Consider the following 65,983-nt stretch of genomic DNA (forward strand, 5'->3'; position numbering starts at 1 on the left):
GTGGACCTTTGACAAGCCGCCGGCTTCCTGTCCTCGTCGAGGTCACAAGTGTTAGTGGCCCTCAGGTAAATTCAGGTAAATACTAGTGTCTCATTTTGTCACTGCGTAAAAATGGTTTCTTGAACGGAACACTAATGGTGCAGTGATTTGCACCGATTCAAAAGCAGCACTGCAAAGCCTAAGTAAAAATCAGGCAGAAAATCTTGCAATAGTCGCTGAAATCAAGAGAGCTGTGAGAGTACTTACCAATCAGGGAAGAGTCATCAAGTTTCTGTGGATCCCCTCCCATGTTGGAATATGTGGGAATGAACGAGCAGATGTGCTGGCTGCTGAAGGCGCTGAAGGAGACCATATTGAATACTTCATACCCAAGACTCAACTACAAATTAGAGGTATTATCAGGCAACATCACCGTGACAAGGTAACTGAGGAAAGGAGGATAGAAGCACAAACCAGTGAATCTGTACGATGGTACAACATGGTTGCAGCTGGCAATCCCAATCAGTATGGCCGAAGAGGAGGACGACGAGAGGAGAGAATCTGTAATAGCGAGAATCCGTCTTGGATACAAATATCCATGGAGATTTGGAATGGAAACAACAGTTGATCAGCGAAGTTGCAGAATCTGTGGTGAGAGTGATGGACACCGCCTTGACCACTATCTACGTGAATGTGAACACCTGAGAGACATTAGGAATATGTGTAGAATAATAAACCCCACATTGTTTGAGTTAGGAAAACACTATTGTCAAATATTGATACTGTTCTTAAAAGATTTCCCCATTTTGCACCCGCAAGATAACGTAAGCTTTTAAGGGTTGATAAATGTTAATCTTCTTGTTTGAGGAGCTGTTCACTTGAGACAGTTAAGCAAGTCCCAGCTGTGTCTGGGTACAAGTGACAGGATGAACAACCCAGCGGGTTTTCTTCCTATTGGGGAGTGTTGTACATTCTGCTATGGCGGTATGTTCACTCACAAGATGAGTGGCGCTGCCCAATAAACTCGCCCCTCGGGGCAAAATTTAAAAAAATTTAAATGGTATCTGTTTAGAACTGTATGACACCAATCAGCCCACGAGGCCGATGCAAAGAAAACGTCAATATTACAGAGCTTTAATGTTTACTAATACGTCGCATTTTAACGGATGAGTTGATTCCGTTGCAAATGAGACGTATAAGGTGAGAGGACAGGTTGCAGCAGCCAGATATATCACTGTTCCCTTCACTGCCCTGTTGAAGCCCCTAGCCTGTGGCTAGGGGCTTCAACAGGGTTATAATTTATATTAACTAGCCTGTGGCTAGGGGCTAGGGGAAAACACAGGATCAACACATTTAAGGGTCCTGGTAGCTAAGTAGACAGCGCTCTGTACTCGTAATCCTAGGATCCGGGTTCGATCCCCGGTGATGGAAGAAACAAAATGGGTACAGTTTCTTTCAATAAATTTGGATCACAGGATCAATGTTAAATGAGCAAAGGGTCAACGTTAAGTCAACACAGGATCAAAATTAAATCAATATTGGATCGACATTAAATTAAAAAGGATCAATGTTAAATCAACAGGGGTCAACGTTAAGCCAATACAGGATCAAAATAAAGTCAACACAAGATCAACGTCAAGTGAACGTTGCTTCACTCAGGGAACACAAGGTAACGGAACCATAGCAAGACGTCAGCACGTTAAGGCGTAAATATAGTGTTGTGGTTAGGCTGTGATGAAAGGCCGTGTTATCTCAGAGGTTGGTATGTATCAGTGGGATATGTTATCAGTGGTAAGAGAGAGTGATACGAATGGGTTACCACTGCCTCAGTTGTCAATTTAATCAACTCTGTAATCCCTCATACGGAATAGGGTATCGTTGATGTGTACCTAAGTGTACACATCAACGTGGTGAAGTGATATTTTGTGACTAAAAGTGCTTTGCAGTCTTTAAATAAGCCATCACACTTAATGTCTGAAGTAGCTTGTAATATTTAATGGAATGTGATTTTGCCAATGACAAAAACGTTTGTATAAAATTTGTGTGGATTCCATCCCATGTTGGATTCTGAAAACATGACTTTATACATCGAATTTGAATTTAAATGAATTTGAAACATTTAATGTAGTTATTAAAAACATACAGATTAAAGAGATTACTTTAGATTTAGAAGAACTGAAAAAATGCCCAAAGACATAAAAGATACAGCATTAAAAGCTATGGCAACGTGTGTAATAATAGGTATTTGTATGGTAAGCAGAGTAATCGGACTAGATAATGTGATATCATTGCGCGAATTCTCCTTGTTAATTCGTTCTCTTCACCTTTTTCAAACATAAGTGTGGTAATGGGTTGTTGTCTAATCTGAGTCATACCGTTTTCTCTCCCTCTCGTTAGTAGAAGAAAACGGGTCTTTTATTAGCAGTCATGGGTTTCTTCTGTCTTCACTAACATATATATGTTAGTGAAGTATATTTGAACATGCCCGAAACGCTTTGCGTAATAGTGGCTTTAGGCATTGTATGTACTAGCTATACCTATAAGTTAAACAATCCTTGTAAATATTTATTGTATGTATGTACCTTACCTAAATAAAATTGTATTGTATTGTATTGTATATTTCAAGGAAGGTTCCAGGTACACCCTTGAAGGCTAGCGGACATCTGGACACTCTACTGCTCTGCCTGGAAATCGCCGGAATATGTGTTGCGATTTTACCATTTAGGTCTCGATATTGTCTTCAGGCATTCCTCTTCAACGGTCCGCATATACATGACGCCTGGCGCGTCAATCCTCTTCGTCTGGGGTCGAAGAAGTTGATATATTTTTCCGTTTTCGGTTCGTTAATCCGGCAGAAACAAAGTCCGACGCCGAGTTAGTGGGTCTTGGAAGATTCCTGTGGCTTCAGGTAGCCATGATGAAAGACAAGGCATATGAGAGGCTTTTTTCTTCACTGGTTGGATGGCAATACCTACCTGCCGAAGAGGTAAACGCCAAAACATTGTACTTCAGTTCAAAATCCAGTTGGAAAAAATTATCAGGAACAATGACGGGACCTTTGACAAACTGCCGGCTTCCTGTCTCCATCAAAGCCGTATAGATAGAAGCCTTCAGTTAACGGTAGGCATCTGGCTTTTGTTCTACAGGCCACAGGAATGCGTTATTACGTTATTTCCCAATTGGACGTGAGTTCCGAAGGGGTCATAATGGGTTTCTGCCGGTGCTCGCCTCACTGAGGGACTGCTAATTGTTCGCACCTGTTCACTCTGCAGTAATTTGGGTACCTGGAGGTTGTTAACCGACTGGTGCGTCGTGTTCCAGGCTTACCTTGAGTAAGCTATCAGCCTGCTAACAGAGGTCGGACGTCGTCTGTTTATAACGTAACGTAATCGCATTACCCACCAGTATGTACCAAAAAGGTAGACTGAACACTCGTCCTACCCTCTACCCACTGTCTCCTCGGGGCTGAAGGACGCCTCCAAGGTTTAGTTTAGTTCATTTATTATGCACCCCATACCCATCTTGTGGGCGGTAGTGGAAAGGGTTACAGAGGCTACATAATGGGCTCAGGGACTGAACCCCACAATTCATTTAGCTAAGCAAGTTACAGTCTTGATGAGCTAGTTACAAAATTCAGTATAAGTCGTCACATCATAAATGGGTTCGAGATCGACCACAAGTGCAGTTTCTAAATTAAGCAACTGACAATGTGGAGAGCTATACACTAGCTCTATGTGGAGAGCTAGTGTATAGCTCTCCACATAGAGCTAGTTGATATGTTTGCCCTGCACACGGCCCCCCATCCAGTGGACAGCGGTGGATAGGTTACAGTCACTCAGTTACTACCTACAGTTTGTAAACTGGGGATATTTGGCTAAAATATCTGGTAGCAGTTCATTTTGAATGAAATATTTATGCATTGCTAGAACATTGGTTATAGAATTGTCCTTGAATTCACGGATCTCTCCGTAATCTTACATTTGTCTTAAGATTGGATATAGAGGCGCCCATGATGTGCTCATAACACACGCTCAAACGAATCCAAAAACATATTAGATAAATTAGAATCATTCTAGAAAGATGAATAACAACTGAAAAAGAAGGCACATTAAAAAGAGCACTGCTTCATTCCAATTTAGGATGTGCTGATAGATACAACGATGGCCTTCGCTTCTTGTAGGGTCATTAGTTTGATTCCCGATGAACCATATGCAGTCCCCGTGGTGTAAGTGGTAAGCTTGACGTTTCGCGAGCCCTTTGGCCTGGGTTCGTATCCTGGCCGGGAGGATTTACTGGGTGCCAATCCTTAACTGTAGCTTCTGTTTACCCAACAGTGAAATGGGTACCTGGTTGTTAAACTATTCCCCGGGTCTTACGGGGAATATTAGAATTAAGGACCTACCCGAAACGCTATGTGTGCTAGTTACTGTTCAAGAATGTAAGAATTCTTGTACATATATAAACAAAAAACAATGAAAAGTAGTTGGGCACCGATCCTTCACAAAGCCCAGCTCCTATAGTCGTCATATCCCAGCTCTTATAGTTCTTTTTTTTTTCCTCATATCGTCCGAAGTTCGAAGATTAAGAGTTAAAAGAATCCAAGAGCCGCGATTCATCCCCCGCAAATACATCTATATGGTATAGGTGAAAATCTGGACCTGCCCAAGAATCTAACCAATGGGTCCAATGGGTTGTGAGTCTAATGCCATAGACTTGAGAGACTAATTAATGCAGAATGGTGAACGTCTGGTTCCACCACTCATAAGTCGCGTGGGATATGTCCCGCGGCCCGCCTATGTGATTTACCTGAATTTAGCTGAGGACCATTAATACTAGGGGTCTCGATGAGGACAGGATGCCGGCGGCTTGTCAAAGGTCCCCCCCAAGGACCCCCGCAAAGATTATATAGAGGAAGCCTCCCGCAAGCACAAGTAGGCGAGTATAAATAGGCGAGCGTATGGGAGAAAAACATGTATGTGGTAACCTCTCTGTCGATCGTGTAAGCGTTATCAAGCATATATAGAAATTATGAGAGTTTTTCCTCAATATTATTTTTTAATTTAAAAAAGTAAATAATGTTATTATAAATCATTTAATTATATTTTCATGGTAAAAATGTGTGAAAATATTGAATAAATAAAGTCTGACAACAACACATTCCGTAATTAATGCCACGTTATATGACTAAAAAAATAGGATTATACTGATAAAATATATTGTTTTATTGTAGAATGGTGAAGAACATATATGTATAAAAGCAATTTATATAGAGGAAGAAGTTTTATTATTATATTTAGTGTCATGTTTTGTTTCGATTTTGAATTTGGAAAATGCCTTGGCTGTTAGGGTGGGGGTAGAGGGGGGTGAAGGCGGGTATATAAGGCGGGGCGGCGCGCGCGGCGGTCCTTGATACCGTTCAGTCGTGCTGGAGAACACTACGCTGCTCGTCCCTCCTGCCACGCTCACCATGACGGCCAAGCCACCTTACAAAGTTGGTGGGTAACCTGCTGATGTGTCATGTGTTTAGTGTATGTGGCGAGAAAGCCGTGACCTACGGGGTGGTGTTTGTGCGTGTAGGCCACACTTGTGTTACCAGGATTGGCCTGGTAAAAATGAGGATTAAGGACCTGCCCGAACCGCTATGCGTGCTTGTGGCTTTACGAGAATGTAAAAAAAAAAAGTTGTATATATAAAAATTAACCTCGCTTTTGATGCGGGTTGTTTCATTAAGTTATTTGTGTGGTAAATGGCACCGTGTTTGTGTTTGGAAGTGAATGAGGAGGTTGTGTGTGAAGGTGGTAAACACATGAGCTGGTTATAGCATTGGTCTGGCTGACTGTGTAGTTTACCTGTGTGGCACGGTGTGGTGTGGCTCTGCCTGTGTTGCACGGCTCGGCTCAGCCTGCGTGGCACGGCTCGGCTCTGCCTGCGTGGCACGGCTCGGCTCTGCCTGCGTGGCACGGCTCGGCTCTGCCTGCGTGGCACGGCTCGGCTCTGCCTGCGTGGCACGGCTCGGCTCTGCCTGCGTGGCACGGCTCGGCTCTGCCTGCGTGGCACGGCTCGGCTCTGCCTGCGTGGCACGGCACGGCTCTGCCTGCGTGGCACGGCACGGCTCTGCCTGCGTGGCACGGCACGGCTCTGCCTGCGTGGCACGGCTCGGCTCTGCCTGCGTGGCACGGCTCGGCTCTGCCTGCGTGGCATGGCTCGGCTCTGCCTGCGTAGCACGGCTCGGCTCGGCTCTGCCTGCGTGGCACGGCTCGGCTCGGCTCTGCCTGCGTGGCACGGCACGGCTCTGCCTGCGTGGCACGGCTCGGCTCTGCCTGCGTGGCACGGCTCGGCTCTGCCTGCGTGGCACGGCTCGGCTCTGCCTGCGTGGCACAACTCGGCTCTGCCTGCGTGGCTCGGCTCTGCCTGCGTGGCACGGCTCGGCTCGGCTCAGCCTGCGTGGCACGGCTTGGCTCTGCCTGCATGGCACGGCTCGGCTCGGCTCTGCCTGCGTGGCACGGCTCGGCCCTGCCTGCGTGGCACGGCTCGGCCCTGCCTGCGTGGCACGGCTCGGCCCTGCCTGCGTGGCTCGGCTCGGCTCTGCCTGCGTGGCACGGCTCGGCTTGGCTCTGCCTGCGTGGCTCGGCTCGGCTCTGCCTGCGTGGCACGGCTCGGCTCGGCTCTGCCTGCGTGGCACGGCTCGGCTCTGCCTGCGTGGCACGGCACGGCTCGGCTCTGCCTGCGTGGCACGGCTCGGTTCAGCTCTGCCTGCGTGGCACGGCTCGGCTCGGCTTTAGCTGCGTGGCACGGCTCGGCTCGGCTCTGCCCCGCCTGTGGGGCTCGGCTCTGCCCCGCCTGCGTGGCACGGCTCGGCTCTGCCCCGCCTGCGTGGCTCGGCTCGGCCCCGCCTGCGTGGCTCGGCTCGGCCCCGCCTGCGTGGCACGGCTCGGCTCGGCTCGGCCTGGCAATAGCAATAAGAAAACTGCAAATATTTTCAATTAATTGCTCACTACTGCTTAACTAATGTTAAAACTGTAATTTCAGCTGACATCAACCTTGCCGATTTTGGTCGCAAGGAAATTGTTATGGCCGAGAAAGAGATGCCAGGGCTGATGAGTCTACGTAAGAAGTATGGGACCGAGAAGCCACTGAAGGGTGCACGAGTGGCTGGATGTCTACACATGACCATTCAGACTGCTGTTCTTATTGAGACACTTGTGAGTATTTTAGGTTTTGCTTCATATTGTAGGAACATTACTTTCTTTAAAATGCAGTAAGCTACATATTGTTCTCCAATTATTACTGTGATTTATACCAAAATATTTTTTGTTGCAAGTGTTTATGTACAAATTTTAAAGATTCTCTAGGAAAACTTGGATTTCTGCATAGTTTTTTTTTTTAGTATTGTTGATTTTAATTCAGTGAATAAGTGTCTTCCCCCCCCCCCCCACTGGACATTCATTTTTATTATTATTACAACAGATAATAGGTATAACAATGGATTACTTCTGTAGCCTCTTCCCACCTTCTGTTTGAGCAGAAGTCTGCTGTTTTGGCAATCCATTGAAGATTTTGCTTTGATCTTTGTATAGTACTTAAATACATGTTGCATTATGTTCCCGGAATAATTTTATGCACAAAGCTTATGTGAAAATCTGAAATTGTAAACTTGTTTTACCAGACTGAGCTTGGGGCAGAAGTACAGTGGTCATCATGCAATATCTTCAGCACCCAGGACCATGCTGCGGCAGCCATCGCCAAGTCTGGTGTACCAGTGTATGCATGGAAGGGAGAAACTGATGAAGAATACATCTGGTGTATAGAGCAAACACTCATCTTCCCAGATGGAAAAGTGAGCTTGTAAATGTTTCCCGAATCTTTTTATTATTGCATTTTAACATCCTAATTTTCTTCCATGAAGTTTGGGTTTTGCAAGGTATGGCTGACCTAACACTATTTGCTGAAGGTGGTTGGAGTTGCCCTCGTGGAAAAAGACAAAAATGAGGCAGCCTTGGTTGAAGTGCCTAGACGTTAACGTTTTTGTTTTTTACTGTTACACTCCAACCCTTCAAAATTGTCATCTTAAATTGTGGTACTAAAAACTGGTCGTCTCCTTCATAACCCTCTTAAACATACATCTTGGTTATTTCTGATGCAAATGACTCGCCTGTACTTCAACAGTAAATGTTTTGATGACTAACTTTATTTATTTATTTATTTATTTATTTATATACAAGAAGGTACATTGGGTTTGTGAGAATACATAGCATGGTATTTATGATCTTGTAAAGCCACTAGTATGCGCAGCGTTTCGGGCAGGTCCTTAATCTAACGAATAATTTTAAGTAGGTAAATTGCACATATGTCATCAGTCTTGAAATTCCCAAAATTCTCTTTTGGGGGAGGGGAGCTTAGTATAAGCATAGCTTCTCGGAGAGGGGGGGGGGCATTAAAGTAACGGGGCCATCCAGAGGTCATTGAGTTTTCAATGCCTTGTAAAGTACCTGCCGGACAAGCATGAAAAATATTTTCTTTTTACAGCGATTAGACACGTCTCCATATTTTGTTGAAAAATAAATTATGAAATGTTCATTAACATTTGTACATTCAGCAGTCATACATAATCTATTGTCAGAGCTCTTTTTGTTCTGCAAATGCTAAGCAGGGTCTTGAGGTGCCTGAATCGTTTAGTTGGGTATGGGCGAACAGTTCTGAATGTTGGTGTTAAAAGCTTGATTTTTTAATCTGCTCGCTAAATAGTCCTTTAATCTTCTATGATAAATATATACATACTCTATTAGAAATACAAAAAAATCCGATAGCACGTGTAGGGAGAAAACGTTGAATTTAGTACTTTGGGATTGGCGTACATAAATTTTTAGTATGGATTTTTGTTGAATTTTAAAATTTATGAATTGGTCTATGTATGGCCAGAGTAAAGTTCTTAAAAATATTTTTTTATAATCTAAATTTAATTTTTTTATAATTTTATGCATATTTGTGCAATAAATTACCTGATAATGTGTTAGGTATTATCTCAAGTTTATTGTTAAGCCTTGTCAAAGCATTTTACAAATGTTTAACTTTTCATATTTTTTTTAAATTCATAAACTGGAAAAGATGTTCTTAAATTGGTAGATGCCTATTTCTAATAAAATATGCAAAATAGGATTGAAATGTAGTAATGTCCTAACAATTTAACTAAAGTAAAACAAATTTATATTTTTAGACCTTTGGCAATAATTGAAATAAATACCAAATCTTGGTACAGTAATTAGTTTTATGGGCAGAATCTCGTAAATTTATATTGGGAACTTAACATAGCTGTTTACTTATCAGTTTAAGTGCACTGTTATCAGCAAGCCCATTTTCTGAACCATTGTAATGTTTCCATGCATATTCATGAATATCCTTATGATAAAATGTACTGGTTGTGGTAATACAGAACTTTAAATTGTAAAATCTTTTAATATTTTCTTTATTACTCATTCCTGGTACACCATACCTGCCCCCTTGTTATTCTTTGGCTCTATTCTCGCTTTACCTTTCAGATCACTCATTAGAATTATGATAAGCCTAGGTATCATACCAATCTCATTTAAAAACACACTCCCTCCCTGCAGAAAGTCATTGCATATTAATGGCTTTTGTAATATCCATTGTATAACTATGAATACACCAATGTATTGTCTAATGTATGTTTTATAAATGCATTAATGATTGCCACCTTAATCTTTCTAATTTTATTTGCACACATTGAACTGTAGTGAGACGTTATTAGTTGCTCCATGACTTTAATAGGTTTACTGCTTCCTTCTATCATATTTTAAGTCTGGGTGATCAGTTTCTAAGTCTTTTATTAACTTGGCAGCCTCTGAACATGATTCTTGATGATGGAGGTGACCTGACCAATCTTGTTCACGAGAAGTACCCCAATATGCTGGCTGACATTAAGGGCCTTTCAGAAGAGACTACTACAGGTGTACATAACTTGTTCAAAATGATGCGCGAGGGCAAGCTGAAGGTTCCAGCCTTCAATGTTAATGATTCAGTCACGAAGGTGAGAGAATGCATATTGTTTTTAACATTAGTTTTGGAAGCATGCAAACATTCTTCAGGCACACACTCCTCCAATATAGAGCTGGAGAAGGTTTTCATTGATTGTCATAGGTGTTTATTCTCTAAGCTGTAACAAAATACTTAATAATTAAATCAATGTATAAAATAACACGGTAGTAGAAAAAATACTAGTGTTCATGGGAAAATGTGCAAGATCTTCTGAATGTCTTTTTATTCTCTCAAATTTTTTCTTACAGAGCAAGTTTGACAACCTGTACGGATGCCGCGAGTCCTTAACCGATGGCATAAAGAGAGCAACTGATATCATGTTAGCTGGAAAAACTTGTGTTGTGGCTGGTTACGGTGATGTTGGTAAAGGTTCAGCGCAGTCTCTCCGTGCATTTGGTGCTAGAGTTCTAATCACAGAGATTGATCCCATCAATGCCTTGCAAGCTGCTTGTGAAGGTTACCAGGTAAGATTGTATAGTTATGAAGTAAGGATATAGTAATTACCATATTTTTGTCCATTAATAGTTTTAATTAATGGGAGCTTTAATGGTACTAGTCTCTTAACCCTTAAACTGCTCTGCATAAGGGGCCAGAAAGTGAAAATATTCAAATTGCTTAAAAATGTTAAACAAGTCTCCAATTTATTGGCTTCAGTGTCTAAAAACTTTCATAAACATGTTTTAAGACATTGATTTTAGACAAATTTTTTATAAAAGAATATCTTGTTGATAAGGAGAAACTGGAACTGATGGATAATGCAGTAATAGAGATGTGCAAGCCCCTGTCTGACACAAAGAATAGTAGTAGTGTCCACAAAGTGGATATGCACCTAGTGCCTTTATAACATTGCTGAGTAATACATAACACAAATAAGAATGAGTAAGTATGTTAGTTGTCATTTTTTTTTACTAAATTTGGTGCATATTTCAATTCCATATTGACTTTACTGTAAAAAAAAAAAAAAAATACATAAACTAAACTGAAAACCTATACTGAATTTATGCTACTCTGAGAACATAACACCACCAAATGAACAATTTAATTATATTTTTGAAGCTCGGTATTCAATTTTATAATTTATTTTCTTGTTTTTCAAGTTACGTTGTTGATCATTTAGACAAAGTTGGAGCATTTGCCTAGTAGATTATGCACAAAACATTTGGTAAAGTTTTGGTAAATTTTAAAGTGTGTTTTGGCCTGTCGCATATATATGTATGCTTTGTGCAGTTTAAGGGTAAACGGGTGTCTTGTGCACTTGTCTTTACAAAAAATCTCACTTAGATGCATTAAAGCATTTTCTGTAAGTGATGTATACAGCATGTACTGGGATGTGTATCTTGTACCTTTGGTATGTGTAGTTTGGTAGTCTGAAGCCAAATATGTTCTGCCACAAGTTACTCTTATATGCAAAGGTTCACCACGTGTTTACTGGCTGACTTGGTAACTGGTTTATTTCCAAAATGGTGAACATTTTGTCCATTGTTTTTGGTGCATTTATACCTGCCAGCCCTATTTAAAAGTACTTCATTGAGGTGCACATACCTAAAATAGTTAATGAGGGGGGGGGGGAAATTGCATGAAATTGGAGCACAAGAGGTAATTGCATAACAATTGGAGCCTTGTTCAGATTTTTATCCATTCCTTCCTCAATCTGTGACTTTGGCAGGGGTCATTGGTTTGGTGTTAGTTAACTGCACACTCTTAAAGGTAACCTATTTTCTTGGCTTTTCTTTTACCACCATACCTTACCTTGATGGGGTTCTGGGAGCAGTTCTACTCCCCGAGCTCGGCCTGGGGCCAAGGTTGACTTGCGATAACGTGGTCAACAGGCTGTTTGAAGTGGCATGCAGATCTACATATTTCCTACAACCCGGTTGATCTAGCATTTGCAAGCACTTATCTAAATGCTTTTTGAAGATGTCCACTTTTGTTCCAGCAAAATAATGACTGAAAACAGCTTGGGTTTGGTTATATATTGGCCATACACACTTAACTCGATGGACACTTAATGAAGTACTGCTCTGTTGTCTGAAATGTTCCTTTTGATCCTCAAACAAATGTTCCATTTTTAGAACTATTGTGTGTTCCTTCCATAATGTCCTTCAAGGTAATTTTAATTTATCCCTTGATAGAATCCTTGGTGAATTCAATACCTGTTCCTTTAATATTGCTGACCTTGTGTGCTTTTGATGTTGTATTGGCATCCTAAATAATATTTAGTGCCTTTTGTATATCCAGCAACTGATAGTTCTACATACATGGTCTTCCCAGCTTGGTACCTTCTTTTGATAATTACTTTATTTACCATTGGCTGAAGTGACGAGAGCTTCTGCCTGTTTTATACATAATTTATAACTCATTTTTGTCTCGATGGGTGGTGAAGAATGAAAAATATAGCATGTCAAATTGTTCATTCTCTTATTTAAGAGCTTGCACAGGTAATTCATGTAACTTATTTGTTGCCCACCTATTGGTTCTTTATCAATGCTGATTTTATCATTTTAACGATGCAGGTTACAACTATGGATGATGCTGTGAAGCAGGGAGCCTCCATCTTTGTGACAACCACAGGTTGCCGTGACATTATTGCTGCAGAGCACTTCATGGCAATGAAGGACGACTCTATAGTCTGTAACATTGGCCATTTCGATATTGAAATTGATGTAAAGTGGTTGGACGAGAATTGTGTAGAGAAGATAAACATCAAACCTCAGGTTGATCGTTACCTCCTGAAGTCTGGCAACCATGTGATTCTGCTTGCAGAGGGGCGCTTGGTGAATCTAGGCTGTGCCATGGGCCATCCATCTTTTGTGATGTCAAACTCATTTACTAACCAGGTCCTTGCACAAATTGAACTGTGGACCAAGCCTGGACAATATCCAATTGGTGTTCATTTCTTGCCCAAGAAGCTGGATGAAGAGGTCGCAAGACTTCACCTTGACCACTTAGGAGTAAAGTTAACAAAACTTAACGCAACTCAGTCCGAATATTTGGGACTTCCAGTTGAAGGACCGTTCAAGCCTGATCATTACAGATATTAAGAGTACAATAAACTAAGCATGGTCTCTTGCCCCTTTCAGTGAAATGTTTGTTCTCTTCTAGTCATTAATCACTTGATGCTGTCAGATTTTAAATTTTGAAAAGTATTTTATGCAGAATTCAATTCTGATAAGTGATAAATTAAAAGTTTAATATTTACTTGGGAAAATTGGAATAAATTATCCAGTAATTGTATATAAAGTGGTTATGCAGAGAGAACAGCATTGCATTGTTGCATATGAGTGATGAATGTATTAAGTGTGGGAATTTTCTACAAAATATATAATTTATATAATTATTTTTATCCTTTTTAAAACGTGCAGTTTGTCTAGATTCATAATGCATTTGTTTACTTAATTTTATAATAATTTAATTATAAAGTGCTATAATCAACTTATTCTTAAAAACAGTACAAACTATTTAAGTGCCAGCTGACAATTGTATTTGCATTAAGCATAACCTGCGTGTTTATTTAGTCTTTGTAATGTTCATAGTGCAGTGGTCTAACTAAATGCCCTGGTATCTAAACTTGTGTGTATCCTATTCCTTTGTGGGCCTTTATGGTACCTTTTCTATATGTACTTTTCTACTTAATCTTTTGAAAAGGCTGGTAACACTGAAATTCTAAACACCTATTTTGTGTGCATGATCATTCATATTCACTGACCCTCCCACATACGACTGAGCACCATATCTCTGCTAATGTCCTAGTCCATAATACAGGTATGAGTCAGTTCACCAAGTCCAGATTATTTTGAGAATGTATGTTTGTTTATACTGGTATGTACGATTCAATTTGCCAGTAATTTGAGGCGAAATACATCCACTGTGATGCTTCCTTATTTCTGGTTTCATGTTTATACCAGTCAAAAATATTTAAATTCACATCCCTACTATGTTGTTTCCTTGTCCATCATTAACATTCAAAATATTTAATACATTAAATAACAAATTGAGTTTGAAATGTATTTAGGAAACATTCAGTGGGACTGCAACAGTACAAATATTAAAGAGACTATTAATATTTAGAACATTTTGAACCTTGGTAATTGACCTATATATAGATATTGTGGGGCTAGCCTCTCCTAGTTTTCAAAGTAGGTAATTTTCAAAAAGCACCAAACCGGGAAGGCTATGTAGCACCAAATGTGCAGAATAATCAGAGGGCACTAAATATCACAAAGGATGCCAATACAAGAAGGAATGCTTAAGGCAAAAGATGTCAAAAGTATCTGATTTACCAAGAACTCTATCGAGGGACAATCGGAAAGCAAGCTTTGCCTCGTCCTGGAAATTTGAACATTCAACAAGAATGTTGAACCAGTTGCAACATGGTGTGGGAGGAGAACAGTGCCAACACTGGCATTTAAGTGTTTTTGGAGACCCGAACAGGGGGTCTCCCAAATGCAGGACAAAGCGGCTGAGTAGCTGCATCCTGAGAAGCAGCAGCGACGACATGCGTACTGTAACTGGTGGGGTTAAAAGTAAGAGGCATCTACCAAATCAACAAGGTGTTTATGGAGGAAGAAATCATCAGGAGTAGTAGAATCCAAATGGTGGAGATCAAAGTACTTAGCCCATGTAGCGGGACCAAACAAGGCGTTGTATTAGTATGGGAAGGGATCATGCGAGTGCGGCTGTGGCGGGGATGGTGTGGAGAACCCCCAGAGTGAGGGGGGGGGTTAAAAGGCACAGTAGTCACAATGAGACAGGTGTGCCAGGGGACGAGGTGGTCACTGGGGGGCTGTGAACTCGACCCTACCTCAGAGGAGGGAGGGGAGCTGAGGAGAGTAGCCAGGAGGGTCAAAGGAGGAGCAAGGTCGGGGGCTACAGAGCCTGGTCTTCCAACACAGTCCGATTCAGGGGCTTGGTCGCCCACCCCACGAGCCTGAGAAGGTACAAGAGGAACATTATCTGACATAAAAACTAGGAAAGACTCATTCACGAATGTGTCCCCACACCTACCATGGAGCCACAATTAGAGGCAGGACACCCAACAAGAGACATGTTGCCGATCTTGCCGGGGGCCCCCCAGAGGTGCATCGTGAGTATATGCCCCACAAATGCCACCTTAAGAACCGTCAATCCGTCGAGATCGGGTTCAGTGACTAAAGGAGGATTGACAATAAAAGGGTCCCCTCACTCGGGATGTTGGGTACTACAGTTCTTCGGGTGCAAGAATATTCCTCCCCAAACACCCAGACGTCAAAATAAAAGAAGAATCAAAGCGGGCAAAAGGTCGGCGGGGAATGACAATGAGAAAGGAGAAGAGGGGGTGGGGGGGGAGAAAAACGAAACGGAAGGAAAAGTCGTCCAGCACAATTAGAGACAGCAGCAGGAGCACAAGGCTACAAAAGTGAAGAGGACTGTCCCAAGAAGCATCACACTCCAGCAGCCGCCCACGAAGCCCCCTCACGGCAACGAGGAGCTGGACAGGGAGGACACTATAAAGATGCTGGCCCTCTGGTAAATTCAGATGAAAATACTTATTAGGCTAATAATGCAAAATAATCAGTCTTGAATCTATATTAAAATACAGCACAGTACTTTATAAATCACAGATTCTGAGTGCTATTCCAGGCGTGTTATATTTCAAGCATACACAACACTTACGAAAAATAAATAGTTTTCTGCTATTGTTTCAAACTGGAGGAAAAGCCTATAACGAAATTTAAATCTGAAAATTTAAAAAATTCTAACTTTACTCCAATAGCTATAAAGAGAATGGACACATGAAGCTGCAAAAATAACAGATTGGCATGTAAAACAAATAGAAAAGATCATTGACTACACCAGACTGGTGTTCAGTTACTCCTCTCAAACTTTAATATAGTGATTTAATATTTTTAAATAAATTTATTGCATAGTGGACACTCATCACATGCTAACCATTACATCCACACTTTTTATGCACTTTGCTCAATGTGAATTTCAGTTCAGAAATGCTATATTAAATGTAAACTGTTGGAATTGTATTTGTTGAGAATTTAATGTGATGTTTTGTGCCGACTTAGCACAGTTTAATTTAAAAATCAGTGAACTTTATATGATAGAAAATACAAATATTAGATACTTTACAATCATCAAACACACAAGTACAGTAGTGTGCACTCCGACACCATCATGCAAGTGAACATTTGATACACAGCCACTTATGATAAAGGCAAATATTGTTTATGCTATGATGCACCTGGCATCCCTAAAAGTCAGATTTTTTTTTATATACCTGGGAGTTAGGCAACTGTTGTGGGTTGCATCCTGAGGGAAGTCAGTAGTTGGCCTGTGGGCCTTGATAAGTAAGTACAGTGTACAGACTTCCTGCACCAGACTGGAAATTATTAATTATACAATACATATAACTAATTACAGTACTGTATTGTTTTTGTAGTCGAAATCTTTAGAAATTAATGTTCCAATTTGAAATATAAATTTTGCAACCAAAAATGAGATCTCTTATGACGATACCCAATCCAACCTGAAAAATGGACTGGTGACATTTCGGTCCATCCTGGACAATTATCCAGTCATGATGAGTTGCTAATGGTCCAGGATGGACTGAAACATTGTCGATGATTATCTGCATCACATTCTAATTTCACAATTTAGACATTCAAGAATTTTTGTTTTTCTAAAGTAGTATAAGTAAATAATTTAGGATATGCTACAGCACAGTGGTACAAGTCCTCGACTGACAATTGAAGTACTGTACCTGGTTTCACTCCCCAGGCAGGATATATTTCCCCCTTCACCTGATGCTTTTGTCCGCCTATATTAGTACCCAGGAGTTAGGCAACTGTTGCAACCTCAAAAAAGTCAGCAGTTGGCCTGGGTGCCCCTTGATAGGCCTAAGTAATTATCAAAAGAAAGCACCAAACTGGGAAGGCTATGTAGCACCATCAAATGCGCAAAATAATCAGAGGGCACTAAACATCACCAAGGATGCCAATACGAGAACAGAAACGCATAAGGCGAACGATATCAAAAGTATACGATTCACCAAGAATTCTATCGAGGGACAAGTGACCGCGAGGGACGGTCGGAAAGCAAGACACACGCTCATCCTGGAAGTCAGGATATGTACGACTGTAAGAGGGACAATGCAACTTGGACAATAAGGAGCAGGGCGGCGCTCCGTTAAGTCCTCGATAAGCCTAAAAACATGTATCCTGTCCTTGACGAGAATTATTATGACGAATTTGTCTCTGACAAATGCAAAATTTAATATGACCATAAACAGGTGGATGTGGATAAATACAGGCTAGGTACACCCCCAGGTAACAAAATAGACATGGGATGGCTGGGTTGCTTCAAGCATACCTTAGACATAAGTACTGTACATGAATGTGTGTGTGTTGGGTAGTTATAAATAGGAGCTGCCTCATGGGCCAAAAATCTTTCCAGTTTCCTTTATTCTTATGCCAAAGCATGTAAACTTGGTAGCATCTCGTTTACTCTATAATGGTTTTGCTTTGCCTCAAACATTTGAGGACAAGAAGTCCATTAGGCTCATCAAGGTCCCTCCTGGCCAACAAATGACCTTCCCCTGGATACAACCCACAACCTACTAAGTTGTATTTGGTAATGGATATATTAATAATAAGAGAAAGATACATTTACAAAATGATGCTACTTAAACTGTAAATAAGAAAAGTATTGAGAAAAGAAATGGGTTTAGTATTGGGAAATAATGGTAGTTCATAATAGAGCATACTATCATCTATACAAATACAGTACCCCTTAAGTATTATGAAAAAGAGAGTGCTAAGCCATGATGGCAATATATCACACATACCTTTAAATTCACAGACAAAAATGTGATTCACTAAATGGTACTATTATTTCTACACTTGCAGTGGCAGTTATTCTACCACTGCATAATGTTTGCCTCGATGCGTACGTCATCTCTGATTTACAAATGTGTACCAATTATGTTTGTAATATTATATGAACTAATAATAATATTGCAAACTAATACATTAATATATATTCTGATCATTAAAATTATAAATTGTTTAACATCTATAAATCACTTAAAATTTTGATCACAAAGAGTACCTACCTACCCGTGTTCACACACGAAAAGAAATGAGGGTCCATGACAGACAAATGCCACCCCTTATTTCTGCTCATACGTGAGGGTTGGGTTATTAGTTTCAATCTCGTTATTAAACTGACATGGCTTAACAAGGGTCCAGGATGGACCAAAATGTTGTCATTTATTTCTTCACAAATTTGGGGGTTGGATTGTTTTAGTCACATTATTGTAAGTCTTTCGCTGCTTTAAATTCATACCCTGTAAGGTGTAAGTGATGATTTACTATGAGTACAATAACTTTATTACTGTAATATTCATCTTATCCTTATGAAAGTTCTCTTTAACTACATAATAAAATTCAATTTGTATTGTTTAAATATATGAAGACTAGTAGTAACCAAGCCAAGAAAGCTACATGATAATGCCAAATGACAAAATCTGGGACGGTATTGGAGATACGTATTGGAAGAAGTTTGGGGATTTTTTTTTACTTTTTTTTTGGCTGAAATATTTACCTCAAACACACCCAATAACTAAATTACTTTCACACACACACACACCTTGTACCTTCCTCCCTTGGGTAAAAGTGACCATGTCTTTTTGGGAATAAAGTATGCAATGCGTTATAAGCTGGAAGAAAATAAGGAGGTTGAAGCAGTTGAAAAACCAGACTTCAGGAGAGGACATTATGGTGACCTTAGAAATTTTTTTAGTGAGTATAATTGGACAGACTTGATGCTAGGCAAGGAAGTGAATGAGATGTATGGCAAGTTTTGTGAAATATATGATAAAGGCACAAAAAAATTTATACCAAAACAGAGATGCAGAACTAGGAAACAGGATTGGTTCAATAGAAATTGCGAGAGGGCTAGAGACCGAAAGACACAAAAATGGAATCAATACAGGAAGAGGCCGAACCCCCAAACATACCAGCGATACAAAGATGCGAGAAACAACTACACGGCAGTGAGGAGAGAGGCAGAAAGAAATTTTGAAAAAGGGATTGCGGACAAATGTAAAACAGAACCAGGTCTATTCTATAAATTCATAAACAACAAATTGCAGGTAAAGGATAATATTCAGAGGTTGAAAATGGGAAATAGATTCACGGAAGATGAAAAGGAAATGTGTGAAACACTAAACGAAAAGTTCCAAAGTGTGTTTGTACAAAATGAAATCTTTAGGGAACCAGATACAATAAGAATTCCAGAGAACAACATAGAACACATAGAGGTGTCTAGAGACGAAGTGGAAAAAATGCTCAAGGAGCTCGGTAAGAACAAAGCAGCTGGCCCAGATGGCGTTTCACCATGGGTTCTGAGAGAATGTGCATCTGAGCTCAGCATTCCACTTCACCTGATCTTTCAGGCATCCCTGTGTACAGGAATCGTAGCAGACGGGTGGAAACAGGCTAACATAGTTCCAATCTACAAAAGTGGCAGCAGGGAAGACCCCCTCAATTATAGACCTGTATCATTAACAAGTGTAATAGTGAAAGTATTGGAAAAACTAATCAAAACTAAATGGGTAGAACACCTAGAGAGAAATGATATAATATCAGACAGACAGTATGGTTTTCGATCTGGAAGATCCTGTGTATCGAATTTACTCAGTTTCTATGATCGAGCCACAGAGATATTACAGGAAAGAGATGGTTGGGTTGACTGCATCTATCTGGACCTAAAAAAGGCTTTCGACAGAGTTCCACATAAGAGGTTGTTCTGGAAACTGGAAAATATTGGAGGGGTGACAGGTAAGCTTCTATCATGGATGAAAAATTTTCTGACTGATAGAAAAATGAGGGCAGTAATCAGAGGCAATGTATCAGAATGGAGAAATGTCACAAGTGGAGTACCACAGGGTTCAGTTCTTGCACCAGTGATGTTTATTGTGTACATAAATGATCTACCAGTTGGTATACAGAATTATATGAACATGTTTGCTGATGATGCTAAGATAATAGGAAGGATAAGAAATTTAGATGACTGTCATGCCCTTCAAAAAGACCTGGACAAAATAAGTATATGGAGCACCACTTGGCAAATGGAATTTAATGTTAATAAATGTCATGTTATGGAATGTGGAATAGGAGAACATAGACCCCACACAACCTATATATTATGTGAGAAATCTTTAAAGAATTCTGATAAAGAAAGAGATCTAGGAGTGGTTCTAGATAGAAAACTATCACCTGAGGACCACATAAAGAATATTGTGCAAGGAGCCTATGCTATGCTTTCTAACTTCAGAATTGCATTTAAATACATGGATGGCGATATACTAAAGAAATTGTTCATGACTTTTGTTAGGCCAAAGCTAGAATATGCAGCTGTTGTGTGGTGCCCATATCTTAAGAAGAACATCAACAAACTGGAAAAGGTGCAAAGACATGCTACTAAGTGGCTCCCAGAACTGAAGGGCAAGAGCTACGAGGAGAGGTTAGAAGCATTAAATATGCCAAAACTAGAAGACAGAAGAAAAAGAGGTGATATGATCACTACATACAAAATAGTAACAGGAATTGACAAAATCGACAGGGAAGACTTCCTGAGACCTGGAACTTCAAGAACAAGAGGTCATAGATTTAAACTAGCTAAACACAGATGCCGAAGAAATATAAGAAAATTCACCTTCGCAAATAGAGTGGTAGACGGTTGGAACAAGTTAAGTGAGAAGGTGGTGGAGGCCAAGACCGTCAGTAGTTTCAAAGCGTTATATGACAAAGAGTGCTGGGAAGACGGGACACCACGAGCGTAGCTCTCATCCTGTAACTACACTTAGGTAATTACACACACACACACACACACACACGTCACCCTTTTGTAAATTTGGGGAATAACTCATGCCAGAAATTGGTGATGATGATATGAAACACTACTGTCTATGTAGCAACATGTTGATGTGAATGATTGCCAGCTTATATACAATTAGTAAACAAACTTTATATAAAATTTGGTGAATGCAGCTCATTAACAAATAAATATCCCAATATTTATACATATTAATAAAATATACAATTAGACTGTGCATAACTATTTATCATATATTACAGTATATACATATCAACTCTCTTTCAATAGGCAGGCTATAGAAGAAAAACAGAATGAAGCCCTCGCCCTATAACGTCTATGGCACACCACTCCGTAGAAGTGTATTGTTACAACATTAGAAAGTGACAAGTTCCACCTGCATATTAGCAAATGCTACATGATGTCTGCAACGGAAAGTAAAATATTCACTGTTTTCTCTTCAGTTAATCTCACCATGTGATCTACTTGCAGGTACACAACCTAACAGGATATGTATACTGTATCACAAAAATATTTTGTGATAAATTAGAAAAGTACAAGAAACTAAATGTTTCACTTAAGTAGTTTTTATGTTTTTACATCTAATGTCTTGATGAATATTTAACATCATTTCTGTAGGAGCTGGTCAATCTGTAAATAAATAAGAAAGTATTAATAGTACATACTGTATATTTAATTTATTTTATTAAGTTATATACTTTTATAGTGAAAATAAAAACCAATAAAACTCCTCACGCTTACCACATCTATACCTTCATACTAGAGAAACATTTGTCTAACATCTCATGGATAAGCTGATTGAACTTTATGTTCATATGTAACCATTCAGGCAAATATAGACGTATAGCATTTCCTGATTTGGTATAAACTGAGAAAAAGAACAAAAATCCGATTGCAAAGCAAACGGTAACCAAATATATTTTGCTCACATGAGGGAGATAAGACCGGTGTCCCTAAGTCGGCATGGTATATTTCAGGATAAGAAAAGATGCTGTAACATATACAGTCATATACAGTAATAACATATACAGTAATTAGTGAATATGTTATTTAATTGTACATAGACCAAAACTGGACTGCATAATCTAAATTAAGTCTAATGAGCAAAACGAAGCTGGAGAGAACATTGTTTTAATTCTTACACTTTTAGAAATAAATTTAAATATACTTTTTGTTTTATTCCATACATTTAGGTATTTATTTTTTTACAGTAATTTAAGATCCCTACAAATCATGACCTACAAATACTTTGTTTTGCTTTCTAATTTTTCCCATTTCAACATTATTCAGCTGACATCTGATAACTTATTATTATGTATGGTCAAAACCTTACATTTTTAGTGTTAACCTGCCCTGTCAGTCTTTGATACATTTTAGAGCTTATCTAGAGCATCTCAGCAAAATTGTGTCTTCTGAATTTATTTCTGGCCCTATTTTTGTATCATCAGCAAATTTGCAAACATTGCTGTTCAATCCATTGTCTAAATTGTTCGTATACAGTATATGGTTACAAACAGAGGTCATATGACAGAGTCCTGGGTCACTCCACTTACAAAAGTCACCTACTCCGATTTGACTCCATTTATGCTAACATTCTGCTTTTTTTGAAATACTAAGCTCCAATCTAACTTGGGACCCTTTACGGGCTCACCATAGCCCGTGCTACATGGACATTTCGTTCTGAGTAGCTAAATCTAAAACAACAACAACAATTTAGGACCACCCTCAATACCATGGTCTCTCGTGAGGCACAGAATCAAAAACTTTGCTAAAGTTAAGATAGAGAATGTCATAAACCCTTCCACTATCACCCGTTTGAGATAATATGTACTGGAAAATATATTAGTCTTGTGATATTTCACAATCAAATTATATGACCAATCTTACTATCTTATAATCCTACTATATGATCCAATCTTTATGACAAAACCTCTACCCTCTTACACAGTCTTCAACATGTCCTATCACACTAATTTCAATTTCGTCACAGAGTTAGGCCAGAGATGGCTTGTGTGTTTCCTGTGATTATACAAGGAAAATATGCATCTATGTCTATTTTCCAGCAACACATCATGTGATGTAACATAAAACCTGAAAAATACCTCATTTATATACCTATACTCAGTACCAATACAGAAATATGAAATAATGTATCTCATAGTCAGCCATACAGGGAAATATTAAATAAGTACAGTTTATTAAATAAAGATAGCTATACAAGGGATTATTAAATAAACATTTAATAATTAACCATACAAGGAAATATTAAACAAGCATATTTAATATAGTTAGCCATACAGGGAAAATATTAGATAAACATTAAATGAGGTTAGCTACTCTGGGAAATATTGATATTTATAGGGGATATGAGGAAAATAACAATTTAAGTAATCAAGAATATATTAAACTCATTGCCAACCACAAACCTGAGCTTTGTACATTTCCTTTACGTCTACCAAATCCAGCCGCAGCTCCTCAACCTCCTCCACTTTCTCTCCATGCATCTGTCAAGATCACATATATAGTACATATAATCTAAATTAAAAATAAATAGAAATATATTTATACAGTTGTACCTTCGTTTACAAGCCTAATCCATTATCAGACACACGTCGCACACCAAAAATTTGTAAACTTAAAACTTATTTTCCCATAAGAAATAATGTAAATTGAATTAATCTGTTCATACCCCCCAAAAATATTAACTTAAAAATACATTTTATACCGAATACCACTCATTTTGTACTACAATACAGTACTGTATGTATATCTTACCTTTATTGAGGATTCTTGTTGGCGTATGGAAGATGGTGAGGGATGGGGGGGGGGGGGAGGAGGAGGAGAGGTGTTAGTGTTTGGAATGAGTCCCCTTCCATTATAACATCAGGCAGTGATGACTTTTCTGGGGTACTCTCTCTCTCCTACATTTTGCAGGCATACCACTAGGAACTGTTTGTGGCTCACTGCTTGTTTGTCACTAAAAACCTGTCCATTGACACTTGTTTTTCCCTTAAGTTTTAACACTTGTCAGTAGTGAGACATCACATTGTCATTAAAAAGGTTAATGCAACAGCCTGTTACAGCTTTATCTGGGTGACACTTTTCAGTAAAACTTTGCAGTTCTTCCCATCCTGCACACATTTTCTTAATTAACGAGGAAGGGACATCAGCAACCCGCATACCATTTTCATGTTTATGAATGATCTCTTGTTTTTCCTCTATTGTCATCCTCACAACCATTTTGTTAGGTTGAACTTTACTACTGACTTTCTTGGGATCCATGGCATAATATATAATAAGAACTTTTATGTTCAGAAACCAAAAAAGCACAAAACATTGAAAATCTTTACAAAGAATTGAAGCGTGGTCGTCACTGGGCGGGTAGGCGGGATACACTGGTAAACAATTGCCCCACCCTCCAATACCACGTGCTCGTTCCACCCAAACACGTATCAACAGATGTCATATTCCAAGGAAAACGTCGTACACCAATTCAATTTTTATGATGAATTTGATGTATACCAAAAAAATCGTACTCTAGGGCAGTCATTCACTAAGATACCACTGTACATATTTTTATTTTTTTGTCAATCACATTACCATGGATATAAGAGCTTGTGCATCCTAATTGTATCCAGGCTTTATGCTGAGGAATCATAAGGGGTCAATCCATAATTATAACAAATAAACAAGTCATTTTAATTTGGCGGAAACTTGCCAAGAATAACTAACATGTCTCTCCATTAATATAGAAATTGAACATAAAAATCTAGAAATACAAGGTTTAAGCTGTATACCCCTAACATAAGCCCCATTTCCATGACTAAATGCCTAGTTCTAAAGCAAAGCACCTAGGGACTGAAGGTGTAATGGGAACCTTAAAAGGAGGAATGCACTGTTGAAGCACACTGATCTGGGACTGCAAATGTTGTGGGAACCTTAAGGGGAGGAACTTCCCTTAAGGTTCCACTTCCCTTACTCCACTGTTGAAGTGTGCTCAACAGTGTGTGTTGAAGCACACACAGATTGGATACATACCAACCTATCCTTTCGCCTAAGTCCAACTACTTGGTTCAGTCAATACAGTGATGACCTCGCTTCATGCAAGTTGACATTCAATTCCCAACGATCAAAGTGGTTAGGTCCCATTCCTTCACATTGTCCTTGGGTCCCAGCTCCTGTCTTGCCCTCATAACCCTTCCATGTGCTATATAGCCAATTGACTTGGTGCTTTCTCCTCATAATTCTTCTTCTTCTTCTCACCCAATAATTGTACTTTTTGCATTCACTCTGAGCTGGAATGAGCCAGTACCTCCAGTACTTTCCTAGCACCAGTATGACCCAACTGGGATGTTTCAAAAGGATCTGTTATGGCAGAACAAATTGTCAGCCTGCCCAATGGGAATGGTAAGGACTGCATTAGGATCTAAAACTTGTACCAAGATTAACATTATGGCATCATAGTGATGTCACACACCACATGCAGGTTACCTTGCATTGGTTCCAAGAATCAACGTCCTTGCAGCTTGATCTCTGATCAGGCATCCATATATAAAACATATATAACACAATATTTTATCTCTTACTTTAATTGGGTTGGGTTGGGCTAGGTTTCTTTAAATAGTAGTGATGACATAGAGGAAGGTACATAGTTTTCTTAAGTTTTAGACCCCTCTCAACCATTATGCCTTAGGGAGCCTCCAAGTGGAATAGCTAAAATAATAATGTAGAATAGCTACAGTACCTTACCTTACCTTACCAGTAATAATAATAATAATAATATTTCAAGATCAAACTAAAATCTAGCAACCTGCATCATAACAAAAGTGATAAATTTATATACCTGGAGCAGAGCATTGTACTTTTGTTCCATATCTGCATACTGGTCTTGGAGTGTTTGATAACTCTCTAGCTGAACTTGAAAGGCTTCAATCTGATTGGTCACAGATACTAATTCCTGTGCCAACGTCTCTCTCTGGGCTTCATATCTTGTAACTTCACTTTGTAGATGATGAATCTCTCCTAATAAATTATGTATGTATATAATTTAGCAGTCCTGCAGTAACACAACAATAACCCAACCCACACGCATGAAAAGAAAGGAAAGTAACAATATTTCAGCACGTTTTGGACATCCAGGATGGGGTGAAAACTCACCATTTTTCTACTTTTCCTGTGTGTGGGCTGATTTCATTATTTTCACCCATGTTATTGTGACTTATTCTCAACAAAAAAATATTAATTTTAATATAAACAAAATCACCCATTCATATTTTTCAGTTAACAACACAATAATACATTTACTTGTAAGTACAGTACAATACAGTACTGTATAGTACACTATGATTTCAAGATTAATTCAAATCATATGATTATCATCTTCACCTACCTCAGGTAATCATCATTTATCTTTTAAAATTAAACAAATACATATAACTTCTTATGAGATGCATTTATTAGTATTGTCTGCCCTCATACTGCATTATGAAAATATCGGTTATTAATAGACCCTAAAGTTGATGACAATCAAAACCAAACTTCTCAGCAAACACAATGAGAAAATCCTTGGAGCAGGACAGCAGGATAACACCAGTGTTGAGAGTCACCCCAGATGTGCACCATAACCCATGGACCATGATATGGGTTAAGGAACATGTCTGGGGTGACCTAGGACATTGGTTCAATACTGCCATCCTGCTCAAAATATCATCAATATATGTCATCGTGATTTCATTGTGTTACACTTCACAGTATTACTTGGAATTCACTTTCTAAAATAACCCTTCTTCCAAAAATGATAGTACAGTACTTCAAAGAATTATTTGGTTAAAGAAATAGACTGTTGTACCAAAAAAAGTTTGCTTTATACTATTGGAATACTGTACTATAAATGTTATGACAAAATGTGAAACAGTAACTATACACCCTAACCTAACTAACCTAACCTGTCCTAGGGATCTAAATAAGCAATCCTAGCCCTAATATATGCACTTTTAGACCTCAATACATGTGTGTGTGCTAATACTAGGACTAGCAAAGTTTAGGTAGTAATGTCATCTTCTTCTTGTGCCCTCTACAAAATTAATAGCACAAAATGTGAACTTTTAGGGAGGCAACAATGCATTTTTGTACATTTAACCAATAGTTGCAATAAGTACTATCATTTTTGGATGACAGGTTGTTTTAAAAGAAGGATCATAGTTGTTTAATGATTCATATGCCATAGTGGTTTCAAGAATATCTTCCTTAGATATTTTATCCTGTTTCAGAGATATCTTCCTTAGATATTTTATCCTGTTTCAGAGATATCTTCCTTAGATATTTTATCCTGTTTCAGAGATATCTTCCTTAGATATTTTATCCTGTTTCAGAGATATCTTCCTTAGATATTTTATCCTGTTTCAGAGATATCTTCCTTAGATATTTTATCCTGTTTCAGAGGTATCTTCCTTAGATATTTTATCCTTAGATATCTTCCTGTTCACTGAATGTCGAGTAAGAAGCAGAATTATCTTCTCTGATGCAAGCAATTCCCCCTTACAATGGACTTTGAGTTTATAGTTCTTTGGGCTTACTTTGCTGCCATGTCTTTGGAAGAGTGTTGCACTCATGGCTTTTGGAGTTTTGTCCGGGTGCTTAGAGCCTGGTTTTTGAGTCTTCCCCCCTGGCACTGATTTCCTTTTGGGTTACTGGATAATCCTCACTTGGTGAGCCTTATTTTCTCTGTGCTCAGTGGTAAGACAGCTTAGGAACCCACCAAGGGAAGCCTTCAAGGAAGTCCAACATTGAATGTTATGAAGCATACCTGTCTGGTGTGTTTTCTCAGTGGCTCCCTATATCTGCCCTCCCTCCTTCCAGGATTTAGTGGATCATCTTTGGGCAGTGCATATCTGAGGTGGTCAGATGGCTGGAGCCCTGGTGGCTGGGGAGTATAACTAACCAGTGGTTGGGGCTGGCTGATGAGTGTGAACATAGTTTATCAGGGTTGCCAATGTTTCTCCATGCAGTTGATTGTTTTGGGACTACGTTTCCTATTGGTCTGGGTTGATTTATCCCCAGACTCTCCATGCCTCTACTGAGGGGGGGTCAGATACTGCTTCTGTTCTCCAATGGGAACTCATGACTCACAAGAGTCATGATGGGGTTGCATTAGAGTTGGAGCTAACCAGACAAATAGTTTGGGAAGTCACAGAAAGGAGAAAATTCCCAGAAAAAGTCCCAGAAAAAAAATTGTCTGCCTAGCTATACCCAATCCCTGGCTATTGAGCATTGAGCCAGATAAAAGAAGAACCATTGTATTTTATTTTCTTGTACTGGTTCCTTAATACAGTGTTTAAGAAAGCAGTCATTAACCAATTCCAACAATTCTCTTCCCTCATCATTCCATTTTTATTGTCCTGGTTTAATTTATTAAAATATAAGTCCCCTATAATGTAGACAATATTATACTCACATATCCTAGATATTAAGGCCAGATAAGCATTCTATTCTATTCTGTTGATATTTGATGGGATTTATATAACTCTCATTATGCTTTTCATTTAGTTCAACACACAATGTTTCTCTATGTGACTTTGCTCTTATTTTTTAACTGACATAACATTTTACATTTTCTCACATACTGTATATACATAAAATGCAAATTAATTATACATGCCTTCTCTCTGCCGAAGCTGGGATGTTAGAGCTTCTACAGTAGCTGTGGTGTTGCCACGCATGGAGTCGTACAGTGATGTTGCCCGGGTCCAGCCCGACTCAAACACTTCATCCTGTTATATGATTTGCAATGAAGGTGTGCTAAACATGAAATAATATATCAAGACATTATACACTAAAATATTTCTCAATTATTATTATATAATATTTCAATCCACTACACCATAATGAGTACATGTACAGCCGAGTCCCAGTTTCATGGAACTCGATACAAAGGAAAATATTAGATACATTACATAAATCTAGAGAAATGGCATTTGGAGTATCAAATGATGCAATACCAAATGAATAAAAATCACAGCACTGTGTAATGAATGGCTTCATTCTGGGGGATCAGCAGCTCCCAAGAGCTTGAGTATTGGAACCCCAAAGCTAAACATAACCTGCCAGGCACCTGCAACTATCTGTTCACCTAGCAGGAAATACTGTACGTCCCTGGGAGTTAAGCAACTGTTGGGGTCTATCTCCTGGGAAAGGATGCAGTTGTACTGGGGGGAATCTTACAGCTGATGCCTTTGTTCTCCTTTGTAGTAAATAGGTACCTAGGAGTTAGGCAACTGTTCTGAGCTGCATCCTGAGGAAGGTTAGTACTGTAGTTGATCTTGTAAGTGATACCTTTGTTTTCCTAGCAGGAAATAAGTACCTAGAAGTTAAGCATTTGTTGTGGGTTGCATCCTACCTGGCTTCCTGTCTCTGACAATGGAAAACCAAAGTAGTGCAAATACAGTTATAACAACACGTCTACCCACATATGAAATTGAGTTTTGACTTGATAAGTGTCAATTTCCATCTCCAGGAGAGATGGAAATTTCGTCACTTTTTGCTTCGTAAGTGTGGTTGGGTTATTTTTTCAGCCACAGTATTGTGGCACATTCTCTATGCAACAATACAAATTAATGTATACTGTTGCACTGGTCTGCGATTCATATTTAATTAGGTAGAAAAAATAATTCATGAAGTCTTGTGAAATCTCTCTCAATGAGCTGCATTTTCAACACTGAATACAGTAATTGAAATATAACTCTCATATTTAAACCAGAGGGAAATACAACTTACCCCCCATTGTGAACCAGTGAAGGATTCAGACAGTGACCCCGAAACCGACAATCTTGACAAAGATGGGGTGGGCGAGGATCGTGGAGTGCTGTTATGACTCTCCGGCCCATCGCTTGCTAGTTGCAAAAGTTTCCTCTCTCGATCTTTTAATTGATCTTGAAGAGCAAGCGTTTTCTTCTTCTCTGCAGCAACCGCAGTCTTCTCTATCTCCAACTGTTGCTCTAAACTATCCCGTTCTCTCTTGACTTCTGCAATCTCTTCGGCAAAGGATGCTTTCAGAGCTTCAATTTGTGTAGCTTCTCTAAAATTAAAATTAAATTTTGTTTATGATGAACTTCCATGTACACACTCTGGTTTTATATGACAATCATGTCAATAAATGCTCCTTATGAGTAATGTCATGTAATAAATTCAGAAGCCTCAAAATCACTTCGTGGTAATCTAGATAGGCTTTTAAAAAGGACTCAAGATTAGCAGATGCAGCTTAATGCTGAAAAAATGTAGTGATTCAAAGCTATGTACTGTAATAAGGATAGTTGCTAGATATCAACTGGGAAGTGCTAAAGTGGCAAAATCTAAATGCAAAAAAAATCTTAAAAGTCATGTTCAGTATGAATCTAAAGCTTAAAACTCAATGTATAAATGTTTAGAATAAGGCAAATAGGATTCTAAGATTTATTTCGAGAAGCATTAGCATTAGAATGAACTAATGTTATTTTTTAGATATATCTTGCTCTTGTTAGGCCCCATTTACATATGTACTCCAATTTTGGCAGTACTGTATACTATAGAATGGACATAATTCACTTGAATAAGTAAAGAGAAGGATAAAGTTAATCCTAGAAATTAGACCTAACATATAACAAAATAATTAGCGTAATTTACATTTCCTAGAAAGGCAAAGAGTAAGGGGTGACATGAATGAAGTATACAAATGTATGAGAGGGTATAATAAAGGAGATATTAATTAGCTGTTAAATATATCAACCCAATATAGAACACAAAATAGTTGATATAAATTGAATTCACTTAGATTCAGGAAAGAAATGGGTAAATACTAATTTACCCATTTCTATAAGGTGAATTAGCTATGGGGAAGCCACTGAGGCTGCAACCCCAGAAAATATATATTTGTGCAATTGAAGTTGAGTATAGGGTCAGTTAGGGAAGGAAAGTGGATTGTTCTTTGAAAGATTGGGTTAGACAAAATAGGATAGGAATAGATGATGGTGTAGCAGTGCTCATTCTAATAACTTCCACTGTTGGGGACATGAAACCTGTATTTAGGCTAATCCCACTCCTCCTAGAGCAAGAAGCTGACTTACCCCACAAAGGTCAGTTTATAGGTACCCTATAAACACAAGCAACCGTTACATAACAGTTGCTTTATGCTATGCACATTCCAAGAGTTAAAATGCAATTGTCATCGTGTATAGGATTCTACTACTCACTACACCTTCACCAACTAAAATATGGGTCACTGCTAGATGATCATCTTTAGTATGCTCAAGCAAGAGAATATTGTGAGGCAGTTCCTATTGACAGATGTGAGGCAGTTCCTATTGGCTCATGCAAGGCACTTTCTATTTATACCCACTTAAACACAAACGCTTACAACAATCCATTGAGCCCATGTCTATTAAGTTACCTGGTAATCTGTTCCTTAGATCAACCACCTTATTTCCAAACCCATATTTACCCAGGTCTTTCCTGAATCTAAACTTATCCAATTTATATCCAATATTATATAACTCGAAACAATGGATATAAATTGGATAACTATGAAAGGCTTCAGTAATTTCAAGATAAAAACAAGGGAGAAAAAACAAGTACTGTAATACCCATTAATTAACACCCATTAATAATACGCAGTTCCTTCACTAACAAAACTCACTTAGCACGAGAGGTTGACAATGATTCCAACTTTGCTGTTGTTATGTCAAGCTGGGATGACAACTTGCTGTTTACTGCTTGTAAGTTGGCCATCTGCAAGGGTTATTGTGTATGCATCAGTAAATGAATCACCCTACAATGACATTAAGTTAGCATGTACTGTAATTAATTTTCTGAGCCATGTTAACCCCTGTATATAGTATGTATTATAGTTTGAACTATGTTATTTTTGGCATAATATGTAGTGCACAACTATTCACATAGGAGTAATATGTAGTGCATAAGTATCCACATAGTAGAGAACAATAAAAATAATCAAAGTGCTTTCGTGAATTAATATTCACATCCATAAGGGCTTAGACACCTGACATTAAATAACTTTACCAATGACCAGGGGCCAGATTCACAAAGCAGTTACGCAAACACTTACGAACCTGTACATCTTTTCTCAATCTTTGGCAGCTTTGTTTACAATTATTAAACAGTTAATGAGCTCCAAAACACCAGGAGGCTGTTTATAACAATAACAAATGATTGGGAAGTTTTCATGCTTTAGCTGTTTGACTGTGTGTGTGTGTGTGATGTAACCCATGACTTGAATAGGATGAGCCAACAAAGATTTTGGAAGAGGTAGATACTCGTTCTGTTGCACCATATGATGCCATATATGCCAGCCCTCGTCAATAATATTTTTCCTTATTTCCAACCTGTTTATTGTTACAAATTCTTTACATAAAAGTACTGAAGTCTACATGACATCAAATAATTACCTGCGTCTGCAGCATCGATGTATTTGCCGCCAGTTCAGAATACTGCTCTCGTGCACTTCTCTCTTTTTCGCTGCTTGTTGCTACGGCTATTTGTGCATCATCTGCATAAAACAACACATTAGTGCATTAAAGATACAACTAGTCCACACACATACCCATCACTGGATGACCCATGAACCCATCCTCTCACCTAACATGTTGGATTTTTAGCAGAATTGACCAATCCATTAAAAGTGTGACATATTAGTAAAAATTGAAACACTGTAATATTAAAGTTTTCTGTGCACTGACCTTGATAGGTTAGTTAGGTTGTATGTTTTTGGTTAGACAAAACAATTTTTTACACAATGGCAAACTGAGAGAATGGACTGAACATATACTCCTCTATGGGTTTTCATTTTAGAGTCAGTGGCAGGTTAATGCATGAAGCTCATGCCCTGCAGCCAAGACAAATTTAGTCAAATTTTTTATTAGACTTAGGAACAGAACTATATAAAGGTATAAACATTGGTGGACAAAATGAAATTTAGTCATGCCTGCAAAAGTCTGATCTCCCAACAGACACCTGGATGAAGTGTCCGTGATAATAAGATAATATAATACAGTATATATGGTGCCTGCAAAAACTATGGGTATCATAAAGTAGGCAAAATGGTATGTAAAACAACTAGAATAATGACACTAAGTTGTAATGTGATTAATAACCTAACCCAGATATACAAAAATTTACCTAAAACTTCAATCATACAATACTGATTTAGGGTTCATGACAATGCAAAGCAAAGTAAATATTAGTAACTACAGTGGCTAGATAAGGTTCGGTTATCTTTATACAAGATTAAAGAAATAAGATTAAAAATCAATTTTAAAATGAATGCTATGACACGAATAAGCACCAACTTACTTAAGCGACGAGTGAGAGTAGACTCGAGAGCTTCCCATGAAGCCTGTTGGGAGGTATGAGTGCTCTGCAAGTTTTCCATCTGACGCAGAAGAGGTCTCGTGGCAGCACTTACTGCCCCAGAGAGTTCCTCTGCCCGTGTTTCGGCTTCAGACACTCTCTGCTGTAGTTCACTAATATCTGAGCGAAGCTGGCGTTCTTTCCTGTCATACAAAATTTATAATGAATAACATTAGAGAATACAAAACATTTCGGCTCTGCAAGATGGGATTCAACACATTCTACTTCCATGGGATGTTCAAATTTAGATAGTTTTCAGTTTAATCCTTTAAATGCACACATTATCTTAAGGTTGACCAATGTTGGGCATATCTTCCCAAGATTTTTCAGGTACCCCACACCAATTGAGATGAGATGACAATCAAGGATTCATCATATTTTTCTTATGGTCAGGGCATGCTTTTTAACAATACAATATAGGAAGACTAAAAAAAAGTGCTTATCTTTTTTGTGCACATTGTGCACACAATATATTCATGTCTTTCATATAACTAGTTTAACAGACACTGTCAACCGAGTGTCACCTTATCCTCCATGGGTTCACGACCCAAATGTAGCTCTGTTTCTAAGCCCAATTAATTTTAATCCAAGATTATAATCTTCATTTTCATTTCAAGTTTCTTAAATTAATTATAAATTTTTCTTATGTTAAGCCAATTGTATCTGTAAGAAGAGTATCTGAAAGTGCAACATTACCTATTGGCTTGAGTCTCAGTTCTGCTAAGTGCATCTTGAAGTTCAAGCAGCTGTGCCATAAGGGCCTCTTGCTCCCTATGCGCTTGTGTTTGAGCTTCTGCTAACGTTATCTCCAGTTGTTTGCGTGCTCCCACCTCTGCACTCAATGCTTGTTCCTGAGCTTCTGCATCCTTCGTTGCTGCTGTTCTCTGTAGCTCCGTCATCTCCCTGAATCACAACAACATTCAGTGTTGCAACAAAACAAAAGATTAATAATAAGAACATACTGAGGCTGTACAATGAGATTGAACCCCACATACCTGAACTCCTCAGGCACACACACACACTGACAGTGTATGTGCTAAGGTATAATGTATATGCTTGAAGAGTCCAGGAATGCAGGTTCAATCTCTTTGTGTGGATTCAATACAGTATTTGATCAAAGATCCATATCATTTATGTGATTTCATTGTGCAAATGATTAATAATATTTTGATGTATTAATATCTAATCAAAATCTATCAGTACTATATCTTGAACTATAGTATTTGCATTCTAGGGCACATTAATCACATGTTACTGTTGATTACCGGTAGTATAGTGCGATCTGGATTATCATACAAACGGATATCTCTGGGTGTTTGGATAACTGAAGCAAAGTTTGTGACATATCAGTGACTAAGTAAGCCCGGTTACAAGGGAGCTTCAGATCTCTCTCAATACTGACACTACCTAACCTGTAACTTTATCCAGGTTTTCTTTATTGCTTCTTTATTAATACACATTTTATATTTTTTAATTCTTCCATTTTATTCAAATTGAAATGGTATGAATACGTTTAGTCAACAAAATTCTGAAAACATTTACCTAGAAGATTATGCTTTACAATCAACCAATACATCATGACCAAAAAGCTCACTTCTTATGTGTATATTATTTCCTATAGTAAAGCATCAATAATCATAGCGTGATTACCAACCACCACAGAGAGCTGTCAAGAAACCCACCTGTATGCAGTATCCAAGGCATTCTTAAGTGCGCTCATTTTTCCTTCTAATTCAGCATTTTCTGCATTCGTATCTTTAACCATCTGTTCTAAACGTTGGTTAGTTATGTTAAGTTGGCAGACAGCATCAATCTGGCGACGTTCCATTTCTTCCTTAGCAGATAGTTGTTTTCTTAGACGTTCTAGTTCACGAGATTGCTCCTCAAGCTTGTCTCTGTAGTAAAAATCCACAAGTGTCAAGTTTGTAGATCGGAGAACAATGAGTATACAGGAACAGTATGTTATTGATGGTATTATGAATAATAGAGGAGAGGATGATCTACAATGAAATCAGAATAGTGTGATGGATCCGAGAAAATCTTTTGGAGCAATGCGTTGAAACTGATTTTGTATCCTGGGTCAACACAATGCACGCATTACCCCCTAGATCCCGATGAACTTTAAAGCAACACAGCTTGAAGTTCTACTAAACTTGAAATTAGTTTGGAAAATATCTAGCTAATAGAGCTTAGGGATGTGTTGCTTTTAAGTTCTCTGTGGTCTAGCAGGTAATGTGCACATCTGGGGTGATCTAGAATGTGAGTTCAATTTCACCACATGACCCAAGAGATTTATTCATTAGATAATCATCCACAATGTCCTTTAAAGCAAAAAACAAAATAAAAGTGCACTAAAATTTATTAATTCAACATTATAAAATGTTAAGTAATCAATCTATTGAAGCTTATATTGACGAAAGTTTACAATTGTTTTTCAAGAGAGAAACACTGAAAAAAGTGTATTACAAACTTTTGAGTCTTCAAAGTCGTTTCATTTTCCTTTTCTTTGCTTCGGAGTTTTTTTATAATATTGGAGTAATTTAGTTGCTGCTTACTAAGTTTTTCTCCTTCATTCCTCAATTCCCGTATGACAGTGTCTCGCTCTTCTCTGTCCCTCTCCACTTCTGCTGAGCTCAGCCTTGTTGCTGCCTCAGCCCGCACTTCCTTTTAAATAAAAAAATGATTAAACACCATTGTAAAGTAAATGTTTTTCAATTTATGTCAAAATATGTTTGATTCACATTATTGTACACCTGTTCAGTCCAGCGAGAATTATAACAATTTAAGTTTTATACAAATAAGGCCCTCTAAGTAACAATTTGTATAATAGCTATGAACAAGGACCTCTGAGTAAAGATTCATACAAGATATTATGGATAAAATTTATAACTCTATAAGCAACTTGGATTATTCACACTATGAATGCTAGTGCAAATGTCAAGTACAGTAAGAGAATGTACACAATGAACTCACAAAAATGTGATGAATCTTTGAATAAATACTGAAACTGTATGATGGAACAGACCCCAAATCCATTAACTCTTCAAGCACACACACACACACACACACACTACAGACTGGACCACAGTAGATGTGCTAGAGGAGTTAAGTGGAAGCATTTCTTAAATTGAGAAACATTACAAGAACCACATAATGCTTCTTGGTGTATCATTCTATTGTGATTTCATTGGAGATGAACAAGGTCTCAACACACCAATTTGCAAAGTACTGTTGGTATTCTCACATTTTGGAGAGCTCAGTAAAAATGGTTTAATGTTTTACTCAATGAATGTTGAGGCACAAGAATTATGCCAGCAGAACATAGCATATGCAAATATGCAGGTTCTTGGAAAAACATGTAGTGACTATGGTGCACAACATTATTATATACTGTATATATATTTATTATACATATATACATTTATAATAAATGCATTCCAAATCACCCTAAATGCACAAATTCTCCCTAAACCACTATAGGCTAATATAATGAATTATTTAGTACTTTATATACAATCCCCTTAACACGTGAATTTTATTAAATCAAATTGACTTCAATGCAAAATATAGTATGCAATAAAGATATTAATGTTCTCTTAGGTTTCTGTACTATGCAGTACAGAGTATTTACCGGTATCAGAAAACACATGTAAATACCTCAAGTTGTTTTTTTATGGCTTCTTTCTCTCGTAATGCTTGCTGGAATTTTCTCTCCATTGTAACAAGACGCTGCGTGAACTCTTCCCTTAACGACTCCGTTGCTTCCATGCCACTCCCACCCTCCAGCTCTTCAATGTTACTGCAGTTAAAATAAAATTATTAGATTTCACAGCCACGCCTGCTTTCTGAACGGTATCATTCATTATATCTTCTTTCTCTGTATTCCAGGCATCATTACCTATAGGAACTTGTACTGAAACAACTGTGATGCAAAGAAAACCTGAACTCAAAAGAATTAGGATTACAACTAAAAAACATGATCCACATCATGCAACAAAAACTTAAAACTCCAGCCTTAAATTTCCTGATAACAATGAAAATACCTCTGTAGCACAAGGTCCTACAATCACCTGATCTGGACAATAAAGTGGTGTTGCTTAAGGTCTTCTAAGACCTTAAGAGCATATTACTTAGTAGTACTGTATATTCTTTTCCTATACTGTACGTATTACTGTACTTCCCTTTTATATCTGGGCTGATACTTCATGAAGTTCAGAAAAGAAGGTGATTATGATCAAATATTAATTATAAATCAATATTTATATAATCAATATTTTTACCAGGAAGTGACAAAATTTAATCAATAGTTATTAGAGATGGCCAACTTACGCCTTGAGACGTAGGTTCATGTCCTGCAAGGCTGCATTTACTTGACTCAGCTCCATCACCTTGGTTTCTCGTGATTCCAGTACTTCTGTTATTTGAGATAATTTCTGAAATACACATATACAGTATGTATGTGTGTGTATATATATATATATTATATATATATATATTTATTATATATCCAAAATCATTGTACAGTGTACCTAGTTCCAAAATCCAGTGTATACCCAGTTCCCAAAACCTATTTCCATTATTATTTAGGCTTTTATCTTGACAAGTTTAGAGAAAACTTAAAAAAACATACAGTACTGAGCATTCAGTATTGCATTTCCAAAAAGCTTGGCTTATGGTATTTATGCAAGCTTGTAATAGTTGTTTCAGCTAGTGTATGATCAAACTGTACACAAGGTGGTTCAACAAAGCTTGTTTACTATTCAACAAAACTGTGTATGTTATTAGGGTAGATTGTACTAGCATAAGCTCGGCTGTTTTAGGCTTGGTTGGGGTGGGTTGGGTTAGGTTATGTAGGTTATAAAATCTGTTGGCAAACCGTCTTGTGTATGCTGTAACTTATATCCAGCCCAACATGCCCTTAGAACATTGATCTTGATTATTCCCTTTGGCAGAAAATCAGTAATATATGTGTTTTAAATGGCAATTTGGCAGTCTGACCTTAAGCAGCTTGTCCACTTCTGACGAGTGATTGTCAGATGAGCTCTCGCTGGTCTCCGAGAAATTGGACTGGTTACGGCGATGACCTGAGGAACATTTTCCTTTAAATAAGCATAAACAAAATTCACAATAAAGAAAAACAAATGGAATATGAGCTTTCAGTAAACAGGATGCAACAAAAGGGAAAAGGCACTGTGGTCCTCAGAACCACTGTGAAATGTGAAAGAGTTCCAGCAGAGTCAGCATGTGTGTGTATCCATGGGTTGGACTTGTCCAGACATTTTACCAGTAAATGAAATACAACCAAATACAGAAAAATATATATTGAAGTACAGTATACACGCAAGTAAGTATTCTGCAGTGGAGGAAACAGTTTGGGTCAGTGGAGGTGCCAGAACTGTTAGTGTATCTTAAAAATAGTTACAAAACTATCTCTGCTTAAATATTAATTAATTGGTTTGTCAACATATCATTAAAATACCTTGAGTAAGAGAAGAGTTTTGGTTAAGGGATATTAATGAGCTCAGTCTCAAAAAGCTCCCATGGTTATTTTTATTTTTTATTTTTGGGAGAAATGAGTCTCACTCAGTCACTACTAGAAATTGGCCCACTTCACCTAAAATGCTGGTTTTATCCTAATAAACCTTGACCAAATGAAGCAGTGTAGGACATGAGAAACTTTCAATTTTTAATTTAATGCAGTTTTCATTCACCAAGTTAGGGAAGTTATTGCCCTAATTTTTGATAAATAACTTTTAGACACTGTAGCATGGAAAAGCCTAGAGAGCAATGTAAAAACTGTACAGTCAGGTTCTCCTGGTCTATATCAAACATTACACAATGGGAGTTGGGTGCTATGGAAAAGTCACTGAAAATAGGTTAAAAAAAATTCTATGGCCGACTTTCATTACAAGTTTGACAAGATTTACATTCGCCAGTCATGGAGTTACCATTGTAAACAACAGGGTACGGGGGGGCTGGTTCACAGGGAAAGTCTGGGGATAATGGTGAAAACACACAGCTAGCAAGTGACACAAGTACTTAGTAATTATGTTCAGGTAGACACTTTATTGAAATACAAATATTGAAAGGGTGATTTTGGTAGATAGGAACATATTTCACATTACTGTATTCTAATCTATATACTGTAACATTATCTTTGTAAATCATGATTTCATGAAGCACAGATTTCAAGGAATGACTCTCCTGCATTATACAAGAGCTGTCAGTACAGTACTAATCTGCTAGGGACTTCATATTTAAGTTTGTTCAACAATGTAATATTAATTTCACCATTTTCATGAACCATATAGAGTACAGTATTATATTATTTTATGAATAAGATTATTGCTATTATTATTATTATTATTATTATTATTATTATTATTATTATTATTATTATTATTATTATTATTATTATTATTATCAATATTGAAAACTTACTACAATACCATACTGTTTAAATGAAGGTGAAGTAAAGACCCAATGCATGTGTAAATGTATTATTAAACCAAATTTTTGGATGAACCAACATTGTTTATCAAGGTGACAAACAAACGTTGTGATAAAATATATAGGTTCATCCGAAATTTGGGTTTAATAATACACTTGCACATGAATTGTGTTACTAATCATTCCCAACTGTTTAGATCTACCAAATAGGATAATGCTTATGCTAATGCAACCAAATGGCCACAACTACCAGGTCCAAATTCCTATTCTGAAGGCCAATTGTCTAGAAAATTGTTTCAGAAATTTGAAACTTGTCACAATGTGCAGTATTTGGCAAAACACGGATATCGCAGTGAATGGTTTTCCTTCACTATTCAATTATATACAGTAGCATCAAAAAGGTTAAACACCTCACCAAGAACCCAAAACCATTACCATTGCAAAATTTACAAGTCTCACAAACTTTCACCAGTATTACCAAACATTTCATGGAGAGTCAATGTACCTTTTTCAAAATGAGGCTGGATGAGGACTTGGGAGATGTGGACAGGATCGAGGGTGAGGCTGCCTTGGCCCAGAGGATTATACATGTCTCCTTCTGATTCGCTGATACTGGTGAAGCTTGTGGTCATGGATGAGGGAACAGTTTCCACTTGACAAACAAAATGTATGGTAGTATAAATGTCCAGATTCAAACAACTATATTTTAACCCTCAAAGTGTGGTCATTATCATGTGTTGATCAACAAGTACCATGAGGTCATTGTCAAATTCTTGCTGTAGACAAGAAAACTGTACAGTAGTACTTAGAGTTATCGAGGTTGCCCCCTTCTTCCTATAGGCCAACTACTGACCTTTCCCAAGACAAAACCCACAACAGTTGACTAACTCCCAGGTTAGGTACTGGTACTCCCTATTCCTGTTAGGTGAACAGAGGCATCACGTGAAATAAAACGTGCCCTTCCCAGGGATTGAACCCGGGATCTTTGATTGTGAGTCAAAGACATAGAACACTGTACTATAGGAGTCAAGTGAAGATTGTCTTGTGTTGGTGTTTGAATACAAATGTTGTGCATATTGTTCCAATAGCTCCCACCATCTGGTTAATTTGCAGTTACCTTGCATTGATTCTGAGTATCAAGTCCCCACAGCCCAATCTCTGACCAGGCCTCCAATCAGGGAAGGCCACAAAATAATTTGGAGTCAGGCAGGATTTAGCTCCTGGTCCCCTATCAACAAATGACAATGACAGCACTTCGGGCAACATAATGATCTATATTGAATACATTTATTTTGGTATTTTGTTTGCTTTTGCATTCAGATTCCTTAATTTAGAACATTTCTGATGAAAAATTAAACAAATATTTTTTTCATTTGGTCCAGGGTTCTACAATGTAATGCTGACAAATGCTATATAAAATATTTAACACTGCACAGGCCAAAATATGAGTAGAGTAAAAAGTAAACAAAAAAAACAGCGTTGAATGTAATGAAACGCCATTTTCTGAGTGAGACCCAGAGACTCCCCGGAGCTATCTGGGCTGATATGAATGTATTAGACCCTGGCAACAGTCAATGTGCATGGAGTTGAACCATGCTCTCCTTTCTCTCTTCTCCGTTTGTGGTGGGCCCCTTTGGTTCAGGATTGTTCAGCAAAGGCTCTTTTCTTGTTGGCTTTGGCTCTGGGGGTTGGGTTGGGGAGCTTCATGCTCTCCTCCAGCGTAGGGATTTCTGCTCTTTATGTCCTGGTGGTAGGTTTGTTCGTTTGCAGCCATCTTCTTCTTTTCTGGCGAAGAATGAGACCGGAGGGATTCTTGGGTTGTTGATGCTTGGTTGGTCAGGCTGGGGGTGGGTGCATCATGTGTTGTGCTTGGTTGCAGCTCTCCACCGTTACCTGCGTGCCACGGCCTCGGTGGCTGGGAACATGCTTTGGGTTGACCCGGTTTCCCTTCTTCCCTGTTCCAGGGTTCTGGTCGTCTGCAGAGTTATTTGGCCCAGCCAGCCTGTGGTCTATCCTCGTGTCCACAATGTTCGTAAGTTTGCTGCACTGGCTGCCGTCTTCAGTAACATGTCTTGGGCTGACATTCAGTAACATGATCTTGGGCTGGGCTTGGGAAATCAAAGAACTCCCAGAACCCCATCAGGCAGGTAACAGACAGGGAAGAGAGGGTAGAGGAAAGTAGGAGTAGGTGGGGAAGGGATATGGAATAGGGGTGGAGAAGAAATATAAGAGGGAGAAGGGAAATGATTAGAGAAGAAGACAGCAAAACCAGAGCGTAAGCTGTAGTATCAGCAGAAACATCTACCAGTGACTGCCAACGAGAGTAGATGAGGTGCGGCAAAGCTAAGCAAGGCTTTGGAGAATCACTATAAGGGAGTCGCACATGAAATAAACCCTAAACAACTTTTAATAAGCTAATTTACTTGAAAGGCTCAATGAAAGCATGTACAGTACTACAGTCAAATTATGTATTACCTTTCTCATTACTGATCTTCTTGTTATTGCTGGAAGAATCTGAGGCAGGCGACTCTGATCGGTCGTTGAGCACAGAACGCAACCCACGCTGAGCAGTTACCCAAATGCGAGACGCAGTGCCAGATCCGCGTGCCACAGTGCTGCCATCTAGGCTAGGACTGTGTGTTGCAGATAAGAAAGTAAAAATAGCAAGAATTAAAAGAGGTGAATATGTATTAACGTGCACATCTGTAACTACAGTTATGTTTGAGATTTCACATGTATGTACACAGTATATATATATCATCTATATACTGTGCCGTTATCATCTACATACTGTACCATCATCATCTCCTACATACCATACCATCATCTCCTACATACCGTACCATCATCATCTAAATATTGTACCATCATCTAGATACTGTACCATAATCATCTCCTACATACCCTACCATCATCTCCTACATACCGTACCATCATCATCTAAATACTGTACCATCATCATCTAGATACCGTACCATCATCATCTCCTACATACCCTACCATCATCTACATACTGCACCATCATTATCATCTATATACCATACCATTTTCATCTATGTGCTGTTCCATCCTCATCTCCTTCATGCTGTACCATCCTCATCTCCTACATGCTGTTCCATCCTCATCTCTTGCATACCATCATCTACATACTGTACCATTATCATCATCAATATGCTGTACCATGGTCCACTAGTTCAACATGCCCAAGCCATCTTGGAACCAGTTTTGTATCTAGCGGGGAAGCAAGTCAAGCAACCACTTTTCCCCGAGTAAATTTTTCCTAAGTTGGGCCTTTTCAACAATATTTTTTTTAATTCTAGTTCATGGATGCGATGGAAGTCGAATCTCCAATATTCAAACCAAGTTGTCTTTTAAAACTCCAGAAAGTGTCAATCCCTTTTTTTATGCCAGTTTTCTTCATCTTTCAGTACTAAAAGTAGAACCATGCAATCAGATCAAATCTTGCACACTGCTTTTAAAGAAATTTTGTGATACTGGATGGGCGTCCTGATAATTAATGATCCGATAACTTGTGGCCAAGTACTTAGGCTAAACTAACCTGGATATAACTTCAATGTCTGAGGATGTAGTGGTCTCAACTTCATCTCCTGAGCTGTGACCAGACGTATGACCGGAACCAACCTTAAGAGCCTCAGACCTAAAAAAAACAAAAAACAAAAATTGAAGACTATTTATTTGTTAACTGCCATGAATTTATGCAGGCATTTTGGCACTGTGGTGGGCCACATCATGCAATAATTGAGAGATGGATTCAGCAGCACATCAATAAATGAGTTTGTGGGAGGAGGCCAGGTTGAGGACCAGGCCGTGGGGACGACACGCCCCAAAATCATTTCAAGGTAACCATCTCAAGGTGGGTAAAAAGGGGGAATGGGGTAAGTTGAATAAATCAACATTTGTCTATACTGGAAATACAAATTAAATTAGATTTGATAATTCTATTAAAAATGCAAAACATTGGCTATGCAGAATTGCAGGGCTCATTGACAGTCCCTCACACCACCTGCATAACAGCCACACTAAAGGTTATCACACGAATGCTCGATAATCCAAATTACAGTATGTGGGGTCTCCCACCCCCATTCTGGCTAGTCAAAATTATTCCTGGAAATTTCCCCCACCCCCTTTCCAAACAAAAAATAATTTATTTGGGTTTTCCTTTGCCAAAAATCTCAATAACCCAAATTTTATTTGAATTGAGCCATCAAAAACTTGAACTCAAATTTACTTGTTTTCCCTTTCAGCAGTAATCTCAGTACTTTAACTCAAATTTTAATTTGAGTTGAGCAGACAAAAACTTGAAATGAATTTATTCAGGTTTTCTTCATGCAAATATCTCGGTACTCAAAATTGTTATCAGAGTTTAGCAGTCAAATACTCTTAACAAATTTATTCAGATTACACAAAGATTTGGGTTGATAGAATTTGGATGTTCTAGTACTTACATTACAGTACATGTATATGATTCATTACTGTACACTAGAGATGTAGTTTATGACAATGCATTTTTCTTGTGTTCTATTCACAAACAAAAATTGTCACACAAATGCTTCCAAAAGATCTCTGGTTGAAAGATATCTCCAAATGTAATGAATTGCAGCTGGTCTCAAAGTTCACCAACTCAAGGTCGCAATGTATTGTATTAGCACTTCAAACATATTACGAAACATGGACAGTAAGCTCACCGTTCTGAAGATGAGGGGGAGTGCTCTCTCTCTGGTGGAGGAGATGCTCCGCTAGCAGCTTCCTCATCTCCTATTGCCTCCTCCAGCAGACAACGCACAACTGCTCCTCCTGAATTACTCATAGTGTCATCAACATTCTCATTGCTTCCTTGATGCTCCTGCTCACCCACACGTGTAACACTCCTATAAATAAAGGACAACAAATTGTAGGGTATATGCAACTTAAAATCCTCACTATATTAATATCATTCAGCCTATGGGCTCTTCTAAAAGTCAGACTTTCAAGAAACAAATTTTTTCCTTTTTTTTTTTTCATTTTTCTTATTTTCAATTTCTACTAAATTATTTTTTAGCCACCCATCCTCCTGATAAGGTAGTACTTTTTGTAACTACAGTACAGTATGGGGATGATCATACAAATATTTACGTGATGGCTAAATAGAAAGTAAAACTGGGTACTACTTTAGAACTGGGTACTGCATTTGATAGTTTGGAAAAAATAAAGCTAAAAACTAAACCAAAATATTCCTAGGCCTAGTATAGCTATATGTACTATATCAGGCCTCAGACAGCATGTATTAGGCCTAGGATGGTTAGGTTTCATTAGCAACATAAATCTAAAAACTTTTCCAGTTTGTCCAAATTTAATAATACAACTCTACTTTCTACTTTCCAGCATCTCCATATTATTACCTGTAGGCCAAGACACTTGACTGCAATCACCTTTATTGAGGGAACTCTCTCACACAAAGTCAACTTCGGGATCATCATACCCCGTGCTACTTGGAACTTTTGTTCCGAGTAGCTGGATCTTAAACAACAACTACAACAACGACTTTCGTGCTGTACTCGTTTCTAGCAGCCATTTGAAAATATTAGAGCCTGGTGTGGTAACCTAGGTTTGGTGCTAGACAAAAGTATAATGTAATTCTACTGGGAAAACCTAAATAACCTATGGTAAATCAAACAGACTGGGAAGGTATCATGGTAGTTGAGAATAATGAGGTGGTCTCAGCAACTGGAGTTTAATCCCTATTCAGTTAAACAAGTACCTAAAATTCTCCCTTTCACTTTTTTTTTTTTTACCTTATTCGCACTTTTTTCATTAGAACATTTTGTTCATGCTGAGTTAAATACTAATAAAGAGACAACAGCACACAAAAAGCTCTAGCACAATGGATACAAGATCCAGAAACATAAAGGGTAACTAACCAAACCATCTGAGTAGAATCCACTGAAGCTGTGATAGTGTCCGAACTACCTCCACTTTCCACGGAAATATCTAATGATATGGCCGGTGCGGCACCCTCTACTTCCTCTCCAGGAGCTCCATCTGCACATACAACACCAGTGTGAGTAACAACTCTTCTGTCCTCTAATAATGCATCATTCTCTTCTGACTGGGTATTATCAGCAGATGTTGCAGAGCTCTCTGATGCTGAAGACTGTGTGATAAGTTCAAGTGCCACTGAAGGTGACGGACTACCGAGAGTGTGCTCCTGAGTGATTATACTGGCATCCAACACAGTTTGCATGCTGGAGGTTGAGGTACTGTGCAAACTTTCACTGACTGAAGTATCTTCCGCTAAGCCACTACTCGCCAGTGAACTGGAATCACCGTCTCTTATACTACAAGTAAACTCAGTTGTAGGTTTGTGAGTGGAGGCCAAGCTTTTGTCCCAAGGTGTTGGCTGTTTTATTACAGTCGATTCTAAAGATCTTGTTTCTGAATCATAATTTTCTACACAAGGATCACCTACTACAATTTCTTGGGGTGGAACATGTTGACCTAAAGATGGATGGAGGTCTGATTTCATGTTAGTGTTCACCAATAGCTGTAATGTGGGTTGTGTGCTCACAACATTTTGTGGAGGACTTAGGTCTAGTATGAGCGTATCATTACACGAGTCTTGATGTGTAGGAGTTGAGTCACTGGACGAGGGACCGCTTAGCACCTGAAAAAGATAGACAATCATTTTCATATAAAACAAGACACTATACACCTTAAGACAAACTCATGATCAGAAATTATTCTTTTGTAAACGGAGTGGTAGATGGTTGGATCAAGTTAAGTGAGAAGGCGATGGATGCCAAAAGTCAATACAGTACTGTAGTTTTAAAGTGTCATATGACAAAGAGTAGCAGTAAGATGGGACACCACGAGCATGGCTCTCATCCTGTAACTACACTTAGGTAATTACACACACAGGCTTCCTGCCTCTGAAAAAAAAATTATTAATTATTTTTATGATAAATGAAGACTCTTGGGGTCACTTGCAAAAGAAAGTAATTATCAAAAAAAGGCACCAAACCGGGATGGTTATGTAGCACCATCGAATGTGCGGAACAATCAGAGGGCGCTAAATATCACCAATGATCCAAATACGAGAACAGAAATGCATAAGGGGAACGATATCAAAAGTATCCGATTCACCAAGAATTCTATCGAGGGACAAGCAACCGCAAGGGACGGTCGGAAAGCAAGACACACGCTCGTCTTGGAATCCAGGACATTCAACAAGAATATGCACGATTGTAAGAGGGACAGTGGAATTTGGACAATAAGGAGCAGGGCGGCGCTCCATTAAGTGACCGTGAGTTAAGCGTGTATGGCCAATATGCAACCTCGCCAGAGCCATTTCCCATCACCAGTTATGGTGGTAGGAGGAAGGCCATGAGGACACACTACCCTTAAGAGTATGCAATTTGTTAAAAATAAAAGAAGACCAACAATCTTGCCAATGGGTAAGGATGGAGGAATGAATAACTGAGTAAAAGTCGGAATAAGGAATACAATACCTAAACGGGAGATGGGCCAGGAGCGGACAGCTTCCCTTCCCTGGCGGCAGGGTCCGCACGCTCATTTAAAGAAACACCAATATGGCTGGGAACCCAGCAAAACTCAACTGACTTAAATTTACTGGAAATAAGAAACAGCCAATGTTTAATCTCGATGACCACTGGATGGACTGGATTGAAGGACCCGAGAGCCATGAAGGCACTACGATAGTCAACGACAACAACAAAGGAAGATTGACAACGAGAAAGCAGGAGACAAAGAGCATAGAGAATAGCATAAAGTTCTGCTGTGAAGATGCTAGTCTCTGGAGGTAGGTGACACATATAAGTGCAGTCAGGAAAAAGAACAGAGTAGCCTACACCATCCACAGACTTAGACCCATCGGTGAAGATGGAAACGGAGCGGGAGAGTGAAGAAAAGTGCTCAAGGAAAAGGCGTTTCAGAACAGTTGGAGGGGTAAAAGCTTTAATGATGCGGGTCAAGGAAGAACAAAATTTTGGAAGCGGGACTCACCACCGGGGCAATGAAGGAACAAGACGAGGAGAAATATTAGAAATATGAACTGAAAGAGAATCCTATAGGCGAGATAACTAGACAGAAAGAGGGAGGTGGTGAAGAGGAACAGGAACTACAGGAGGGGTAAAAGTCAAAGCACAACAGGCGAGAGGAAGGATGTTGCAAGGACGGCGCAAGATAGCGAAGACAATAGCGATCATGGCGGTCCCGGAGAGATAGGAAGCCAGTGTCAACATACAAGCTAAGGGTGGGAGTCGAACGAAAGGCACCAGAGCTGAGGCACAATCCAGTATGGTGCAAAGCATCAAGACGGCAAAGAGTAGAAGGAAAAGCAGACGAGTAAGCAGGGCAACCATAATCGAGTTTAGACAGGGTGAGAGAGAAATGTAAAGCGAGGAGTGCGCGCCTATCCGCTCCTCAAGAGTACAGGACAAAACCTTAAGGAGGGTATGGGCCTTAGAGCATTCAACTCTGAGGTAAGAGATATGGGGCAACTAAGACAAACGAGTGTCAAAGATTAACCCCAAAAGCTTAGCGGAATCCTTGTACTCAAGGGGATGACTCGCTCGCAAAAACATCATGTAATGTGCATGAACCTTAGGCATATAGACAAACTTTGCCCCACCCAATTTCAAAATTGTTGCAAAAAAATGAATTCGCATGTCAGAATTTGCACTTTCCAAACTTGCTCAGGGTAAGGGTTTATATAATCAGAATATATCAGTACAAAAGCCACATAAAATAATATTCACAATTTTATAACTTACCTCTATGGAGGAGGGTGAGGTAACTAAACTGGATGAACCAAGGACTTCAATTGATTCAGGAGAACTAATGGGACTGGTAACTTTTCCATAGACAAAATTTACAGTTAATTTGGTTCTGGTTGCTTCAGAAAAAGTGCCTGACACCTCTCCATCAGGTGAGCTGCTGTCAGAGGTAAGCACCACTATACTGTCTGGTGTATTACTTTCAGAGTTAGTGCACGACACCATAGTTCTTCTTTCATAGCCGTCACTCTTACTACTCACACTACTACAGCTTTGGAACCTTTCTTCTTCTACACTTTCACTTATTTTTTCAGTCATATGATCAGTCTCGTCCTCTTCCTCTCCCAAAAACACATCTTCAGATATGGCAGATGGAACATCCAGATCAACCGAGCGTCCAGAAAGAGAACCTTGGCTCTCCTGTCGTACAAACCCTCCGGTGTCACTGTCAACGCTCCCCACCACAAGTCGACTTTTAGCAAAACCTTCTATGTCAATAGCATCGTCGGCTAAACTGTCTTCACGAGCCTCTAGTTCACCATGTATTGTTCCAAACTCTCCTGAAATATAAGTGTTAAGTAGAACTGGAGTATAGAAAAGCACCTCCTAATACAAACTATAAATTTATATAAAAATTTGCAGTATAGGATACCATGCTACATTCTTGATCCACAACTAAGGGGCCCAGGTTCAATTCCCAGGTGAAACAGAAAGAGTTGGGCATATTTTGTTACATTTGATGCATCTGTTCACCTAGAAGTAAATAGGTACCCAGGAGATAGGCAATGTTGTAGGTTGCATCCTGGGAATGGTCAGAAGTTGACCTAGGGAGACCTCAATTTAAGTACATGAATAGTCTTCCTGTCCCCAACAATGGGAAATCATTCCTTCGCTAGATCCTGTCAATATACTCCCCTGCTCTAATGGATAGACGTGTATGGAACCTAATCAAAACGAACCAAAGTTCTTTTGTATCTGAAAGTTGCTAAATTATGCATATACAATATTTTACACTCACAGTACAGTATTTTACACTATAACCTTGCTCATGTGTATCATGCTGGGTCAGAATCCTTGGAGGGCTGGAAAAGATTCACTAATGGGTAAATGTTCAGAGTTATCATACAATGTCCATCTCATCACCTTTCTTGGTGAACCAGTGCAACACACATATGAGTGCATGTGGGGGGAAGAGAAGTGCATGTGGGGAAGACAGGAGTGTATGTGGGGGAATAGAAGTGCATTTATAATAATAATAATTCATTTTGTCAGGGGACAGGCAGCCAGTGTATTCATATGTTAGGCTTATATCAACAGCTGTGTGCTGTGGCTGCCTGCCCCATACTGTGAACATTGTCATCACTGGTTTACTGTTATCTGAACTTATAAGTGTTTCTCACTATCAGGATCTTCCTTATCACCATCATCCTTAAATTATTGCAGCTACTTATTTATTTCATCATCATTAACACTTTCGCGGGATGACGACTCAGTGAGGCGCCAAAAGTTTATTAAACGAATGTGGGGAAATGACGCATCAGTGCGTCAAAAATTAAAAACATTTTTTTGCTTTCGGCTTGGCTGTGGGTGGGGCGCTCCGTGGTTTTGGACATTATATGCACATAATCTTGTAGGGAATTTTATTGCAAACACATTGATACCAAAATGAAAGACCTAGAACGAGAAATGAGGTGACAAAATTGAAAAAAGAATACACTTTTCAGTATTACCGCGCACTCACATGGAATGCCCAACCCACCTTGGGGTGGTCTGGCGTTCGCTCGCCCAAAGTGCGAAAGTATTAAATGATGCTGTGGGTACAAGCTGCATGTCGGTGCTGTGAGCTGCTGCTGCATGCATTACCAATGATTGCTGTCTCGGTACTGAGGTTCTCACACCTAAGAAGAGTCCCCACAATTTTTTTTCCAAAATGGCATCTGTTTACTGGAGGCCTAAGGAAGTGGATGCGAGCCTCCTGCATCCACGGGAGTTTTAAATCTTACGCTAGACCTCAAAATGACCCTAGCTGACATGCACATCATGGATGAAATTGGCCTATTTAACACACACACTTGAAGTATTAAACAGCACACCTATTTAAAAGTATAATATTGAGGAGAGCTTGACTAAAAATAGATAACAAATCATATTAAAAAAAAAAAATACACAGCAAATGGAACACAGAAGGGAATTGCAGGTAGTGTTTGGAGCAGTGTCAGAGTTAAGGGTTATGCAAATGCTTCTTACCTTCTAGGTGTTGATGGTCTCCAGACATGACCATAATGCTGCTCTCCCAGCCCCAACCCCACTCGTTGACAGCTCCATCATCATTGCTAGTCGCGTCTGCAACCTGCTGGCCCTCGTTACTTTTGTCATTCAACTGCAAGGACAAAAGTTATTAATAATACAATTCTTTTGTTAATCATATTTAGTGTTTCTATTATGAGAAATTAACTGATTAAACCAGGAACTAGTAAGTGGAACTGCACTTTTGCACACTTCTTCACTTATGCCAGTGAACTAGTCAGTGAACTCCATCCCTGCAAACTGCTCCCATATAGGTAACTGATTTCTAAAATGTAACAATTCTTATAGGTTTTATGTATTTAATACCTTAGTATCTATGGGAATTTTGTGTCTTCTTCAGATATTTAAGTTTAACCATTTAACTGCAACCCTTCATTTTTTCTTGGGTCAATATGAGGCCACAGTTACAAGACCTAAATTCCTGTTCTGAAGGACAGATATCTGAACGGGATGTTTCACAATATTAATATTACGGTTTTAATGCATTTTTAAAACTATTGCAGTGAATGATACTTGTTTGTAAAGTAAGCATTCCTGCTTATTGCAGCAAAAATATTCAAGACCAATAAATAAGCCTTTACATTAGGAAAAACTTTTAGTTTACCATTATAGCAGTGAGACTGATATTGGTAAAACATATATCAAATACTGTAATTAGGATGGTAAAACACTTTGAAGAACTAATAGACACCCAACACCCACACATGAAAACAAAGGGAGTGACAAACCGAAACGTCATCATTTCCCTTCCTATTAGAGGTGGGGGATTAAGGTGTGTAATTTTCAAACATTATTTTGACTCTCTACAAGAACTAATAAACAACTGCCATTAACCTACACTGAAAAACAACAATGTCTGGAGAATTGCTTAAAGAAACATGTACAAAGAACATATGAAACACTTATACAAAGCCACCTCCTGAGGGATGAATTCCTAAATGGAACAAAGCATTAAAGTTTTTAGACAGATGGAATGAAGCTGCTGTATATGAATGAATTAAGTGAAAGAGAAGACAAAAACAAATATGGGGACAAAATGAGGCAGTAAGAAGCTGAGGCCCTGCATCCCTAAACTCCTCAGGGACATGGATTCAATCCCATCACATGGCCTCAATATTTATTCACAGATTCAACACATTCTTGTGATTTCATTATGCATTCACTAACTAATGTTTATTTTGTGGACATTTAATATGACAAGTAACCAGTTATAAAAAAAAAAGCATTATAATGTCGGTTAGATTTGATCATCCAAATTACAAACAATTCTAGATTGGCAAAAAATTTACAGTTGAAAACTAGGAAAAACACAGCTATATTAAATATCTTGCCATTTACCTGAACCTCTTTACTGCTTTCATGATCTTCCAAACTAGATGTGCGAGGCTGGGTAGATACAGGACTGGTTGTTAGTTGTAGGGTTGGTAAACTTGTGCTATTGCGAGGAGGCTGTGTAGCCACTATGCTCTTTTCTGATCCACTTGTTGCTTCACAAACTTCTGCAAGATGAACCCTTCAAATATTCACTAATCAAACATTCACATAAAAGTAACTAATAAACATATGAGAAGGTTTTGAAAATAATGTTATATATATATAATTCCTATTATTGGGGATAGGCAGCCTGTACTGAGGCTTATTGATATCTCCCTGGCCTGCCCTACACCAATTACTGCCCTTCCCAAGGATTCAACCCACAAAAGTTGCCTAACTCCTATATGCCTATTTTTCTGCTAGGGGACTGAACCCAGGTTCCTCAATTGTAAGTTGAGGATGTAGACCACTGTACTACTGGATCCATAGATATGGTTTAAAACAATCAATACATTGTAGAAGTGATGCACGATTCATACCAAGGGTCCAAGATGTACAAGGCTGCACACTGCTCTATCAATATATTTATTTTGCATATTTTTACTTTTATACTGTATATTTTTTGTACTAAAATATTTTTGATTTATACTCTTTGTATTTACTATGCTAAGGGTTTAATACATAATATATTTATAGATATTTATTAGGGGTGGCAGATCAAATTCTACAACACAGAGTGGCCTACTACAAGGTAATGGGGTACTATATGAAACACTGTACAGACCAACCTGAAGGATAAAAAACTGTCACTTTCAGAGAACCAAATGTGTAAAAGGGCAAACCACATCAATTCTTCCTTTAAAGTGTTTCAAAGATTGTGAATGTATTTCCTGACCAACATTCAGCATTATTTTAAATAAAATATGAAATTAATACCTTTCTTTCTGGCAGCAGGAGGATTCTCAAAGAAAGATCCAGTAAATGAGCCCCATAAACTGCCAGGCATGATAGTCGTACTGCTGGACTTTTCCTCATCTGGAACAGAGTATTATATAAATAACCCATCTCACACATAAGAAAATGTGTGGGTGTCAACTTGATAATGGATCAAGACAGAAATGATGTCACTGTCATTTTGATACTTGTGGCAAAGGTTATTGATTTTAGCCACGTTACTATGACTAAAATCTCTGCAAAGAATTACGTCATTATCACTACCTCATTTTCCACCAGAGTGGCGACTACTAGAATGCATACAAATATATTAACAATTATTTATCCCTTACACTGCTCCATTCACTATCTGCAATTTCCTCCTGTCTTCTAATTTTCATACATGATTTTCCCATTTTATTTGGTAAGTTTAGTTATGTGCACCTGAATGTAGTACTTTTATACAGATGCACAATTTAGGGGTTAATCAGCTTCAACACTGAGTGCTCAACATGTGTACATTATACGGCCAACATGCACTGTACTACCCAGCCAGCCTCTCACACTCTCATCACACTAGTACTGCAGATTATTTTACAGTCAAAGCTTAGTTTATTTTTAGTTGTTGTATTGTGTCAATAAAACTTGCACTGTAAAATCAGTATTGTTAAAATGTAATATTTTAAAACAAATATAATTCTAAAAAATTCAGCTTGCCAGAAGTCATTAAAAGTAAGCTTCTAAGGGCTTCAAATGTCTCTAGCCCAGGGCCATATGAGTCCAATCAACCCAGAGACCTCTGTTCATTCTTCACCACAAACAATTTTAAGCACATAGAAATTGTAATAAATGTACTCTAATTAAAAAAAATACCTTTTGGTTTTGGAGTCGTTCCTGGAGATGGATCTATTGGGGAATTTGCAGGAGTGACCGGTGACTTTGCCTTTTCTATTCCAAATGATGCAAAAAAATTCTCAGACTCATCTTTCAGCTTCTCTGGTAGTCCTATAAGATAATGTTTTCTTGTAATTTGAACTTAATAAGACCATAAAAAGAAAAATAAGTATAAAGATAATTGCAGAAGTCCTATGGGACCATATGAGGCAGGTCCCATATATATTCATTTATATCCAAACTCATTCATATTACAATACACTGTATATGCAATATTATGAGTCAAAACCCCGCAAGTACATTGACTGTTGTAAGAAAAAAAGCTAACAGTATTTTCTACAATGGTAGCAATACAAATAAATGGAGACTGTAAAGCTGCCTTATATACCATTTTTAGAAAAGAAATCTAGAGACCTTAGTGATACTAATCACATATTTGTACTGTATTTAATTTCCAAAATACAATTAGGAGAAAGCTTTGCCATAAGAAGCTCAATAGTAATATTAATAATAACAATAATGATGGTTTTGTTCATATCGTTGATGTTGGTGTTAACAATAATAACAGCAGGATTGGTGTTAGTGTAGATAATGGGCGTAGAGTTAGCAACGGCAAAGTTGATAATGGTAATGAACAACATTGTAGCTAATGGTATTTGTGATAAATTGTTATGATTGCAGTTCATCATATATGGGCAAAACTGGTTGTGGTTTACTGAAAGAGAGTTGATGACCATAAAAAAGCAGTAATAAAATTTTATGAGAATAAAGCCATTGCTAACCATTGTTGGGATTTTAATCACAAGATGGATTTTAATAACCGAAGAATTGTATACAACTGTTCATATATATACAGAATAACAGAAAGAGATGCCTAATACAGTAGAAGGAATAATTATAGATTCTATAGAGACAGTAAAGACAATAAATCTTTTAGTAAAGGAAATCCAATTAACCATAAAATTATTCTTAAGGAAGCAAAACTAACTAATCTCATTAATTCACATAAGCACAGAATTTGTGATGTTCAGAGTAGGAATAATGATTCAATGGAATCCTGCCCACAGTTCCTAGAAATCATGATAATTGAGCATTCTTTTGAAACTTTGACATTCCTGGGGAGCATAATCACATCATCATCTAATGATGGACGCCAAGTGAGGCGCTCTACAAGATCTATAAATGCAAACTCCTAAAACCTTGTTCGGAACATTTACAGTATACAGTACCTTGAGAAAGGATGCAGGTTACATCTGAAATTTTGATTTTAAATACCGTACATTTATACATATTTTGGTTCTTTCCTTCACCTTAGAGTGACAAAGCTAAATATGCAATAAATTGAATGTACATTATATGCAATGCTGTACTGCATATTATTATTTAGCAATGTTTGCCTGTTGGGCACTAAAAAATAAACAAAATTTATATTTGTAAAAATTATTGCTTTTAAGTTCCCAAATGCCTCACCTTTCGGAGTTGGTATAGTTGCAAAATATGGAGTTTTAGAGGGAACTGGGCTTTCATCACTTTCCTCTATGTCAAGAGCCTTATCAATAGTCCGCTGAGCTTCCTTTAGAGCTGATCTTGCCAAGGAAGTGAAGCCAGCAGTATCAAACCAGCTCATAGTGGTGGCTACCTGAAGTGAACAATATAATTAATGATCTTAGAAGCATGATAGATACATTAAAATTATACATACAGTAATTAGTTGACCACTAATTGCTTAGCTTAAATTCACTGGAGTTCAGTACCAGAACCCATCATGTGACACTAAAATCTTTCTGCCATTCATCAACAGGATAGGTATAAAGTTCACAACCACTCACAAGATAGGTATTTACCTGAATTTACCTGAGGGCCACTATCTTCCTAGTGGCCTCGATGGAGAAAGAAAGCCACCAGCTTTGATAAGCTGGCAGCTTTGTTTCTGATGATTTTTTCAGAAACTGAAAAAAGATTTGAAGAATTCTTGAAGAAAAAAAGAAGAGAACAAAGAAGATTGTTCCTGAAGTTATTTTCTAACTAGATCTTAAACTGAAGTAATATTATGGCATTTACAGCCTCGTTTGCTAGGTGGCTCTAGAGTTTATAACCCTAAAGGTGAAAGAGCATATCTTGTGTTTTGTCCCACACTGTGGCTTGTTGAGATTGAAGCCTCAAATAACCTAACCTAATCTATGATAACCTAACTTTATTAGCCTAAAATCATCTAGGCTTGTTTGATTAATAGCTTAATATAACATATAAATGAGCAATTCTCTAAATGACTACAGGTAAAATCTACTGAGAGATTACTGTAATCAGCTCTAATAATTTTTAATTAAGATTCAGCACATATTTTGTATTTGTTGTTGTATATACAACACATAATTATTAGGAAAATGAGAAAAGTTTGTTTAAATTACATTTTTGGTGTCATGAGTTGCCGCCCATCTGGGTGGGTGTGGAGCAAGACTAGTAACTGTGTGACTCACCATAGATGTAAAGTGCCTTGTATAGTGACTGTTGTGACTCTCTTGTTGAATCACTTGTGATATAAAAAGATTAGTGATATGTATATTTATTTGTGTAAATGATTGTATGTATATGTACATGTGTATGTAACATTAGCAATTGTGTACCTAGCTTCAAAGAGTTTCACTTGCTTTGCTAAATGAACAATGGGATTCAGTTCCTGAACCTATAATGTGCCTCTGTAACCCTTTCTACAGGATGGGTATAGGGTGCATAATAAAGAAAAAAACTGAAAGAAATTGAATGAGTTGATCCGATACTCTTTACCCATTACTCAACTTCCACTATTCTTAATACATGTGGGGAGAGTGGGGAACTTTTGATAATCTGCCAGCTTCCTGTCCCCATTGAAGCCACTTGATCCCAAGAAGTTACACAAGGTAGATACAAGGTAGATAGACCCAACCTAAACCCAAAGCAACCTGACCTAGCCCAAGCTAATACATACTAATCCAACTATATATTATTATACAGTAGTTATATGTAGTTCTGACAAAACAAACTTTATCAAACCTCTTGTGTACGATTTGACTGTATCCCACTCATACTTGTACCTCACTACACACTTGTATAATTCCAGCTGATAATGTCACTACCCAAATATTTCAAGAATTTTATGACAAATATTAACACGATTAATTCCATCTGATATTTCACGCGTTTCACGACAAAATAATAACATGATTAATTACAATATTTAATATGATATATTAAGCACGTCCATAATTTAAAATTATATACCTACGATTATTTCATTGAAAGAAGTTGTGGAAGCCATCTCTGTCTGCAACTTAAAAGCCTCATACGACAAAGAATTCAACCATTAAAGTACTGTAGTTAAAAGCTATAATGCAATAGGTACATCACGGGTAGAAGGCGGGACACAGAGCTCAACTACACTTCCCCCAAAGTCACTTATAGGTGAGTGGTGATAGGTAAGTACCGTATCTTGTTTCAAATGTAATTTGTATCAATTAAAAATTATTATTAGCATTATTATTATTATTATTACTGTGATATAGGGACACCAATAATGATGAAGACTTGTGCCTGGAGTGAGTCTTGACGTCAGCTAAAGTGCAGGTGTTTCCTGTGTTTAGTGCTCCTCCAGGGCTTTACCACGGCCACACCACCTGCAGGACGACCATGAGCAGGTGTTGACTCAGTAGCTGCCTCGGGGAGGTGTTAGTACCTGTCTCAGGCAGGTGTTGGGGCCTTCATCTGCAGGAGTTGGCCAAGGAGGAAGGTGGTGGTGTTGTTGTTGTGGCAGCTGACACGCAGACACCCTGGCTCCCTCCCTCCCCTCCCTCGCCACTCCATCCCTCCCCTCCCTACCTACTTTACTCCAAATACAAATCTATATACCATCTTTATAATATTATATTTACAAGAAAGTACAATGGGTGAGATTACATTAGAGTGATATTTATACATTCTTGCAAAGGCATTAACCCGCATAGCGTTTAGGGCAGGTCCTTAATCTAATATATCAGGTAATAAGGTGAAAAGGTGCAATTTTAGCAAGGTTTTATATCAACAAATAATTACAATATAAATTGACAGAGATGATTACACAGAGATGATTACTACATATGTCTTAAGTACTAATATTGGGGGAAATGGGTAGTACAAGATACAGTGTGAGTTTGAAGCACATTAAGGAAGGAAAGTATGAGGGTGAAATTAGGTACTTTTTGGTTTTACTTTTGAATAGGGGGATAGGTTGGACAATTTTGTAATTCATCAGGGAGTGAATTCCGAGGACTGGGCCTTTTTATTTGCATGGAGTGTTTGCAAAGATTTAGTTTGACTCTGGGGATATCAAGGAAATACTTATTTCTAGTGTGTTGCTCATGGGTTCTGTAGCTATCAAGGAAACGTTTCAGATCTACAGTAGCATTTAGGTTTTGTTCACTATACTTTCACTTTCTTCACTATACTCCTTCCTTCCCTACCTATTTTACTACGTCCTTCACTATTCTCCCTCCTTCCCTACCTATACCTACTTACCTACCTTACTCCATCTTTCTTCACCATACTACCTCCTTCCCTCCCTACTTTACACCACCCTTCTTCACTATACTTCCTTCCTCCCTCCCTCCCTACCTACTTGCCTACTATACTCCCTCCCTCTCTACCTATTTTACTCGGTCCTTCTTCACCATATTTCCTCCTTCTCTCCCTACTTTACTCTATCCTTCTTCATCATACTCCCTCCCCTACCTACCTACTTACCTACTTTACTCCATCCTTCTTCATCATACTCCCTCCCTCCCTCCCTACTTTATGCCACCCTTCTTCACTATACTTTTTCCCTCCCTACCTACCTAGTTTCCTCCCTTACTCCATCCTTCTTCACCTCCCTCCCTTATTCCTTCCTAGTTTCCTCCCTTACTCCATCCTTCTTCACCTTCCTTCCTTCCTTCCTTCCTTCCTTCCTTCCTTCCTTCCTTCCTTCCTTCCTTCCTTCCTTCCTTCCTTCCTGCCTGCCTGCCTGCCTGCCTCCCTCGATCCTCCCTTCCCTTCCCTTCCCTTCCCCTCCCCTTTCCTTCCCTTCCCCCTCCTCTTCCCATCCCCTCCCCTCCCTCCCTCCCAAGATTCAGGAAAGACTTGGGTAAATACTGGTTCGGTAACAGGGTTGTTGATTTGTGGAACCAATTACCACGTAACGTGGTGGTGTGGTCCCTCGATTGTTTCAAGCGTGGGTTGGACATGTATATGAGTGGGATTGGGTGGTTATAAATAGGAGCTGCCTCATATTGGTCAATAGGCCTTTTGAAGTTACCTTTGTTCTGTGTTCTTATGAATAACCGAACTCAATTAGGGGCTCACCACATGTAGCCCGTGCTACAAATGTGGTGAGCCCACATTTGTAGCACAAAACCACCCAATCTCATGTATAGTGGGATTGGGTGGTTATAAATAGGAGCTGCCTCGTATGGGCCAATATGCTTCTGCAGTTATCTTTAGTCTTATGTTCTAATGTTCTTAACTAAGTGATTGTAACCTAACTACCGCTGCCCACTGGATGGGGGGCGGTGTGCAGGACAAACATATCAATTGTGACACTAGCTCTCCACATGTCAGTTGTTTAATGTAGAAACTGTACTTGTGGTCGATCTCGAACCCATTGATGATGTGACGACTTATACTAAATTTTGTAACTAGCTCATCAATATTGTAACTTGCTTAGCTAAATGAATTGTGGGGTTCAGTCCCTGAGCCCATTATGTGCCTCTGTAACCCTTTCCACTACCGCCCACAACGTGGGTATGGGGTGCATAATAAATAAACTAAACTAACTCCCTACCTGCTCACCGTTTCGTTAGTGGCCCTCAGGTAAATTCAGGTGCTCCCTCCCTCCCATTCTACCTTCTTCCCTCCTCAACCTATCCCATCCTACCTTCTCATTCTACCTTGGTGAATCCCGTGGAGCTCCCACTCTCTCCCTACCTTGAACGGGGCTCCTACTTCCTCCCTACTTTTCATACGGAATTCCCACTTCGTCCCTTCCTTACTCCCTACCTTCTTATTTCCTACATGGCCCTCCGTCCATCCCTTCCTCCCACGGAGTCCTCCTTCCCTCCTCTTTTTGCGAAGGAGGGAGGTAAAAAAGACCGAGATGTGCAGGCCAAGAAAAAAGTTATGAGTGTTGCAACCCGTTCTCGCAAATTTAATAAGTCAATATTGACTTATTATATATGTGCATAGGTGACATACTTAACATAATAGTTTCCCTTGAAAAGCTTCATAGAAAACACCGACCTTGCCTAACCTACTTAGTATGTTAAAATAAGCATCTTATAGCTTCGTAATTACAATTGTTACTTAACCTATTATAGGTATAGGTTAGGTAATAATTGTAATTACGAAGCAATAAGATGCTTATCTTAACATACTAAGTAGGTTAGGTAAGGTAGGTGTTTTCTATGAAGCTTTTCAAGGGAAACTATTATGTTAAGTATGTCACCTATGCACATATATAATAAGTCAATATTGACTTATTAAATCTTATAATAGTGTGAGAGCTGTCCATCATGCTGACATGAAGTTGAAGTGTCTGTTAGTCAAAATAAGCCAAGCATGCTCTTTTGTCAGAACTGCGAGTGTTTAACTGAATATACCTGAGGGCCATCATCCATCTAGTGTCCTCGAATGGTGACAGGAAGCTGGTGGCTTACATAGAGAAGGTTCCAGAAGTTCTTCTAGTCCCCAAATCTGGCGTTCCAGTATCTAACATGTATATGTTACTGTATTTGATACCTCTCTCGGCTCCTTTTTTGGAGCTTTGATATCATGTCTATGCATGCCATATATATGGCCTCTGTATTCCTTCTATTTCAGAAATCTTAATTTTTGTCAAAGGTCCCCCCCCCCCCCTTTTCAGCTAGATTTTGAACTGCAGTACAATAATGTGGCATTTACGGCTTAGGCAGGTAAGCAGTTCCATGTGGGTGAAAAAGCGTCTCCCGTTTTCTGTACTACATTGTGGCTTGTTGAACTTGAAGCTGTCACCCCTTGTATGTGTTACATTTAACCTTTCAAAGACACGTGGTCTCTATTAATATCTCCCAACTTGTTTAGTATTTTCAAGGTCTCGGTATCCTGTCATATCTGGTTTGAAGTGTTAACCCTCAACCGTCTTGTTATAAGTCAACTTAGTTCTGGGATAATTTTTGTCGCTGTATTGAACTTTCTCCTAAGCAGATGTCCCTCTGAAGATGAGGTCTCCATACTTGGATACAGTATGCCCATCATTTGCCCTGATTATTTTTTCCAGCTGAATGTTATCATTTAAGTTTTGGCATTTACGGTGTCGGCGGGTATGCGGTTCCATGGGTTTATAACCCTGTGGATGAAAAAGCACAGCCTGTTTTCAGTTCTGCATTGTGACATGTTAATCATTGTTTTATCCATTCTAGTACGTTACTACAAGAATGGCCCCTCACTTAGGTAATTATAGGCAACCTCACCCAACGGGTGGTTTTTGAGCCAAACAGGAAGTCTACACCTGTTTTCCCACACATGCAACATTCAAAGAGCAGAAGAGGGGGCCAAGGTACCCCCCCCCCCCACCAATCTAAGGGTGTACATAGGCACGCCTCCACACATCAAGGTGAAACCCACGAGGACTGGCCTCTATAATTTCTGAGAATGAATGAAAGTCGAGCAGATTGATACAAATTTATTTGTATATAAATATGAAGTTTTGTTTAGTTCATTGACCATCCTTTGGGTGGTAGTGGAAACAGATAAAAAGGCACCACATAATGGGCTCAGGAATTGAACCCAAAAAATTAATATGGCTGGTTACATAGTTTAATGCATACATCAACAATGGGTTTAAGAACTGGACCACAACAGTCTTTTAAGCTAAGCAATTTACATTTGCAGTGAGCTACTTACATATACAATAATCTGATTTGCTTATCAATCACCCTACACCCATCCAATGGGCAGTGGTGGAACATTTACAAGCACGTGCATACACGTGCGTAAGCAAACATGAGATATTTGGTATACAGGTATTTGGCTAAGTTTTCCAGTAGTACACACTTTTTAATGAAATACTTACATATTTCTTGAATTATAATAGAAATCTCTAAATTTGAATATATTTTTTTTACATACAGTGATGCAGGATACATGAATAGTTCCTGTTTCCATTAGCTTTGCGAACCATTTGGTTGCCTGGAAGTAGACACCAACTTGCTTGGATTTGAGTCGAGGGATTTTTTACATCTACTCCCCCTGTTCAGTATCTTCTTTTCCATTTTTTCCAGACTGAAGATTGATGTCAGCAGGGTGCTCCTTCTGGCTCTTTGGTGACAGCTCAGTCTATTTCTGGGGCTTCTGGCTCGGTGGCCGAACCTGTGTATGTTTCCAAGACTAGACGAACAAGAGATGATCCTCATGGATTCAAGATTCTCTGCAGATCTTCGTGTGTGGTTGAGTTGGTTGTACTGCCATCTGTTTGGGGAAAAGATGGCTGGTCTTCTGTTGTCGCATTTAAGCTGTCTTCTTAGTGATTGTATGAGGTGGCTTAGTGTGCCTTTCATGTCTGGCTTCGATGGTAATGTTCTTTCTTTTTTTTTGTCGGCCATCGGCTGATACTGAATACTGTTGCCTCAGGCATTCTTTCCCCGTTCAACTACCAGCTCCACTTCCTGTGCCTTTTCTGGTTTCTGGATTAGACTGCCCTTGCTTCAGGTTGTTGGGTTAGCAAGCTTCATGTTAGTTAGCATGTTAGTTGGGTTAGCAAGCTTTTTCCCAAAGTGAGGTTTATGTTCATTTGGTCCTGGGGTCAGTTCCTTCCCCCATCAGCCTTTGCTGTCCTCTCTTCTGAAGAATAAAACTGGAAAATTTCATAAGGGGTCCCTTGGTGGTTGAGGTTTGGTTGCTCTGGCCAGGGGTTCTTCAGGCTTGTTTTTTTTCAGTAGGGACAGTTTCACTACCCATGTGCCACTCGTGTGGATGTTTTGTTTATCCTGTTTCCTTAGTCCCAAGACCCGTTGTGTTGGGTTGTTCATGCATTGCCTCAGTTTAGCCTGCCTGCTCTCTCCCTGTGGGCCCATAATGTCTACAAGTTTACCATCTCATTTTCTATCAAGTCTTAGGTGGACATTCTGACTTGATGTTTCTAATCCTTCTTCAGTACTAGAGTTCCCTCATCCTGGTACCTTGTCAATGTTCCTAGGCAGAACCAGTTTGCTATTCACTTCTCCCCTCTTCCTATGATTTGCTCTCGTTGCTCTTTCACCGTAGTGAGTTAGCTTAATGAACCACTTAGGGAAGGCCTCCCAGAAATCCAGCATTGAATGTAATGATATGCATTTTCTTGATGAATTCTTCAGTGGCTCCTGGTCCTGCCCAGCCCTTTTATCTATGATGTTCAACAGTCGTTGCTTGGAGGTGGCCGGCTCAGACACACTAGTTCCTAGGGCTGTTATCTGATAGCAAGGAAGTGGTGTTATCTAGTGAGCAACCACTAGATAGCTAGTGAGGCTATCTAGTGGTTGGACCTAGACAATGAGTGTGTGTACATAGTATGAATCAAGGTTTTAGATATTATCCAAGCAGTTGCTTGTTTTGCCGTGCTCAACCTTTCTGATGGTTTTTTCCTTTTGACACCATGGAGATCTTCTATTCCCAGATTTGCCTATCCCTCTATCAAAGGATTGAGATCCTTCTCCTGGTCTTTGGTAGGAGCTTGTGATTTGCTAGAGCCTTGTTTGATACCGAATGTTTGGAAGGTACCAGGTGGGTGGTGTGGATAAGTAATTTTCAAAAGAAGGCACCAAGTCGTGATGACCATTTAGCACAGTCTGTCACGAGATATATACAGTATAGGTACTAAATATTACTCGGAATGTAAATACAAAAGCAAAAGAGACAAGGCGAGTGATGCCAGAATGAGTGGGATAAAAAAATAACATGCAAGTACATACATAGGACCCCAATACCGATTGATTGATGAAGATTAAGCCACCCAAAAGGTGGCACGGGCAAGAATAGCCTGTAAGTGGTGGCCCTTTGGAGCCATTACCAGTATCAAGAGCTGATACCGGAGATCTGTGGAGGTGCAACTGCACCCTGCGTGACGGGAGATGTCTCCCGTGAAAAGTAGAGGTTAAGAAGTTAGCCATAGGGCTAACAACACTGCAAACCAGGCATGACAAGGCAGATCTCATCGAAACCTTAAAAATACTGAACAATTTGGAGGATGCTGATAAGGACAATTTCTTCAAAAGGTCAGATGTAACACCAATAAGGAGCAACGGGTTCAAGCTCAACAAGGCAACCCATAGGGTTGTAAACCCATGGGTCCGCCTACCCGCCGAAACTGTAAATGCTAAAAAAACTGCTGGGTTTTAAAATATAGCTGGAAAAGATCAGCAGCACAAATGGGGGGACCTTTGGCGGCTTCCTGTCCTCATCGAGGCCACTAGTATTAGTGGCCCTTGGGTAAATGCAAGTAAATGATCAGATAAAAGAACAAGGAGGAATATACAGGTTTCCATGCATAGTAAAAAAAAAAAAAAAACAGGTGGTGAAGTTACATGGGGGCAGGAGGAACTTTACTTGTGCATCATCACAATAGGCAGAAGAGAACAGAAGGCACCCATACCAACCCATAGGCAGCACACAAGAACCCCATCACCATGTCAAGACAGCACCCCTGAGGGAGTCCAGGTGGGTAGCTTGAGAAGCCACCTAGAGACCCACAAGATGCAAGACAAACTTTTTAGTGTTTCATTACATTGAACACTAAATTTGTATTTTTAATTTTTAGTGTTTCCTTTATGTTCAGCAATCCCTACTTTGTACAGATGCCCCTGAACTGAATTTACATGAGGGCCACTATCTCCCTAGTGGTGCTTCTTAAAAGGTCACTCATTGTTCTTGAGGATTTTTTCCAAATTGGATTTTGAACCGAAAGAATGGTCTCAGTATTTACGGCTTCTGTAGGTAGGTGCTTATATGGGTTTATAACCCCATAGGTGAAATGCATATCTTATTTTCTTTTCTACATTGTGGCTTGTTGAGCTTGAATCTGTTGCCCTTTATATGTGTTATATTGGACCTTTAAAAGAAGTGGAGACGAACCTGAGCTTATGCTGAATTTTAGAAATTGTGTCACATGAGTAAGTAATATTAACGATTTTCAAGATGTGTGCCACTGCATATCCATCATAAAAGGTTTCATCTTCACTGTTAATATGTTGGCATGTTGGTCTCTTTTTTTTTGTTTTTCTTTATGTCAAAGCTTCAATCACTCTTCACTAATACAGTGAACTTGACTGTGGCAAACTTATCTATCTTATGGTTAATATTCTTGGCCCACAGTTTACATTCAATTTCCTCTGAGTTGTTGGCTGAAATGAAGAAGTGTTGAGTTAGTAACACAGTACTGTATACTCATTCATATATTTACAATAAATGTTTGCATTAAATCATATAATGTAACAGAAGATGAATATTTCAATTAAAATGGGAAGGCAATTAATTGAAATGTAAATTTTTAATAGTTAAACCATAATAATATATGAAATATACAATAAGTTGTGAAGACTAAACCACACACCAGATGGCGAGGGGACAATGACGTTTTGGCCTGTCCTGGACCATTATCAAGTCGATTATGATGAGAGCCAGGACAGGTTCATGGCTTTGTTGCTGTTGACTCTTCTCTTTCATAGTAAATACTCATATGTTCTAACCTTTCTAACAAACATGACCTAACATAAGTCTACTCCCCCCCCCCCTTTTTCTCTTTCTTTTTCTTTCTCCTCTTATTCTTATGTTCCCATTCTTATACCATTATTAACCCCCCACCCCTTACACCCATACCATCCGTACCTTTCACCTTGCTCTTACATTCCTCTAGGAATTTCATCCTCCTCACCGCTCTCTTGTCTTACTTAATGCTTGTGCCTCATTCTCTCCAAGCACATCTCCTGTGC

The 65,983-nt window shown here is 38.8% G+C and overlaps 3 protein-coding genes across 7 annotated transcripts in view; 1 reads left to right on the forward strand and 2 right to left on the reverse strand.

The window, feature by feature from the left end:
- Positions 1-5,356: 5,356 nt before the first annotated feature.
- On the forward strand, positions 5,357-13,964 carry Ahcy (adenosylhomocysteinase). Its single transcript, XM_045761121.2, has 6 exons — positions 5,357-5,474; positions 7,009-7,181; positions 7,646-7,816; positions 9,836-10,024; positions 10,281-10,496; positions 12,546-13,964. Exons 1-6 carry the CDS (start codon positions 5,447-5,449, stop codon positions 13,071-13,073), a joined length of 1,305 nt encoding a protein of 434 aa, XP_045617077.1. The 5' UTR covers positions 5,357-5,446; the 3' UTR covers positions 13,074-13,964.
- Positions 13,965-20,984: 7,020 nt separating this feature from the next.
- LOC123769811 (TATA element modulatory factor) lies at positions 20,985-57,821 on the reverse strand. Of its 4 annotated transcripts, none has more exons than XM_069301268.1 (26): positions 57,712-57,821; positions 55,473-55,641; positions 53,982-54,113; positions 53,112-53,210; positions 52,200-52,360; positions 50,802-50,934; positions 48,552-49,114; positions 45,681-46,423; positions 44,469-44,651; positions 43,322-43,420; positions 42,238-42,395; positions 40,268-40,414; positions 38,311-38,396; positions 37,642-37,745; positions 36,970-37,111; positions 35,783-35,976; positions 34,995-35,207; positions 34,009-34,215; positions 33,256-33,455; positions 32,352-32,452; positions 31,583-31,674; positions 29,689-29,989; positions 28,574-28,685; positions 25,760-25,938; positions 23,343-23,420; positions 20,985-21,546 (listed from the first exon to the last, which is right to left on the reverse strand). In XM_069301268.1, exons 2-26 carry the CDS (start codon positions 55,627-55,629, stop codon positions 21,523-21,525), a joined length of 4,608 nt encoding a protein of 1,535 aa, XP_069157369.1. In that variant the 5' UTR covers positions 55,630-55,641; positions 57,712-57,821; the 3' UTR covers positions 20,985-21,522. The 4 variants fall into 4 exon arrangements, with proteins under 4 accessions (XP_069157369.1, XP_069157370.1, XP_045617075.2 ...); XM_069301269.1 differs by lacking the exon at positions 57,712-57,821 and adding an exon at positions 57,532-57,553; XM_045761119.2 differs by lacking the exon at positions 57,712-57,821 and adding an exon at positions 55,847-55,954.
- Positions 57,822-61,690: 3,869 nt separating this feature from the next.
- LOC123769810 (sodium/potassium-transporting ATPase subunit beta) overlaps positions 61,691-65,983 on the reverse strand; it is a 15,499-nt gene continuing 11,206 nt past the window's right edge. For both annotated transcript variants that reach the window (XM_045761114.2, XM_045761115.2), the window contains exon 8: positions 61,691-65,395. In XM_045761114.2, the coding sequence (XP_045617070.2) occupies positions 65,289-65,395 (107 nt within the window). In that variant the 3' untranslated portion in view covers positions 61,691-65,288. The remainder of the gene's footprint in view (positions 65,396-65,983) is intronic.

The sequence above is a fragment of the Procambarus clarkii genome, chromosome 45 (genome assembly GCF_040958095.1).
Source record: "Procambarus clarkii isolate CNS0578487 chromosome 45, FALCON_Pclarkii_2.0, whole genome shotgun sequence".
NCBI classification, from domain to species: Eukaryota; Metazoa; Arthropoda; class Malacostraca; order Decapoda; family Cambaridae; genus Procambarus; species Procambarus clarkii.

Bases quoted from the DNA above. Each gene is read 5' to 3' on its own strand.
- Ahcy (XM_045761121.2), top strand. From the start codon at position 5,447: ATGACGGCCAAGCCACCTTACAAAGTTG. The intron at 7,182-7,645 runs GTGAGTATTTTA...TTGTTTTACCAG, and splicing joins CTGTTCTTATTGAGACACTT to ACTGAGCTTGGGGCAGAAGT. The intron at 7,817-9,835 runs GTGAGCTTGTAA...TTAACTTGGCAG, and splicing joins TCATCTTCCCAGATGGAAAA to CCTCTGAACATGATTCTTGA.
- LOC123769811 (XM_069301268.1), bottom strand. From the start codon at position 55,629: ATGAGCTGGTTTGATACTGCTGGCTTCACTTCCTTGGCAAGATCAGCT. The intron at 42,396-43,321 runs GTTAGTTTAGCC...TGCAACACACAG, and splicing joins GACATTGAAGTTATATCCAG to TCCTAGCCTAGATGGCAGCA. The intron at 33,456-34,008 runs GTAATGTTGCAC...TTTGTATGACAG, and splicing joins ACTGAGACTCAAGCCAATAG to GAAAGAACGCCAGCTTCGCT.